A 72,089-nucleotide genomic window follows, 5' to 3' on the forward strand; every position below is an offset into this window, starting at 1 on the left:
AAATCGCAAAGTGATGTATTCAGTATCATACAATGTATAGATATGTAGTCTGGAAATCACAAAGTGATACATTCAGTATCATACAATGTATAGATATTAAACTGGAAATCGCAAAGTGATACATTCAGTATCATACAATGTATAGATATTAAACTGGAAATCGCAAAGTGATGCATTCAGTATCATACAATGTATAGATATTACACTGGAAATCACAAAGTGATACATTCAGTATCATACAATGTATATATATTAAACTGGAAATCGCAAAGTGATGCATTCAGTATCATACAATGTATAGATATTACACTGGAAATCACAAAGTGATACATTCAGTATCATACAATGTATAGATATTACACTGGAAATCACAAAGTGATGCATTCAGTATCATACAATGTGTAGATATTACACTGGAAATCACAAAGTGATACATTAAGTATCATACAATGTATAGATATTAAACTGGAAATCGCAAAGTGATGCATTCAGTATCATACAATGTATAGATATATAGTCTGGAAATCACAAAGTGATACATTCAGTATCATACAATGTATAGATATTACACTGGAAATCACAAAGTGATGCATTCAGTATCATACAATGTGTAGATATATAGTCTGGAAATCACAAAGTGGTGCATTCAGTATCATACAATGTATAGATATTACACTGGAAATCACAAAGTGATGCATTCAGTATCATACAATGTGTAGATATTACACTGGAAATCACAAAGTGATACATTCAGTATCATACAATGTATATATATTAAACTGGAAATCGCAAAGTGATGCATTCAGTATCATACAATGTATAGATATATAGTCTGGAAATCACAAAGTGATACATTCAGTATCATACAAAGTATAGATATTACACTGGAAATCACAAAGTGATGCATTCAGTATCATACAATGTGTAGATATATAGTCTGGAAATCACAAAGTGGTGCATTCAGTATCATACAATGTATAGATATTAAACTGGAAATCACAAAGTGATGCATTCAGTGTCATACAATGTATAAATATTACACTGGAAATCAAAAGTGGTGCATTCATTATCATACAATGTATAGATATATACACTGGAAATCGCAAAGTGGTGCATTCAGTGTCATACAATGTATAAATATTACTCTGGAAATCACAAAGTGATACATTCAGTATCATACAATGTATAGATATTACACTGGAAATCACAAAGTGGTGCATTCAGTATAATACAATGTATAAATATTACACTGGAAATCACAAAGTGGTGCATTCAGTGTCATACAATGTATAAATATTACACTGAAAATCACAAAGTGGTGCATTCAGTATCATATAATGTATAAATATTACACTGGAAATCACAAAGTGATACATTCAGTGTCATACAATGTATAAATATATGCACTGAAAATCACAAAGTGATACATTCAGTATCATATAATGTATAAATATTACACTGAAAATCACAAAGTGGTGCATTCAGTGTCATATAATGTATAAATATTACACTGGAAATCACAAAGTGGTGCATTCAGTATCATACAATGTATAAATATTACACTGGAAATCACAAAGTGGTGCATTCAGTATTATATAATGTATAAATATTACACTGGAAATCACAAAGTGATACATTCAGTGTCATACAATGTATAAATATTACACTGGAAATCACAAAGTGGTGCATTCAGTGTCATACAATGTATAAATATTACACTGGAAATCACAAAGTGATACATTCAGTGTCATACAATGTATAAATATATGCACTGAAAATCACAAAGTGGTGCATTCAGTGTCATACAATGTATAAATATATACACTGAAAATCACAAAGTGGTGCATTCAGTATAATATAATGTATGTAGTATATTCGGATGGTTTTTTACGACTTTTTTACATGTTTAAACGCAAGCGAAGCAAAGTTAAAATCGTCAGAAAAATAATTAAAGCAATCACTACGAAATCGTTACCATAGTGAATTAAGAAGCAGTAACTTGAGGAAAAGACACATTAACCCGTCAATAGACAGCGTTGTCAAGAAAATAACTGTCTCTCCTTCTACTACGATGCAACGGGTTAAACATTCAAGTTTTTGCAAATCATTTTAATGACATTTAATGATTGTTTAACCCAATTCCACGTTGACAAACAAATTAATGTGCTCTGAAATAGTAAACAATAACGCTTTGTTTTATCATTTAAATAATAGTATTCTATCAATTGCTTTTACAACTGTGCATGTATCTAGCGAAATCACTACCGTATACAAGTATGTGTGTTTATTTACAAATGCATGAAATATATATGAATTTTTCGTCTATGTGTGATGATAGCATATTTAGTGGGAGGAGGTTGAGGAGTGCAATTAACCTTACTAGGGGGTACTAGTCGGGATAACTAGCGTGCTGTTGGTAAGAGGAAGGATGGTCATTGTTGGCTGTCGAATCTGACACCTTCTGATGATTAATGAATGTTAGATATGCCCTAACACTAACTGTATACATGCCTATTGCCTTCTCAAACCTGTAGCGTGAATTCCACGCAAAGTTACCATACATTCAACTCAACTACGATCCTAACCAGAGGGAGAAGTTCTGGAGATTATTGAAATCATTGTTCCTGCAGGACTAGGGACGGTGTAATATTGTTTGGCAATTATAAACACAGCGGACACTTGTAATCTCGAGAAAGGTACGAAATGTATACCAAACACCGGGAATGTATGTTAGCCTACTGCAGCGGCACGTTTTAAAGGGGAGGGGGACCTGCACTAATGATTTATAGCAGAGCGTGCTGGGGGAGAGGCACACAATTACACACTTAATCGTCCAATCAGAACACAGTATGACTTTTGTACATATCATATGGGGGTTTGGCTTCAGGCAAAAATCGCATTTGTCTAATTTATTGTCGCTTTATCACTTCTGTAGAAACTAAGTAAAAAACTTATATATACGCCACTTCTGACGTTCATTAGCAACAAGTTAGCCAACTCATGGATATAAACGGCCCTCTCTCTGCCAGAGCTAATGCTTTCAGTATCACGTCTCTTATGTCGGGGCCGTTCGCCGACTCGTTTCTGGGGTCCCTAGGTGGAGCCTTTGGGTACCAACAAGTCCCTCCCCAGAGAAGCACAGATTGTCTCTTCGAGTGGGGACAAAATGGAGGATATGGAGTAGGAATAAAAGGAATGGAAGGTAATAGTTAATGATTATTTACGTGTGTATATTATGTATTATAATGTTCGAATTGATACCAAAGGTTTTTTTTTTTTGATAACTTGGCATTTTTAAAGGATAACACTATGTCTCTCTTTGGATTTTGTTAAAACGTTAAAACAAATATTACAAAATGACGAAGACAATATAGGTTGCATTCATTTGAAATTTAAACAAAAATGATCTATTAATTGTCTGACATTAAAACTAAGAGAGTTTTATTGCACTCAAAAACTCCAGTGGAAATATTCTAGCAGTTTCATCTTCATATGAACAGGAAAAAATAAGAAAAGTAGCAATATAAAGGAATTACTCTGTTGTAATATTGACGGGGACACTATACCATCAACAGTGATTTTACGCTTAATACAACATTTCAAAGTAATGCACTTTTTCGTTTCGATTTTTTTTCTGGCTGTCTAACTATAATAACCCTCTATTAAATAACAGTGGGTTTGCTTTGATAAGTAGAGTGTGAATTAAAACACGATTGAGACAATTTCATAAATAATTTGTTTGGAGACACGATAGTAATTTTAATGTAATTTATGATGTCTCTTTCATCCTAAATCATTAAGCATCTAACTATAGCCACGGACTCACAATTAATATTAAAGCAATGATTAAAAACAATATATAGTTTTTTTTTTTTTTTTTATCTTAGAATCAGAAAATCGACAGTGATATCTTATTATGTTAGCTATCAAACTATATTCAGAGGAAGATATTTCACCATTAAATCAGTGATAAAAAAATTGAAACGAAGTAAAATATTTAGTATTTATATTATGTTTTACAGCTATGTTATTGTAATCAACAATTTTAGCATTTCTTTACGAACGAGAAAAGAAAATATTTCTGGCAAAGTTGTTCTTTGGCGCTGCCATCCGTCACTGTTTTGGTACTTAATGTTGGTTTGATCTGTACTAACTGCTTTACAAGAAACCATGCAATGCTTTTTTAACGTTTGTAGCGGATAGTGCGTGAGGTCTCTCTTACAAATAGTTTGACCACCGTTAAAGCCACATGTCTCGAAACACACCTTTTTGATATATCTCTTTTATCATATAATGCTATTTGATGTTCTGAGTCGTTTTGTTTAATGTTTCGTAAAAAATCGAATATCTGTATGTTTTCATCTCGGCAAATAACGCTTTAGACATTTTCCTTCAATCAGATGTAAAAATACATATCCCAACAGTCGTTTGTTCTACCTATCGCATTCTCTCCTGGACAATCGAACTTATAGCTCACTAAAAAATTATTATTATTCGTTTATTATTACAATTAAATGTGTAGACTGGTCATTTTTTTTCTTATTAGTTAAATGTGTAGACTGGTTATATCTTCTCATTAGTTAAATGTGTAGACTGGTCATATCTTCTTATTAGTTAAATGTGTAGACTGGTTATATCTTCTTATTAGTTAAATGTGTAGACTGGTTATATCTTCTCATTAGTTAAATGCAATAAGTTACGATGGGGAGTTAGATAATTACCATATCGAAACACGCTGCTCAGATCGTTTATAGTTGAATATATACTTTTTAAGAGCAACTCCAAAACTTGGGATTATTTCATGTAATTTTAAGAAATTAATTTACCTTCGCCTGAATTTATTTTAGACATAAGGTAATATTTGACGTATATAATTTATTGTTTTATATTTCGTCGTTTCAGTTAATCTTTATTGTTCTATGTGTTACATTGATGAAGGTTTTATCTATAATTAGAATGATTAATCGCGTGAGATGATTTATGGCGATGAAGTTCATTAGCGTAGGTAATTACGGAAATAACCGAAACATCATAGAGAGCGAATTGTTATTAAAAAAATAATCCACTTATGATAGAGAGTATGTTAATCACCTTAGACAGGCCTGAGAATAGTTACGGGATTTAACATTATATTTTAAGACGGATAGAAATCTGCTGGATTTATAAAAGTAAGTTGATACTTAGTTATAAACGAAATATCGGAAAAGTAGAAAGATAGCTAATTATAAACAAGCGATTGTAGTATTCCTTGAGCATATCCTAAGTAGTTTTTAACAAATTTGGAAATTTGCGAAAGCAACCGAACAGCATTTTTTTTTAAATGTTAAAAAGCATAAAAGGAGAGTGAAATTGAATAGTGAAAACACTCTGGTATGGAATCTACCTTGTCAAAAGAATATAATGGAATGTTGATGATGGAAGCTGGCACACTTGGGCAGATACTTTGATAATCATTAGTAATTCAAGTCTCAGGGATAATTCGATGACAAGTGTTTTTGCACACCGATAACATCACCTCTGTAAACACTCTGTTATTTTCACTGTACGCGGTCAACCGTGCTCATCGTCACTAACATGCGCGTGATCCGTATCTCATGCACGTGTTAAAATATTTCACTCTTTAAGGTGTTAATGATATGCTATCCATCGGTCGCCCACTCACTACAAATGTAATGTAACACGCAGAGTTTGATCATTTCAATGTGTGTACTGTCAAACTGAACTCTGTTGAAACGCAACCCACCGCTGTTTATAAATATAACTTGTACTTTTGTTCTATCAATTCGTGTTTTTTTTTTACGCTGGATGCAAACCTTCCTGTTTTTTTCCCTACAAAAGCTTCCAGATTTATCTTATATTTTTACATGTTTGAACAAACAAGTGGCACATCTTTAATTTTTGTGGATTTTTCAGCTATGTATATTTTTACATGCAGTTTTCTAATATCAATTGAAATGTATCGTTGCTGTCGGCCAAAGATTGTATTGTTGTGTTTACCGTTTTGTATTGAGAACGATTAACACTAATGATTATGGTTTTGTATAAATCGAGTTATACAATTTCTTTTTTAATTCTAAAATGAAATGTTTAGAGGCAATATAATCTTTCAATATAAATAAACTAAACAAAGAGGCAGAAAGCAAACAAAACAATTTGTAACTTTCCTGCTAACGATATTTGCTCCGAAAAATCCATACAAATATAGGATGTATTTGTGATCAAAAACAGTGATGTTTAATACGGATTTAGTAACTACTGACTCAGACTTATTTCTTTCGATACTCATGTTAAGATGGTTTCTCTTTCAAATTTTACAGCCTGCATTTTAAATGCCGGAACAGGCAGACCCTACTATGACTCGTCTCGTATAGACACGTACCCGGAGAGTTCTGCCCGACCCCCCGGATCTACTGGGATCAATGATGGTGTTTGTGACAAAACAAGTCCTGGAATCACTTGCGATGAATCTAGGACATGTGTAAAAGACAACTGTGAAGGAGAAAATGCAGGAATGGACGATAAGTCAGATACACCCAAAAAACCTCTTCATTCAAAACTAATAAACGTTAGTGCTCATCTAGAAATGAAATCTCTTTGGGACGAGTTTGACGAACTTGGGACAGAAATGATTGTCACCAAAGCAGGCAGGTAAGATTATTTATTCATAAAATGATTTATTGTTTATTGTAGGTGTAGCGATTCAGTACATCCCTGTGGATATTATTCATTTCACTTTTACCAGAGTCATATCTTCATGAAATAATAATAATAAAAAAAGAAGTTTTGTATAATAAATCTATAAATCACTTCTTTAAAATCTGAGTGGTGTTCTAAAATTATTTTATTCATATACGTATGTTTTGAGATTAGAGTATGCATCTATCAATTCTGATATAATTTTAGAATTATTTTAATTGCTTATTAACAGTTTTTGTTGGTCACTTTATCCGTTCGTTATATTTTTATTATTTAATTGGCAGTAACAATTAAAGACAGATTTGCAGTGTTTGCATATTTTAAATGTTTCGTGAAGTTTGTAAATAAAACAGTTTTTGATCTTACTATATATGTATATTTTATTACATTGTCATGTGAAATAAGGCAGCCATTTAATTTTACAATTGTATGTAGCAAAATCAATACATTGCAAACACTTATTAACAAAGAGCTTCTGGAACATTTCATGGATATATGAAAAAAGTGAAAAACGACTTAAAAACAAAATACAGAAAAAGACCTTTCTCTGGTGTATATGTTATCAAACGCTAAAACGGATTGTTCAGTTATATTCAGACAGGGAAAATGTACTCTATCTGTGAGATAATTTTCTTAATTATGAAATCCACGTCTGTAATCAATGATATATACATAATGATATTTATTATTCAGACTTGGAATGATCCAGTTTGTAATGATTAGCCCTGACTGTTCCACAGTTATTAACATTCTCAGTGAACTCGCTATAATATTACACAATGCGCTCCCTTTCAGAGCTTGATAATGTTATCATTTTGAAATTAAACATACACACCATATAAACATAAAATATTTGAATATTATCGTAACTCCTTTATCACTCTCACGTATTGTTTTCGACTAGACAATGAAAACATGACCTTTTCTCGCCTTGGTATCACGTGACTGGTTTATTTACAATGTTACATTATTGATATTTGTAGTGGTTTTACATTAACAGTTGTAACATCACATCAACATATTGTATTTTAGTTATAAAATACCAAGAGTGGCCTTATTAATGATTTAGGGATGTTTTTCGTCATACCACTTTGTACAATGTCGAATTTCAAATATTATCTAATAACGTTGAGGATTTAGACATATATAAAAACGTCTTAAGTTTAAATATGTGCTGGTTTTATGTATAAATGTGGAATACATATCATTATGTTATATATTTTGACAAGATTCTTTATTTACTTTTCATAACAATCTGCGTCCTTAACTTAGTCCTTTCTCAAAACAACATAAAATATATTACAAAGACATATTTAGAGTTGAACGATGAAAAACATAAAGATACGGAGGCTGAAGAAATACGTTATTAAGGCCGTATTATATATATTATTTTATCAATAGAATTCAGATATAATCAATTAATCAATCAAGCAATCAATTAATTAATCAATCAACTCAAACATATAGAAAGAATACAAACATGGTGAAATAAAAAAAAATAATAAAATAAAAATAAAATATATTTCTGAAATAGTCCATCTATAAGGCAGCAACCTGTATAGGTAAATGATAAAATATTAATTAACCTTGAAAACCAAATAATGTAATTGAACACGACCGAAAACAAGTATCACCAAACCTTTATTACCTGAAAACAACAATCACCAAACCTTTATTACCTGAAAACAAGTATCACCAAACCTTTATTACCTGAAAACAAGTATCACCAAACCTTGATTACCTGAAAGCAAGTATCACCAAACCTTTATTACCTGAAAACAAGTATCACCAAACCTTGATTACCTGAAAACAAGTATCACCAAACCTTGATTACCTGAAAACAAGTATCACCAAACCTTTATTACCTGAAAACAAGTATCACCAAACCTTGATTACCTGAAAACAAGTATCACCAAACCTTGATTACCTGAAAACAAGTATCACCAAACCTTGATTACCTGAAAGCAAGTATCACCAAACCTTGATTACCTGAAAACAAGTATCACCAAACCTTGATTACCTGAAAACAAGTATCACCAAACCTTAATTACCTGAAAGCAAGTATCACCAAACCTTTATTACCTGAAAACAAGTATCACCAAACCTTTATTACCTGAAAACAAGTATCACCAAACCTTTATTACCTGAAAACAAGTATCACCAAACCTTTATTACCTGAAAACAAGTATCACCAAACCTTTATTACCTGAAAACAAGTATCACCAAACCTTTATTACCTGAAAACAAGTATCACCAAACCTTTATTACCTGAAAACAAGTATCACCAAACCTTTATTACCTGAAAGCAAGTATCACCAAACCTTTATTACCTGAAAACAACAATCACCAAACCTTTATTACCTGAAAACAACAATCACCAAACCTTTATTACCTGAAAACAAGTATCACCAAACCTTTATTACCTGAAAGCAAGTATCACCAAACCTTTATTACCTGAAAACAACAATCACCAAACCTTTATTACCTGAAAACAAGTATCACCAAACCTTTATTACCTGAAAGCAAGTATCACCAAACCTTTATTACCTGAAAACAAGTATCACCAAACCTTTATTACCTGAAAGCAAGTATCACCAAACCTTTATTACCTGAAAACAACAATCACCAAACCTTTATTACCTGAAAACAACAATCACCAAACCTTTATTACCTGAAAACAAGTATCACCAAACCTTGATTACCTGAAAACAAGTATCACCAAACCTTGATTACCTGAAAACAAGTATCACCAAACCTTGATTACCTGAAAACAAGTATCACCAAACCTTTATTACTCTTGAATGCTCTTCATTATTTCGTTGAATTATCCCCCACCCCACCACCTCCCCATGTACGTGATATTTATGACACCAGTGGGTATTCTATATAGTTCATCAGTCGACCGTCCTGACCGAAACTTGTTGGTTTACGTGTCATCTGATCATTATGGTCAATTAAAAGCCGACAAGCATGGACTGTGTGTTTGTTTTATCCCTGGTCTACTCGTTTACCGTTCATCCCCCGGAGATTTCCTTTTCAACTGAACTTATTGATAAACCTTGATCTAAAACCCAGATGGAAAATGAATTCTTCAGAGCCTACTTAGCCAGCTCTAACTCCGTGACATTTAAGATTTATGACTTGGACTGTAGATATGTCTATACCAGAGAGTTAAATTTAGGTATATCTTGTATTAAACCTAACTTAGGTAACATCATCGAGTGTGTAAACATTGTTATATTTCACAATCAGTGAATCTAAATCAAAACGCGCTTATTGATTTAAAACAATATGATTTTAAGTGTTCTTTTTAAAGGAAACGTATTATATATAAACGAACATCATACTTTTATGATTATCACATAATTCTGATTATAAAGGAAACACATTATATATAAAGGAACATGATAACGTTATGATTATCATATGATTCTGATTATAAAGGAAACATATTATATATAAAGGAACATGATAACTTTATGATTATCATATGATTCTGATTATAAAGGAAACATATTAGTACACAGTACTTAGAATATATCAAAATAGGAAGCAGACATTATGTTTATATTTTTCTACTATAAAAGAATTCTCTACCACATCATGTATATTGTTTGTTCATGTCAAACAATTTTCAATATTACGATGTCAATTAATTTTTATCATTACTATGTTAAGTTTTAGGATTTTCCAAATATGGAAATAAGCACTATTTTTATGAAATATGTATGTGTTTTACGGCTTATATTGAACTGATATTTGTGTCTGAAATGTAACGCCACTCATCAACATCTAACCATATTAAACCTGGTCAGGAAAGGGCAAGTGGTTTTCGGTGTCGTAGAAAAGACTTGGTCAGTGACTCCAACATTTACTTGAGCTAAAGCAGCCCCAATGATGAATATCCAGAAACTAATTTGTAAATTTGCTTTCTGACATTCTGGCAGTGTTCACTGCTTGTTGCCTCTTGTCTGTGATTAACAAACAACAAATTGCCTATTTATCTAATCGAAATTTAAGCTAAATGTTCGCTTCCTGCTGAGTGTAACTGGTTTACAACAATTTATCAATTTCTCGGCACCTGCATATAAACTATGGACATACATCACCATAAAATAACTAGGCATGGTTCTGTGACTACTCAGACAACACTGCTGGCGACTCCGCGCAATGTAAGTCTAACTAATTGACTCATTAATGGTCATTATACGGATGGGTGGATGACACTTAGACCTGACGAGGTCGATAAGACGGGCAGTGGAGGTGTCAAACCGTCCCCCACGTCATTTCACAATCCAATTTATACTACTATTGCAAGGTTTTTATAGTCATTTAACTTGTTATTTGTAACTAATTATAGATGCCATACTTGAATATACGAGTACGGAAAATAAAACTGGTGTCTTTTAGTCTACAAGAGAACATTCAGAGGTGAAAAGATCCTTCACACATCACGATTTTTGTATTATTATAAGCATAGTGTTTTGATAACAAGAAATGTGCTGTTAAAACCAAATAAACTCTTAAGAACTATTTGTAATAATTCAAACTCAGACTGTGGTCCTACTGCGCATGTTTATTTTGTGTCTAACATTTTTTGATAAAAAGTAATCAATTTCTAATGCAGTTAAAAAATCCAACTCAATGTTGAATTTAATTGAAATTTTGATTTTATATCAACTTCCAGTCGTTATGAACTAAGACTCTGTTATGTTAGATTGTCTATATAAAAAAAAACTTTTTGTAAAAGCTATTAGCATATTAATTCTATTTAAATCCCCGATATCAACGGATTGGTTTAAATAGTCCATTAAAACAGACAATGCTCGCATTGAAGTTTAATTCTAATTTTGAACTGAAGAAACCATCACATACATGTAATATCCCATTCATTGTAAAATAAAAACGTATCATATTGTACTGAACAAATGTTAGTCAAATTATAAACATTTGAATTAGTGGTATGATTCATGTAAAAATAGAAAAATGTAAACTTCTATTTGTTACCTGATATAGACAGAATAGTGCAGATCAAGACAAATAGGTAAAGACAAAACAAAAAATAATCACTAGTCCGGAAGGAATAAAACAATTTCCATCGTGGACGAGATAGATCGACAAGAGAGGAATGATACATTTTCTAGATAACTCAATTACATGTGTGATCCACATCCGTGATACATAACATATTCTAGCCTTACTTATCATAGACTCCCCGACATCTCTATCGTCACAACTAAGGGTGAGGAGTTCAGGAAGGCACAGACAGGGCGATACAATCATTCTATCTCACTCTAAATTGCCTAAGCTAATTTCATCTTCTATAATGATTCATTAAATATTGATGATAATCTGATGTTTTCTTTAATTTTCTATATCAATATTTAATATGCTATTCACTTGAATTGGATGAAGAATAATCATATATTTATTTACGGTTGAGCTGTATGTAAATCTATTGTCGTTTCTGATTATAAAAGTGTTGTCTGTAGCCTTAAGATTTTAAAATGTCGTAATTTGAATATAAAACATGAAATTTACCATTTGTTGTCAAATTTGTTGTCAATAATTAATTACTGGTATAGTACAATGTATTAATGTATTTATACATTATGTTCTCATCATATTTAACGTTTTATAAATATCATTTGAGTTGATGTCCCTTTTTTCATTTCATTTCACAAGTAAAAGTAAGATACGTCTACAGGTAAAGCCATTCACGCCCTCTCATTATATAACACATCCACACATTTCACAATGTAAATATGTATGATATTATATTGATCTAGGATTAGAATACACGTATATGATAATCATTACGGCTAAGATAAGTGTTATTGATATGAGGAGAGAATTGTTACAAGCATCAATTGGTTGTTTAGGTGACCACTGGTGTCAAAAGAAAGGTTATCTTATACGTGATCAAATGACCACAATGAAAGCAGTCCAGAATGTTTATAAATATATTAAAACTGGCAACTATTAATTTAAAAATTATAAATCACTTAATTAAACTTCTAATATCTACAATGTATCTCTGACCTGACTGTAGTATGATTTTATTTATGTTGATATGGCTTGTTAGATATGGAAAAGTTAAGTAGTAAGTGAAATGCCGTAAATCGGGTTACTTTCACAAGAATGCTTTTTCGCTGTACATAAACGTGATCACGAAAATATAATCAGTGAATAATGAGACACGTTTGAATAGATGTCCTTGTACATGAAGATCGCAAAATTTGTATTCGTTAAAATATAGAATCGATTGTTCGAACAGAAAACTACCAGCTGTATGGCTATATCATTAAGAGTGTTGTTTGACTGAAATACTAAGGACAACAAAGGGAAAAGTTGTTTTTAAATATGTCGGTAGAGGGACTGAAATCATCTGATATTTACAAAATTATTGAAGGAAAGGTTAATGCACAACCATATCTAGATTTTTTGGCAAATGGTATCGTATGATGCAGTTTAAATCATGGCTTGACGCTGCTGTACATGATCTTAAACTTATATCGAATTGTGTTTTCCTTTTTTGTGTCTCGTACAATTAAGGTCGAGATTGGGTATTGGATAGCTACACAAAACACTTTTGTTGTTGTGTAGTAATTTTTGTGATTTTGTGTTGTGTACTGTCATTCTCTTTTTTTGTTACAGACGGATGTTCCCGACGTTTCAGGTTCGAATGTATGGCCTTGACCCTATGGCAGAATACATGGTGATGATGGACTTTGTACCTTGTGATGACAAGCGGTATCGCTACTCCTTTCATAGCTCCAGTTGGGTGGTGGCAGGAAAGGCAGATCCACATATGCCAGGAAGGATACACGTCCACCCAGATTCCCCCGCTAAAGGAGCTCAATGGATGAAGCAAATTGTGTCGTTCGACAAACTAAAATTAACAAATAACCTTATGGATGACAATGGTCATGTGAGTTGAATTTTCCTTTATTCTAATTAAAATTAAAGAGAAGAAATAAACAAATACAAAGCATTTGTGTTTTCAAAAATTGATCTCTCGGTTTTTAGTCTGCTCAATGTTTCTTAAGAGATGAGCTAACGAACTGCTATCGGAGTCCAACATAGTAGTAGAAGATGCTATGGACACTGAAAAGACATCAAGGCATAAAAGTAGCGGATAAATAATACAAACAAACAAACAAAAAAAAAGGCTAGTGAAATTGAAACTACATTCACATTTCTACAACATCAAATAGAAGATAAAATCCCAATTAATGAAATAGCAACATCCATGATAAATGCATCGTTTAATATAAATCGTTCGGATTTAGTATATATAAAATGATGTATGGACAGAAACACTAATATATACAGTACATTATAATATTAAGAATTTTACGTTATGATATATAATATTTTATATATAGTATACGATATTTCTGTAATATTTGATGTATACAATAGTATATGATATTTCACACGTATTTCACGTTTACTTCTATCTTATATTTCATTAGTGCTATGACGTGTTAAATCTCATGTAATATGATATTTCTCGCATACTATGATATTTCACATATAGTATAATATATAACATTTCAAAGACTTGTAATAGGAAAATGAGAGACTGATTATATGCGAGATGTAGATAAAACACAAGATAACAAACGTGTACACAGAACTTTATGGTAAAATTAGTAATCTGATTCCAGCTAGAAATAAATTCTCTTCGTTGTATTGTACGATGCCTTGATGTAAAATAAATATTTTTCTTATTCTGTGTTTGTTTACACAATAATCATTAGTATAGTTGTAGGCACTATGTTAGGTCTGTGTTTTTGTTTTACATGTGTTTTTCACAATACAATAATGCTGGGAATGACATTCTGTCAACAACGTTATCATCATTTGACGTCAGTTTGACAGTTATGACGCTTACTTGTGATTACGACGCAGTAATGATGTCGTTATCTTTATGATAATTGACGCAACATAGCAATTCAGAATCATGACCAATGTTAGTTTGGAGATCCTACTGAACATCAAGCCATTCACACCTTGACTAATTTGTTACACTATTTTTACATGGAAACATTTGTCGGCATTCCTGGTTACAGATTAATTTACCATACATCAAGTTACGTTATAATTTAACTTTTTTGAATCAATATTTTCTGGCACTTTAGTAATTACTAATTAGTAACTGAATTAAATCACCATTATTTTCTGCCACTTTAGACATTCCTAATTAGTAATTTGAAATGACAAATGAAATGACGACTGAATTAAATCACCAATGTTTTGCGATCATAATATTTTTGCGTTAATCAACAGACCAGGCACATAACGAGATTTTTTTTTATTCCCTAATATTTACACCGAAAATTGTTCGCGTAATCTGTAGTAAATAACACGAAATATTCCACATAAAGGCTTCCATAGGTGAACACAGTCCCAGTTACTGTATATATACTGTTCAAATTAGAAAAAATAAAAGTGTTTGAATTGGATATGTAAGCTCAACTTGTAGTCGTTAACAGCTTCAGTGAATCCTTCCTAATCCGATGAGAATAAACGCCAAACTAATATTATAACAATATGTTTTTCTATTTAAAATCATGAAACCGTAATTCTATAACTTAAACTTTCCGCTAACAAATTTAGCTTTTTGATAAGAGTATTACAACATAAGGACCATGGTTGCATGATAAAACACAAACGGATGGTTAAGTTCTTGAAACTTACTCCTGTTGAAAAATTCATTGTTGTGCTGCATGGAGGTTTCAAATACAAATCAGTATCAAAATGAACAAGAACGGAATGTACGTACCATTCTCGACATGAAGATATTATCTAATAGTCCTCGGAATTTGCTGATGTTGCTCCGACTAAAATACTCAGGATTTGTCGAAACGCTATCAACCATGGATATCAAATGGACATGACGAGTGTGATATTGTCATCGGAAATCAAAGGCATAGCTCTTAACCGTAAGATTATCCCAACATGCTCGTAGTAGAGGTTGTCAGGGAAACCTCCCGCAGAGTCGTTAAAAGCTAACATGTCAAAACTTTAAAAAAAAATTTGTGTATTCTATTTTTTCACAAATTATCGCTATGAATAGCAAACCATTTTTTTGTAGAATATTCAAATAAAAAAAAATCAAATTATCATACTTTCAGATGTAAAGAACCTACATTTCTGAGGATATACCACTTAGAATAGTTTTTCCATCGTTTTAGATTGACACAGTTGTGGGCTCTGGAGAATTTCAACATCAATCTCCGAATTCAAGGCTCATTAATCAAAACATCCGTACGAATATATCACGTCATTATTTCCCAAGATTGCATGGCAATATAAGCCAGGGAGCGAGGTAGACAGATTGTTTATCTGACTGAAATTGAGGTCACTGTGCGAGGTCACTAGAATTAGATTTAATGGTGATAGACTATGCCTATTGGGTAACGATCCTACACCCCTGTGTTAACAATGATGCACTTCATTCTTTTTGTTAGGAAACTGTAACACAAAGTCTGGGGTCGTAGCGTTCATTGATTGGCATACAGAATATCACAAAGGCAGGAAGCGTTTTACATTAAATATATGTGCATCTAATCTCTGTATGAATGTATTAGAAAGTAAAATTAGATAGAGTCAAATAATGAATTAAATCACGTGATTTTCGGGGTTCTGAGTTACATGATTACAACAATAACAATCCGGATGTCTTTCTCCACACTGCTTCCCCGAATTTTTTTTTAAATTATCAGAATGTGTATTAATACGTGTTTTTAAGGTTGCGGTTTATTTATTGATGTCATACATTTGAAAATCTGGCGCCGAACTCTGATTCAACTACACCATACTAATGCCTTATTCTCTGGTCATAGATGATAGGTCCTAGGACTTGACAGTAATGCTAAGGGCCTAAACTTTGGGAGGCGACAGAGAACAATTAATGTTGATCGAAATATATATATATATATATAACAGATGGTTGCACTAGCCCCATAATTCAACAATTTTCGCATTTGCATATTTTGAGCTTGGTCGCAATTCGAATAAATTTAATTGTAACATGCAGGTTCTGAAGTTAGATTGCATTGTAAAGGTATTGACTAAAATGAAAAAAAAAATCCGGAATTTTAATTTTTTAGTAGTATCAAAAAGGATGTGGTGTTGCTGTATTTTACCGAGAAATTATGATCAATTAAGTACATTTTCTTTAATCTACTTACAAATGGAATTGATGGGAAGATTGCAATCTAATGTCACAACATATACAGACGCGAAAAATAAAGCATTGTGAATATAACATTACACTAAAGTATTTCATATATTATGAAGTATTGACCTTCTAAAGGCCAGTGCCCCTCATCAAACAGCAAACTTCATGATTTTCACTTTCACGGAACAAAACTTCAAATGTTCCCGACATTCGCGATATCAGTATTGGATCTTTAGAACTTTTCACTTTTCGTCTTATTGAAAGATAACACTTAGTGAAATATTTTATAGTCAATATTCCAACACAAGAAAACAGATAAGTTATCGTGTAATTCTAATACATCTAAAACTATGCTACATTGCTACCTGTTCCGACTTTCACATATCCTTATCCATGCATATTTTTCAGTGGATTTCTTTTCAATCTTTAATTTTTACCGTGATTTGATTTATTTTCAGTTTAACTATTCTATTGACATGTCTGCATTGTTTCTTGTTGTTTTTTGCAGATCATACTAAATTCTATGCACAAATATCAGCCACGCTTTCATGTCGTATATGTGAATCCTAAATCTGAAGATTGCTCAAACACAGAAAATTTCAAGACATATCTATTTCCAGAGACGAAGTTTATGGCAGTTACAGCCTACCAAAATCATAGGGTGAGTTACTCAATATAAATCTAATTTTCTGTAACTTTATACTTTATCAAGAATAAACACAATTAAAACAGTCGATATGATTTTTTACTATACAAGGACATGGTGAGTTAATTTTCAGGCTAAAATTGAATGAAAGGAATTTCATCGTATGCAGTACGGGTTTTAACCGAGCGAAAATGAATGGATTTTTTTTAATTGTTGATTTTGATAAAACTAATGTGTTTTTAAATGATGTTGACGTCTCGTGACACATGGCATTATTCTGGTCGTTATAAATATACATACTTAGAAAATGATTTATTTGTTTCAGATAACACAGCTCAAAATAGCCAGTAATCCGTTTGCCAAAGGTTTTCGAGATGTCGACCCCAACGAATGGTATGTCAGAAACAACCAACATGATCTTATAATTATATAATAAACCAAGTATTTTCACATCATATAGTTTTAATACAAACAACGCAGTGTGTACGGAGAATTAGGACAAGTCTGCGATGCTAGTCCGCTCATAGACTCTCTAGCTCTGTGTACGGGGAATAGGACAGGTTGCGATGTTACTCCACTCATAGACTCTCTAGCTCTGTGATTAGAAGAACTGTTTTGGTAATAACCTTGGTGTAGATAGCAGGAAGACAACACATCGTTAGCAAAATGAAGCCTTCACATATACATCAAATGGTCTAAGAAAAAACAAAAAATCACACATTTTTCAAATTTTGCCTTTTCTACCCGATCTGAAATATTAATAAGTGAAAGCTATCATTATGAATTTTATACAACTACTTCCCAGTAAATGTTATCTAACAGGGTTTACATTTGTTATATAACAACTGCAAACAATTCTGTTGAGTTCTAAGAGTCAAACAGGATAAAGTAGCATACAGAGTATTACCAAAACAGATACATTATACTGTATTCACCGAGAGCAGTTTAACATTGAACAAAATATTGATCCGAAAAAACAAACAAAATGACAATATATTCATAACATTCGACTATAATTACTTGGAACCGTAAGATAGGAATGGAAGTGTCAAAAATAACATTGTTTAAATAGTTTAAGCTATAACGACTGTGTTTAAAAAATTACTGTAGATCATGGGTTTACTGATATTGTAAGTGATAATATTGGTCAATTACTGTAGATCACGTATTAACTGATATTGTAAGTGTTAGATATTGTACACCATGAGTTTACCGATATTGTAAGTGTTAGATATTGTACACCATGGATTTACCGATATTGTAAGTGTTAGATATTGCACACCGTGGGTTTACCGATATTGTAAGTGTTAGATATTGTACACCGTGGGTTTACCGATATTGTAAGTGTTAGATATTGTACACCGTGGGTTTACCGATATTGTAAGTGTTAGATATTGTACACCATGGGTTTACCGATATTGTAAGTGTTAGATATTGTACACCATGGGTTTACCGATATTGTAAGTGTTAGATATTGTACACCGTGGGTTTACTGATATTGTAAGTGATAGATATTGTACACCGTGGGTTTACTGATATTGTAAGTGATAGATATTGTACACCATGGGTTTACTGATATTGTAAGTGTTAGATATTGTACACCATGGGTTTACTGATATTGTTAGTGTTAGATATTGTACACCATGGGTTTACTGATATTGTAAGTGTTAGATATTGTCACTATGGTATTACCGATATTGTAAGTGTTAAATATTGTACACCATGGGTTTACTGATATTGTAAGTGTTAGATATTGTACACCATGGGTTTACTGATATTGTAAGTGTTAGAGATTGTACACCGTGGGTTTACTGATATTGTAAGTGATAGATATTGTACACCATGGGTTTACTGATATTGTAAATGTTAGATATTGTACACCATGGGTTTACTGATATTGTAAGTGTTAGATATTGTACACCATGGGTTTACTGATATTGTAAGTGTTAGATAGTGTACACCATGGGTTTACTGATATTGTAAGTGTTAGATATTGTACACCATGGGTTTACTGATATTGTAAGTGTTAGATATTGTACATCAGGGTTTACAGATATTGTAAGTGTTAGATATTGTACACCATGGGTTTACTAATATTGTAAGTGTTAGATATTGACCAATTACTGTAGATACTTGTTGCCTCTCATTATTACAGTTGGCCAGCGTGTGAATTAATTAGTCTGATAAGACATTGGAAGATCTGGTTAAGGATGACTAATTGATAAGCTTTATAAGTGTGAACTGTTTGACTGTAATGTTTGGAAGAACAAGCTTTGTAGCTGTAGTGTCTGTAAGAGCAATATGAGTTGCTGTAGTGTCTGTAAAACATTCAGTGTGACTTTAATGTTTGCAAGAACAATCAGTGTGACCTAATGTTTGTAAGAACACTCCGTGTTGCTGTACTGTTTGTAAGAATAATCTGTGTAGCTGTAGTGTCTGTAAGAGCAATCTGTGTTGCTGTAGTGTCTGTAAATCATTCTGTGTGACTTTAATGCTTGTAAGAACAATTAGTGTGACTTAATGTTTGCAAGAACAATCAGTGTGACCTAATGCTTGTAAGAACAATCAGTGTAGCTGTAGTGTCTGTAAATCATTCTGTATGACTTTAATGCTTGTAAGAACAATTAGTGTGACCTAATGCTTGTAAGAACAATTAGTGTGACTTAATGTTTGTAAGAACAATTAGTGTGACCTAATGCTTGTAAGAACAATCAGTGTGACCTAATGTTTGTAAGAACAATCTGTGTAGCTGTAGTGTCTGTAAATCATTCTGTATGACTTTAATGCTTGTAAGAACAATTAGTGTGACTTGTAAGAACAATTAGTGTGACTTAATGTTTGTAAGAACAATCAGAGTGACTTAATGTTTGTAAGAACAATCAATGTGACTTAAGGTTTGTAAGAACAATCAGTGTGACCTAATGTTTGTAAGAACAATCTGTGTAGCTGTAGTGTCTGTAAATCATTCTGTATGACTTTAATGTTTGTAAGAACAATTAGTGTGACCTAATGCTTGTAAGAACAATTAGTGTGACTTAATGTTTGCAAGAACAATCAGTGTGACCTAATGTTTGTAAGAACACTCCGTGTTGCTGTAGTGTCTGTAAATCATTCTGTATGACTTTAATGCTTGTAAGAACAATTAGTGTGACCTAATGCTTGTAAGAACAATCAGAGTGACTTAATGTTTGTAAGAACAATTAGTGTGACCTAATGCTTGTAAGAACAATCAGTGTGACCTAATGTTTATAAGAACACTCCGTGTTGCTGTACTGTTTGTAAGAACAATCTGTGTTGCTGTAGTGTCTGTAAATCATTCTGTATGACTTTAATGCTTGTAAGAACAATTAGTGTGACCTAATGCTTGTAAGAACAATTAGTGTGACTTAATGTTTGTAAGAACAATTAGTGTGACCTAATGCTTGTAAGAACAATCAGTGTGACCTAATGTTTGTAAGAACAATCTGTGTAGCTGTAGTGTCTGTAAATCATTCTGTATGACTTTAATGCTTGTAAGAACAATTAGTGTGACTTAATGTTTGTAAGAACAATTAGTGTGACTTAATGTTTGTAAGAACAATCAGAGTGACTTAATGTTTGTAAGAACAATCAATGTGACTTAATGTTTGTAAGAACAATCAGTGTGACCTAATGTTTGTAAGAACAATCTGTGTAGCTGTAGTGTCTGTAAGAGCAATCTGTGTTGCTGTAGTGTCTGTAAATCATTCTGTGTGACTTTAATGTTTGTAAGAACAATTAGTGTGACTTAATGTTTGTAAGAACAATCAGAGTGACTTAATGTTTGTAAGAACAATCAATGTGACTTAATGTTTGTAAGAACAATCAATGTGACTTAATGCTTGTAAGAACAATTAGTGTGACTTAATGCTTGTAAGAACAATTAGTGTGACTTAATGTTTGTAAGAACAATTAGTGTGACTTAATGTTTGTAAGAACAATCAGAGTGACTTAATGTTTGTAAGAACAATCAATGTGACTTAATGTTTGTAAGAACAATTAGTGTGACTTAATGTTTGTAAGAACAATCTGTGTTGCTGTAGTGATTTTAAGAACAATGTAAGAACAATTTGTGTGGCTGTGAAGATGATGACACCTTATTTTTTTCTGACCAGTATGGTGGATGTGATCTCCCATCTCAACCCTTGCTCACGTCCCAGGAATCAACACCGTCCAAGTTCTTTGCATCTCTCAAACATCACTCGGAAAAGGGGATCGGATGACAAAGACAAATGTAAGTTCAATCTGCCTACGCTTATTTTTACTGGTCACATAAAGATGTTTTATGGAAAGAAGTAGGTGTAAAAACGAACACGTGTCTTACTGTTAATTCTTACAGAGGTAACGATACTGTGTCAGTGGGAGCCATTTGAATAGAAAATTCTGCTTTTTTTCAAAGGATGTTTTGGCATGTCAAGAAAACGCAAACATTGCTTTATTTTGTATATTGGTTATAGAACCATGGTAACAAATGATTGACTTGCTGCTCTGACAACTCTTGGTGGAACTATAAAAATATCGAGTCAGTTTGAATAAATCCATCAAACACATATGGCGAACATGTTCTGGTTCTTCGCTGACGTCACAAATTAACATCACATGGGTTTCTGGACGTTTGGCAGCGTAACAATTTACAGGTCACAAAGTAAAAAAATTGAATTTGATTTGTCTTACTAACACAAGTTACGTAATCAAAGAGACTAATATCACTGTTGTGATCTTAATTTTGTTAGTTTACACAATATTTTTTTAAAATATATTCAACCAAGTTTCATAGCCTGTTTGCACTTGAGAGCTTATATTGATGCCTTTCCAAATCACATTTAGATACACATCTGTGAACGTTAGAGAGTGATAAACCCTAGCAGTTAATTCCAAATGATATTTCACAACTCTAACAACAATACCTTGAATTTTGAAATTTATTTAAAGCTTAGTTATCGTTTATATTCATACCTTTTGTAAATGATTTCTTAAGGAACGATTTGATTTTCTTTCAAGGTTCTTCCGAATCGGATGATTCAACATGTATGTCTCCCACCGGGGTAGTGAATCACAGCTTGTCCACTACTCCCCTTAGGCTACCCCCTCGAGGATCTTACACAGACAGTTATAACTATGTTCCCTACTCTCACGAGACTTACATGATGACGTCCAAATCTCGTCCTTCGCCATATTCTCGAAGCATGGAATATCAAACGTTTCATCATGCAAGAATGAAGGAGATTTATCAAGGGACGACCTGTGGATACAACTTTTAAAATGTGTGTCTCATGTATTCTCATGTTGTGTTCTGAGATGTGTCCCCGTATGTGTTCAGATGTTGGTGTCCTTGGTCGATAAGCATTGTGTACTGAAATAAACACACAAGGCATTTTTTACTGGACTCTCATAATCCCAAAACACTCGATTTTTAAACGATCAATGTCTTCCGTGTTCCCTGACGATGTGGCGCCAAAAAATGTTCAGGTCCATTTAACTTCGAATTTTCTTTTATTCCTTTGAGTTGTTTTGACATAATTTTATGATCCATTCAAAACGTTGGGAACTCAAGTAGTCGGTATGTCGATGTCCATCTTCATTGTCGGTATGACAAGGAAAATATGCAAAGTAGACTAGGATTGGTATATTATGACTACAAAATAATAACGACTTTTTCAGTTTTAGTATCGAAATGGATAGGAGAACGACATGACAATACTGCCGGGGAGTACCTGTTTAAACTTCTATAAGAACGATTATACAATAGAGTATTTAATGATTAACAAAGAAATTATATTAAACGTACAAAGTAATCAAATGACAAATGCTGTAAAAAATATAACAGTAACATAAGTTACCCATTATCAAGACGAGCAAAGATATTGAAATAGCAAAACATTATTGAGACTAAAAAAATATCTACATTTCAAAAATTTTTTCAAGATTATTAGGTACTATTAAATTGTATAATGACTTAGATAAAATATTTAAGTTTGATTGAAACCACAATCTGTTAGCAAACTATGTTTTTGGTAAACGAACATCTATTCATATGCTTGATAAGTTTTCTTCTTTTTGTGTAATAACATAATAATTATTACACAAAAATGGCAGGCAAGGAAAACGGATTCTGTAAACACTGACAATCGAATGTCTTGTTGGATACTGGTGTCTCGATTTTTACACACTTATTGACATACACGTACACCCAGCAACACATGTTACTAAAACACGATTATCGGAAACACGTAACCATGTTGTGTTATGTGTTCTTAAACACGTGATCATGTATGTAATGTGTACCGGAAACACGTGATCATGTTGTGTCATGTGTTCCCAAACACGTGATCATGTATGTAATGTGTACCGGAAACACGTGATCATGTTGTGTCATGTGTTCCCAAACACGTGATCATGTATGTAATGTGTACCGGAAACACGTGATCATGTTGTGTCATGTGTTCCCAAACACGTGATCATGTATGTTATGTGTACCGGAAACACGTGATCATGTTGTGTCATGTGTTGTCAAACACGTGATAACGTATGTAATGTGTACCGGAAGCACATGCTCATGTTGTGTTATGTGTTCTCAAACACGTGATCATGTATGTAATGTGTACCGGAAACACGTGATCGTGTTGTGTTATGTGTTCTCAAACATATTATTATGTTGTGTTATGTGTTCTCAAACACCGATTGTTTTATTTATGATTCAATACACGTTTCCTTTCATATTATAAAACTCCATTGATGTATATTAAAATGATTTTTATTGAATAACACAGTTTTGTCTTTATTCTTTACGATGTGTGTGTGTGTGTGTGTGTGTGTGTGTGTGTGTGTGTGTGTGTGTGTGTTATTTACAGTGGAACAATTTTGGGATGAGAGTAAATTTCAATTTCAACAAATTTTATTGCTCAAAAAGCGGAAAGGGATAGGGCATCAGACATTGCCTATTTAAGTCTTCTCCCAGTAACTTCTGGATGGCAATACAAGCGAATTATTTAGCACACAAAGACAATAGATAACAGATAGGTATACACCAGTGTCTCCTCTTCCCCACTGAAGTACATACAATTACTTTGAGTAATATTTTTTTGTGTGAAGATAAAATAAAACACATTCATGACACCCGTAAATTAATACATTAATACTAAAATGGTCACGGGTAATATTTTGGTTTATTAACTGATTTTGAAGAATGAGAGTAAACATGAATATGTTGTGAATAGTTTTGAAGATGGATTTCCAGGAAAAAAGTATCCCATAATTCAAGGAATCGGTTAAAAACACTACTCATCCATTTTAATGTTATCTTGTGTACAGTTCAAAATGATTACGGACAATATATATTTATCAGGGGTTACAATATCTTTCATGTAAACAGGCAAACTCATATTTCCCTGTCAGTTTTACACCCAAGATGGTCGCATTGGTACGAAGATACGTTCCATGTCCTTTGATCGATTTCGTTACGATATCTCTTGGAACAGTGACATCCTTATTTATATCTTTAATGTTTCACGTTCTCGTAATAGTCAGGGGCATATGAGGGCAGTGTCGATATTGACATCAAGACAGCATGTTGACATTATACCACAGCTGTTATAGTCGATTCGCAAGTTTTGTATATAGATTTAAATAAAGTCCTTTTTTGTCTCGCTTTATTTCATAATGCGTAAATACCTTAAATTGGATTCAAGAAAAGACTAATAAAGATTGACAAGAAAACACTGACAGATATTGACAAGAAAACACTGATAAAGATTGACAAGAAAACACTGATAAAGATTGACAAGAAAACATTGATAAAGATTGACAAGAAAACATTGATACAGATTGACAAGAAAACATTGATAAATATTGACAAGAAAACACTGATAAAGATTGACAAGAAAACACCGATAGAGATTGACAAGAAAACACCGATAGAGATTGACAAGAAAACATTGATTAAGATTGACAAGAAAACACTGATACAAACTGACAAAAAACATTAATACAGATTGACAAGAAAACATTGATAAAGATTGAAAAGAAAACATTGATAAATATTGACAAGAAAACACTGATAAAGATTGACAAGAAAACACTGATAGAGATTGACAAGAAAACACTGATAAAGATTGACAAGAAAACACTGACAGAGATTGACAAGAAAACACTGAAAGAGATTTACAAGAAAACATTGATACAGATTGACAAGAAAACATTGATAAAGATTGACAAGAAAACATTGATACAGATTGACAAGAAAACACTGACAGATATTGGAAAGAAAACAATGATAAAGATTGAGAAGAAAACACTGACAGATATTGACAAGAAAACATTGATAAAGATTGACAAGAAAACATTGATACAGATTGACTAGAAAACACTGATAAAGATTGACAAGAAAACATTGATACAGATTGACAAGAAAACACCGATAGAGATTGACAAGAAAACACCGATAGAGATTGACAAGAAAACATTGATAAAGATTGACAAGAAAACACTGATAAAGATTGACAAGAAACCAATGACAGAGATTGTCAAGAAAATACTGACATAGATTGACAAGAAAACACTGATACAGATTGACAGAAAAAAACATTGATAAAGATTGACAAGAAAACATTGAAAGAGATTGACAAGGAAACATTAACAAAGATTGACAAGAAAACATTGAGAGCGATTGACAAGAAAACACTGATAAAGATTGACAAGAAAACACTAAAAAAGATTGACAAGAAAACACCGATAAAAATTGACAAGAAAACATTGATAAAGATTGACAAGAAAGCATTGATAAAGATTGACAAGAAAACATTGATAAAGATTGACAAGAAAACACCGATAAAGATTAACAAGAAAACATTGAAAGAGATTGACAAGGAAACACTAACAAAGATTGACAAGAAAACATTGAAAGAAATTTACAAGAAAACACTGATAATGATTGAGAAGAAAACACACAAAGATATTGACAAGAAAACATTGATAAAGATTGACAAGAAAACATTGAACGAGATTGACAAGAAAACATTGAACGAGATTGACAAGAAAACATTGATAAAGATTGACAGGAAAAGATTGATAAAGATTGACAAGAAAACATTGATAAAGATTGACAAGAAAACATTGATAAAGATTGACAAGAAAACATTGAAAAAGATTGACAAGAAAACACTGATAAAGATTGACAAGAAAACACTGATAAAGATTGACAAGAAAACAATGATAAAGATTGACAAGAAAACATTGATAAAGATTAACGAAATTACATAAAAACATTGGTGGATTCTAACACACTGCTAGTAAGGTAACCTAGTGACTGTCAAAGAACCAAACTGATGAATAATGTATCGTATACTGTCTCTAGATATATATTTTCAAGAAAAAAAATAAACAAACAAACAAAACAAAACAAAAAAACAACAAACCGTATCCACACATGTATATTAAGTCAATTACGGAACCTACCTACTAATCACTTTGAACAAGACGTCATTAATTGCCAGTCAAAATAAGAAACTTTAGAGAAAATAATCCATCATAGATGTAAATGGTATTTTTATTTGATTATAAGGAGTGTTTTAATTAATGATACCCCACCTCAAAAAAAAAAAAAGCAAAACAAAAAAATACAAAACCGGAATGTACTCTTCGCAGTTTACGTAGATTATGCTACGTTTTTGTGTTATTACTAAATCTCGAATTTGACTGAGGACACCAAAATTAGTCAAATGCCAAATTAAGAGATGTACTTAACCCGAAAGGAATAATTCCCGATAGTGGTTGATTTCAGCATCACGTGCGCTAATGTATTCTGACGTGTTACTATCTAAACAAGGAAAGTTATTTACTAATATTAACGCTAGAAAAGACAAAAACTAAAATATCAAAGGAAATTGAGAGCTTTGAAAAGAGAGCAATTATGTCAACTACAAATAGCAAGCGAATTAGTTGTGTCATATTCAAAGTTGACGGTCTGTTAGAAAAAAATGCGAATGTTAATGGCAGCTGTATCAAACGGACACGATTTTGTTTGAAATTAGGATGTTCAATTATAATATACCTTCAAGTAAGTGTTACAACGACCGTCATGTCAACAGAATCTTTATCTAAACTTAACTTTGATGGACTACGACAAAAATAAAAATACAAACAAAAGAAAAAAGGCTCACAATGAAAACAAGATCATGCGTTCCGGAAGGGTAAACTTCTTCTTCAACGATATCCACATTGAAAATATTTGTCAATCCAAGTACGTTATGCCAAGTTCCCAAATGAGAGCAAAATTGATGTGAGAGACACAGATAAACTAACAATCATCAAACACGTCCTACTTCTTATCTCAGGCTAGCATTTCTCATGTTGATCATTAGGGCGATCATAACACTTACTCAAAGTCTGTTATATGTTTATCGTTCATCCGTTAATATCTTAAATACGACGAAAATCGTAACATCTTAAACAATCCCTTAACTATCGAATCACCTATAACATGTTGATAGACGGTGGAAATCAGGGTGGTTACCATTAACAAAATAGAACATTCACAGGAGGGAAATCAATATTTTAATGCTTATTGAACGACAGATATACCTGTGGGTTTCATTGTAAGAAGAACGAGATAAGCGACTGATTTACACTGCAGAAGAACCATTTCTTGGTGTGTATATACGATGGCCATGGTCAACAAACTTATCATTTATCTAAAGCCTCTGAATTATCTATGATATGTTTTGATAAATTCACTCTCGTGCGAAACAAATATAAGCTATCCAAGAGAGGGCGCAGTTTGTTCCTATAGGTCGGCAAATTCCTGTAAAAGATTCCTGTGAATTGTAGAAATCTAATATCAACGCGGCAGGTCCGTATTCATTGATCAACATTTGGAAATGTGAATGATTGCATGCTTAGGTAATGGACTAGCTAATGTGTACGTAGGATTTTCTTCGTTATCAAATAAATGTAGTTCTTTTCTACAAGACAATGACACAGTGACCTGATGCCTACAAATAGTGAAGTGTCGTATTGATAACAGGATCAAAGAATACAAGCTTTCACATTAACCTTCTAATTCTTTTAAGATATTTTATAGATTTAATGCGTCCGTTATATATCTTGAATAAGTGCTATGAGGCTATGAGCTGAAGCGAGTAATCTGAGTTTAAATTCGTCCTCTTTGTATAGAGCAGGAAGTAGTTGTGCCTTGTTCGATAGAAATTAATGTTCATGTTTTAAAATTTGCTATTCTGCTCATTTATTTCCAAACAATGATAGAGTGATATATATAATTTGAACAGCAAATTATTATGATACATAAATACTTTCTTACTCTTACGTATTTGTTATTAATTTCAATTATTGAACATCTAGAGCCCGATAAACAGGGCGGATTATTTGAAATGTTCTTTAATAGTAGACATGCCTTGTAGAAAGTAGGCGGATTCAACATCCAAGAAAATTATATACATATGATTATTCCGTTCAGCTACAGAGATACCGTTTAACATCGATATTAGATATTGAAATATATATTTCTCCAGACATCATTGTTAGACCTACAGGAAAGGCCTTGTCTATGCTAGTACACTGTCGTATATCACTCAACAGAAATATCCTATAAATCATTGATAATGTTTTACGTTTCAAAGAATTAGTAATTTTGTGTATAGTTGATAAACATTTGCATATATTTGATTGCGTAAGATTTTTATTGTTTTTTTAACGTAATAAGTTATAAATCTTGTCTGTGAGTAATTTGTATTTACATTTAAAGGCGCCCATAACACACACTTTCTCCCGGTAGATAAGAAATTACACGAATGTGATTAACACACTAGGTTTACTATCAGCCGGAATCATAGAGCCGGGCACCGCTTTTTATTTACCAAACACAAATTACATCCGCTATCATTGACATAATCTTGGGTCACCTAGTATGGAATGGCTTTCGTACCACCATGGAAACGTGGAAAATGTAGCAGAGTTTTCCATTTTTTTCACTGCTGTATACATCGCCAATCTATTATGATAGAGTATTTATGTTGAAAAAATATTCCCTCGCTTCCAAAAACGGATGACAAATGTCTTTTTAGGGTGAAGGTCACTTATATGATGAATTGTGCATGGAACGAACTCAATTTCTCTTCGGCACCAACAGCTTTAATACCACACTTTTAAAATCGATCACGTGTCGCTGGCGAGTTTCCTATCAAATTGTATTACATTATGTATGATATAAACTTCGGACTACGTAGTTTGGTCAGAACATGGGAAATGCTTTGATCTTATTGCGTCGATTTCCCTTTTTACCGGATTTGATTTATCTGTGGATTAAGCTAAGCGTGCAAATGAAAGGTTGCGCGTGACATTTGTAGCTTTACTCGTAGTTTTTGGCAGAAGTTCTGATCATGATAGGGTCGTGCTGGTCGCTTCCTCTCGCAAATTAACACAATGTGTAAACACTAGACGTGAAACGTAAACAATCCGAACGCCATTGGCTGCTCGGATCAGCTCGAGAGGAGGTGAAGAATGTGGTATTACGACCCGATCTTCCCCAACAGATGCTCCGTGTCCAGACGAGATTGCTAGATAAGAAGTACCCTGTATGTTTTCCGGGATGTATCTATTTCAGTATTTTACACCTTCATCAAATTTTAAGACACATTTTGCCAAACACACACCACACCTGTTGGGGTGATTAGTTTTTTTGAGTTCAGGACGCTTATATATCTGTCGTTAGTCTAACGCTTTTGTTACACTTGATGAAACCACATCACATTATGTTTATTCTCGTTTTCTAAGGATACAGTTAAACTCTGATTAGAGACATTTCAATATAAACCCGAATACTGTACTTTTTGTAAGCCTGAAAAAACGGAATAAGGGGACACCATACCAGAAAGCCATCACCGGCAACACGTGCACTCAAAACTCGAACTCGATGACAAGTGCGTCGTTTAGACCTCATATATGTTATATATAAAGTGTTATTTTCGACAAAGATGTTTATACGTTTGTTTCTGTTTCATAGAGAAGTAAATCCGTCCGAAAGCACATAATTTACAACAGAATGAAACTGTTCACACGTGAATATGGTATCGTCACGACCAGAGATGTAAATGAAAGTACTGATAAATCTACAAAATATTAATTAAAACTGAAACTCCGGGAAACGAAGACAACACATACAGTAGAATATCCTAAAACTTTCACATCCTGATAAATCTACAAAATATTAATTAAAACTAAAACTCCGGGAAACGGAGACAACACATACAGTAGAATATCCTAAACCTTTCACATATACACCCTATATAAATATCTACATAGCATAGCTGTGTCATACGACCCATACAAATCCGAAAAATACAAGAATTAGACGTAATTATATGTCTGGTCTATTTCCAAAAATTCAAAGCTTCCCGATATTAATTTTAATTATCAGATCGCAAGCACGAACTTAGTGTGAAATCATTCTTAAACATCGATATATTGTTAAACTTGAAGTAATTCCTTAAAATTCACGTAAATTTAGCAAATCCCTATCCCCCCATACAATAACACTCGTCTTGAGTGAGGAGGTAAAATTATTATTTCGTGTTTTACTTAACCAGTGTCACATGGAACATGTCTCATGAGTGACACCATAAGAGGAAATCAAAGCACAGAAAGAACAAATAAACAGGAGAGAAACTATGGCGATCTTAAGGGTAGCAATAAGGGTAGCAGATCTATTTTTGTCTGTTCAATGTATACGTTGTTAGAAGACACAAAGGAACCCTCTATCCTAAAAGGAGAGCTCTTCTAGTGATTAAGTGTAACGAGGAAGATAACCCCGACATGTTAACAGATCCTTGATTCAAAGTAAAATCGAAAGAAACCTGGAAAAACTATGAACAAAAGATGTATTGGCATGGAGACACTGGAAAAACGTACACGGAGTAATTACTAAGGTGTTCTTGGACGATAAGCGTCTTTTCTTCATCGACGAGACCCGCCATGAAAACCTGGGTCAATCTGAAGAGTTCGCGTACTCTGCTTCATCGACGACACCCGCCATGAAAACCTTGGTCAATCTGAAGAGTTCGCGTACTCTGCTTCATCGACGACACCCGCCATGAAAACCTTGGTCAATCTAAAGAGTTCGCATCCTCTGCTTCATCGACGACACCCGCCATGTAAACCTTGGTCAATCTGAAGAGTTCGCGTCCTCTGCTTCATCGACGACACCCGCCGTGAAAACCTGGGTCAATCTGAAGAGTTCGCGTACTCTGCTTCATCGACGACACCCGCCATGTACATCTTGGTACGTCATTGTTAAGCAAGGTCACGTATGCATTTGAGAGCAAAATAAATAACGTGTTGATCGTATGTCGCACAAAGAAACAGGATAATTCTGCATGGAATCACCATGGTGACCATAGATATGTTCCCATTGTCCACATTCACAAGCATCACCCAAAACCCCGTGTTGTGCCTTTATCAGTCAGTTTAAGATATCTTGCAAGGAAATTGTCATATTGGGAACAAGCTCTGAATATTTAATCGATAGCGACTTGTAAACATAAATAATGTGAAACATTTTAAAAACAGACACATAAGTGAAAAAAGCACCTTTAACATTTTATAACACAATATGGAATTAGAATATTGTACAGTCATATAATGAATTCAACTGCATCATACGGTTGTTTTGTCCTTCTAGGAATCGTCAATGATGTTAAAGGTCTAATGTTAGTAACATATGAACCGAGGAGGCGACTGAGGGAAATGAATTCCGTGAACTACATATCGCTAATGATTTCAGACATAAAACGTGTACGTTAGTATATTCTGCAAATATCGTCAAAAACGACAAGCAAATGATTAAACCTTTCAATACGAAGCTATAAGTAGTCATACCAAACCGTTGTTTGTTTTTAACTCAATTAGTTGGATATAAAGTGTGCAACTCTAAATGACGATTTATGAAAATCAAACATGACCACGTGAACGTTTTATATAGATCGGGAGGGACATTCATTCCTTAAAAGATTAATCGTAATTTCGAAAGATCGTCAAGTACACCTGTAGCAATAAAAAATAAAATCAAAACACACATTAAATCGTTTTGTAATGATTGAATTCTATATGGATTTTTATCTTAGAGGATAAAGAACCCGTTAATTCCTTATGTTTTGTAACGAATGACGATATTGCCACATATTGATAAACTTGTTTGTGTAGCGTATTGATTAGCAGCATTATCTTACAGGTAATAGCTGTACCTCAACACATGATACAGATCGAATCAATTGGGGTGGTGGTAAGAGGGGGTGGGAGTGGCGGGGGGACTTACTCTCGAGTGAAATAAATAGCACATTTCACAACCGCTTATTGTGTAGCCTCTATTTAATACATACTTCATGTTATATCTATGTGATTTCTGTGTCATACGAGGAAAAACAATACGTTTATGATAATGGCGTGAAAATTAGGATTGCGTCGTTTTACTATATAAATTGTATGTCAATTCAATGTATGTAACGATTCTTGTGCTAGCAAAGCATAATAGCGGTAGGTACTTCGGATATTAATGGTAATTAGTTCTATCAGATATTAACAAGATGGTTCACATAGAGTATAATTAGTAACAAACATCTTAGAAAGATTTATCTAGATATACACCGCGCGTGATCAAATGAATTGTGGAAATGCCACATAATCAGATCAGACTCCATCGTGTACTCCAGTTGTGACTGAAAAATAACTGATACATTCACAAAATCATACCTGTATCAGTAACCCAGGGCTTAGAATTAAACAGATACGTGTTTTCTTTCTGTGCCATATGTTTTAAATAAATCGAAATAAGCAAGAAGTAAAACAAAACGAGGCACGCCGACGTCTTTAATTTGCAATACATTTACATTACTTTTATTGTAGAGTTAGTTTACAAGGAGCAAAAATCTTAGTTCTGTGTTTGGTAAATTAATTTGTCAAAATAGCTTCCATCTGAATCATTTTGGATGGCTATGTATGCCTGTGGTAGTCAGTTTCCTCTCGAGATATTGTCAATGTCTCGCTTCGTTCCGGAGTTGATATGTATCTGATTTAGTTAGCATTTACGAAAACCAGAGGATTGCGGCTGTCACAGAGTACGGCAAGCTTCACATTCTATTACAATTCTTTGTCAAATTGTGAAAGGTTTAATCTCTCCCCCGGAATGCATTTATCCCGTGCATCTCTCGTGATTGACACGTGCGAATGAAGATCATGCATCGCGTACCGTTCCACATAGCACGTACGTATCTACCCCGGGAATGGTCTCGTTTCATCTGCGAGATAACGCGAGAATTTGGACTGATAAGATGAGTATTCTCGACTGGACGCGATAGAGTTTAATCGTTTTTGAAATGGAGGTGAAAATTGTGTGAAGACGTGAACTTTCCTCAGTTGTCCGTGGGGACTTGCCCTGAAGGTCTGGGCTATTTATGTCTAGATAGCTGTAACACACAATCCCATATCAGACAGACCAATATGTCGTCTGATTTATACATGTATTATGTTAAAAACATGTAAATCCTGGGAAGACAATGATTCGTTTACGTCAAAGAATTTTAATGATTGAAATCAGGGCTCATATAGACCTTTCCTTAGTTAGTGAGTATTTCATCAGGAATCAAGGAACTTGAACAATTTGCGATATTGATTGCTCTCGTTCGTTTACATGTGTTTAAAACTAAACGTAAATTTTAATTGATCAATTCACATTAAAAACCTGTAATACAGTATAGGTATAAAGATTGATTAAAACTTAAATCATCATTCAATTAACTTACAGTTTAATACGTATTACCAAGTCCTACCGATACCGAGATTGGTTTGTATAACCATGGAAGCTATAAAACTGTATTTTCACATTAATTGATATAAAACATTCGTATCAATCAAGAATGTTGGAACCATCTCTTGAATACAACAATGCTTACATGTGGATACAGCTCTGCTCGGAAATCTTTACATAGACCATAATTCAAACAGACATGCACAGTTCTTCACTAAGTATATTAACAAATTCTAATAATAAAATTTACTTGATGTAGGTAAAATGTATGTATGTTTCTTTGATAGTAATTGTTTTCCAATGTATAGAAGTATTAGACGTAAATAAGTTGTGATAATTTGTGTCTCATTTCTAGTTCTATGGGCCCCAATACATCGGTCAAAAGTAAACAAAATCAATTTTTTTCAATGCACATATATACCTATAATTTTGTACAGTTCACAATTTGAAATTACTTTCCCTTTGTTTAGTAAATACATTAAATGTGTTTATAAAATATGTTCTGGGTGGTGCAAAGTTTTATGTAAAAATATGACATTAAAATGAATACAACAGTTATTAAAATGGAAACAGCATTTACTGATTTGAATATAACATTTACTGATATAAATACAACATTTACTGATATCAATACAACATTTACTGATATCAATACAACATTTACTGATATCAATATAACATTTACTGATATCAATATAACATTTACTGATATAAATACAACATGATATCAATATAACATTTACTGATATCAATACAACATTTACTGATATCAATATAACATTTATTGATATCAATATAACATTTACTGATATAAATACAACATTTACTGATATCAATATAACATTTACTGATATCAATACAACATTTACTGATATAAATACAACATTTACTGATATCAATATAACATTTACTGATATGAATACAACAGTTAACCATGAATTCCATTTGATAAGTTATCAAATGAGCATTTATTAAGATGCCTACTTCCTGTAGAGAAGTAATAATTCATCCTTAATACAAGACTTGACCAAGGATCATTGATGCAGCATGTCCTTGGTAATTAACAATCAGGAATTGTTACATAAAACCCAACTATTGTCATTATGTTGTCTTCGGTGAGATCACTAAAAGGATAAACGGATTTGACATTATGTCGTTTTGTTTTAATTACATGAATTTCCAAACCGATTGAAAATAGGGCATCGACAGCTTTTCGAAGCCCGTGACGTTGAATTTCTGTATTAATGACTACAGATTTATAAGGATTTGGTTTAAGGCGAGAGGATGCGAAGACATACAATGGTACAACCTGCTTTCGCGGTAAATGACCGGATGGTCGTCTGGTCACGTGACTTGTCAACCACAGTAATCGCGACACCTAGCGTTAATTTACCATTTAATCATCTTGAAGTGCCGCTGTTAACACAGCGCCGTCAACTTGATCGAAAATATATTGAATTGTAGAAAAATATATCGATTAAAACCTGTTTGTATTTTCAACGGGATTTGTTCTGATCTACATGAGAGCAGAGAATAAAACGGATTGTTTATAGATGAGATCAACCGTTTTGGAAATAAAGTATGATTGTTTTTGTGTTGTTAAATGTCAAGTTGCCAACACTTGGACAGCTTCTTTATCGCCATAACCAGCTCATTAAATCTAATACTCGGACATTAATCACCGTAGAACCTGCTATCATAACACACACTCTGACCCATGGAGGTAGATCTAAAGGGCGATAATTAATGTTAATTAGGAGAAACAGTAGCTTGTGTACAAACACATCGGTGTCTGGAAAGTGTCACATGGGGGAAGTAATCTGTGTGTAGCCTTTGTCTTTAGGAATAAGCTCATTAAACCACCCGCCTTCGTCGGTGTGTGGCACTGTCTCTCGAGGGACAATAATATGATTGTGGGAACCGCTCTCTGACCGACGTGAGTGAAAGCCTTGGAAGCTTTACGAACATGGAACGCGATGTTGTTACTTGAAAACTGTTTGCTTGTCATAAAATTGTTATTGATTTTCAGGCATGGAAATTCACACAAAATGTTTACCCTATGGCAAATAAAACAAAAGCGAAGGTTCAAAAGGAAAATTGTAAAATGGGTAATGTTGATTACTGGTTCGTTAAACTTCCTGCCTACATTTACACTATCTCTAGATATACTCATAAAAGTGATTTGTTTCATGTATCTTGTCCATCTTCGTAATCTATGTTATCACCATGACAACCAAAGATTGAACAGATATGGTATTGTGATCAACGGTAACATTGTAAAAGCTGTTGCTATAATAATGTAGTTATATTTTATTTAATTTACACAACTCTGTACCGTTGGCAGCAGTACAAGGTACAGCACTAGAAGTCTTCAAGTCACAATATTCATCCTAACCATTGTATACCTCGAACCCACTCCCTAGACATCCTTGTTTTTACACTATAATAACAATAATTACTATCACTGAATATTCATCACGTCTCTGCACAGTCACCATCAATTGAATCCTAGATTTTGATGCCATTTGTGTTAATCGAAGAAGAACAGTATGAATTTACACAACAGTTATAATTTACACAAAGTTATAATTTACACAAAGTTATAATTTACACAACAGTTATAATTTACACAACACTTATAATTTACACAAAGTTATAATTTACACAACAGTTATAATTTACACAAAGTTATAATTTACACAACAGTTATAATTTACACAACAGTTATAATTTACACAAAGTTATAATTTACACAAAGTTATAATTTACACAACAGTTATAATTTACACAAAGTTATAATTTACACAACAGTTATAATTTACACAACACTTATAATTTACACAAAGTTATAATTTACACACAACAGTTATAATTTACACAAAGTTATAATTTACACAACAGTTATAATTTACACAAAGTTATAATTTACAAAAAGTTATAATTTACACAAGATTTTGAATTTACATAACAGTTTGAAGTCAGATATACAATCAGATATACAAGTTTTTAGAGTGGATCTCGCTTAACTGTGTTTTAATCTGCGAACTAAAACACACAACACTCGGATGTGCCCGTGATGCCAACAAGGCGAGATTTTGGCGGAGTTTATTACCGAAAACACGGACATTGTGGAGACGACAAAAGGTATGGACGGGGCTTGTGGCCAAAGACATGAGTGAGTTTCTAAGGGACGGATGTAAAATAGTAATTTTTACAAGTCTTTTGAGACTGAAGTGTTTAAGTTTGTGACCAGTTTTTTAAAATTTCATATGATTATCAAATATAAGAAATTTCATATTTTTTTCACATAATTGAATTCGTTATGTAGGGATGAAATTGCAAAACGGTTGTTGCTATTTTAAATTCATCACATAAAATGTCATATGTTATATTGTAACATCACAATCGAAACCTGTCTAGCGCAGTCAATGAGAAAATCTCCAGGATATGATACCATATTGAGATGTGATAAAAATATATTCTGAGATTTGTATCGGTATCATCGCTACGGTATGGAAAGGATGGTTTAACATGTTACTGGTTTTACAAGTCTGATTCCAAGTCCGTCGTTTGTGATGTGTGGTTTTGCGTGTGCCCATATCCCGTGTATCGGCCCATGCTATTCCGAGTGCCTCGTTAGTGATGTTTGGTTTTACGTGTGTCCCTTTCCCGTGTCCCGTGTAAATATCTATGGCTTTTGGTCCCTAACACTCATCTACAGAAACCTTGCTGGGCAGGTGACACATCCACTTCCAAGGAATTCTTGTTTTATGAACTCTCCAAAAATATTGTGTTAATATTGTTTGTTTGTCATTATAATTCTAATTACAACTTCAAAAATTTGGACTGTCGCCGATGTGTTAAACCAATATTTTGATAAGCAACAAAGTTTTAAATGTTATTGACCACTTTCTATTTCAGGCATTTACAGGAAATACAGATACCCCTGTGACTTCACTTGTTGCATTCAATGTCACAATTCTCCATCTGCGTATCAATCCACAGACTTGGGTTAACCACATTTTCCTTATGTTTGGTGTCAGTGGATGACAGATTAGAAAACAGAAAGGTGATACTCTCGTTGCTTTATTCCGTTAGAGTTAGCTCTGTTCTGATGTCCCGAACACTAAACATGTCATTCATTTTATTTTTCTCTTAAATATATTGATAAGGACATTAATTAATGAAAAAATACAAACTATGCCTTTGTGCAGTAATCAGCTGAAATAATTTGTAGGTAGCGATAATAAATGACAACAGGTGTTACACAATAGTTTAATTTGAACGAAGTAATTGTGGTGTTCTCTACATAGCCTACTGATGCGTGTAGTTGTCCTGAAGCATATCAATTAAGTACTTGCGTAATAAAGCATTAAAGTTAATTGTAAGGTTGAGGAGGAAACAACAAAACTTGGATATGGTAGCATGGCTAGTAGAGCGCTTTCCTAGGATTAGACAGAAAACCCCCTATGTAACTGGGTTAGATTTTGAAACATTAAACTATAAACTATATCCCTAATAATGAAAGGATAACAACACCAAAAACGATATGCCACCCATTGCAAAACATCTTCATGTTCCTCTTGTCACCCGTCCTCAACGGGCTAGCCAGTCAGCATGCATCCCTGAAACCTACCGGCAAGGCAGATTGCAAAATGGCTCTATAACTCGAACAGCAAGTTTGTTTACTGAGAACAGATGTCATGGACGCGTATGATTACAAGGACGATAAAGAAGCTGCCATCCTGTACAACATCATAGAGATGAAGACGACCCAGGCAAATGCAGCAACTTCCTGCACAGCCATGTACACTCGACTGATGAAGGTTAACAAGGCATCCAAGATGGCGAGTCTGTAGAATACAGTTTGCGGTTACCTTGTACTAAGTCAGTACTTTGTACCTGGCTTATTTTTTTAGATTACTTCAAGAAAGGTCACGTTTTAATCTTAAGTAACACAAGTGATCAACAACCTCGATTAAAATATATATTTATTCGTTAATGAAATGCGATAGCAGTTCTAATACTGGTCTTAGATCCTGTCCCTGGACGTGTTTGTCTCTAAAAACCGATCACACATTTTCATTGGGGATCTAACAATTTCATTGTAGAAAACGCCTTCCGCTTCTACGTTTCCGGAGTCTACTGCCCTGGAATTACAGTGAGGGAGATACAGATGAGGTCAACAGTACTCTCTGAGAACCCAAACCCAGGTCAAGGTCACTGTGTCATGTTGACAGAAGCAGGACTGACAAGTGTGGACTGGTAGCAACAACTCTTCTCAATTTGTGAGAATCGACGTGTGTCACAAGGAAAATCGCGACCTTTTTTTCTGCATTTTCATGAAATGGAAGAAGGCATTTAATCATCAATACAATTTTTCTTTAAGTCGATGTATTTTAGCTGGCCTGACTAAAATGTGTTTTCTGCATTACAACAACGATGACTGATATGAAAGTTACGAACGTTTGATGTGAGAAATTTTTTGTGGTTTAAACTCAATATTCTAAAGAGACACGGAGTGTTCTGTACCTACATATATATACCAAATTTATGTTATGAATTGTACATCACAAGTCGGCAGTACAACTGGATCTCTGTTTAGTTCTCATCATATGGCGTTGAGTGCAATTTTCATTGAATTGTAAAACACTACAAAACAAAAATTAATATCTATAATACAGGTCTGTGTGTTTTATATACCATATGGAAGATACGGTGGACTTTATGAATCTATAATTAGCATTATGTGACATGGTTTTTTGTATCTTTATGTAACCGATGGTTTGCAAACAATCAAGACTTAAAAAAGATTCACAGAACTGAATAATGATATGTTCAAAAACAATATATTATTTTTATATGTATATATAGCAAGTCTTACGGCTGGCATGACGGCCTTTCAGCAGACGAGAAAAGAGCGAAAGGAGAAAGTGGGAGAAGGGGGATTGGATAGAGACAAGAGTTAGGGTCAACTGTTCCGGTGTGCATGTAACCTAACACTACGTGTTAAAAATCGCCTTTTTGGCTTAATATTGTTGTAATGAAGTCAAACCACTGGATACCAACTGCACCTAGTCCCACGAGAAGAATCGGGGGTTCGAACTGATGATGATTTGGTAAAGTAAGAAGTTAGAAATGGCCGGTCAGAAAGAATAGACCGGAAAGGGAGAAGACTCTTATTACCCGGTGATAAAGGAACAGAACCGACATAATGTTGCAAAGTACATGTACAGCTCTAGCAGCGAACATTTCGCTCGGCCTGGGGGCGTGACCGCTTTCAATGTATGTGTTAATGATTCACTGTGTCAGTATGTAGGATGGGACTTCAGACCTCCAACAGTCTCAGTATGAATCAGTTAATGACAGTAGTTATCCACCCGGATTCATTCTCCCTGAGTCGATGGTATCTTTTCATGTTTGATTCCATTTCTGCTCGACTGCTTTTCCGTCATGAAATATACTTCAGTTTTAGAAAATTTGACATTGATGTAAATTGTATCATAAGCCAATGCTTTCATAAGAAATCTGTCAGCTGTTCCGTGGATATCAATGTGGAACGGGATAAACATAATGTGTTCAAATGTATATTTCAAAACGTATTCGCTTTTACGCCATATTTACATTTGTAATTCATGAACTGGTCCTTGGCTTAATCATTGTGTTCAGTTCAAAGGAGGCCTTTCATTGACGCGTCTTCAAAACCAACAAATTATCGAACAATGTTTTCACAACCATACAACAAAACAAACAACATATATTTACATATTACATTTCCTTCTTTTCATATCGATTTTTGATAGAATTTTAAAAATGTAAATGCCTCAGTGATGGAAGAAGATGTTTATCAATGCCCGTTGAAATTCCTTTACATGTATATAGGTTGTTTTCCCCCGATGTTATCGTCGTAATACGTATTAGTGTTTACAGTGACACGCTCGTTATTAACGAGAGGTCTCAGTGTTTCGCTGCAGGTCCAGCAGAGCGCCAGGTCATTTTTCAAATCCTGGCAATTAGGAAGGACGTTTAATATGAAATATGCGAAAGATTTCACGCGTTGCGGATAACTACATCGCTATAATTACATTTATAGCACAAAGCCGTCTAATCGCTTGTTAACCTCCAAAGGCGAGCTATCAACACCGTCCATCACCGACGTCAGAGTGCTGAGGGCCGAGACACGGGAAAGGGCACACGTAAAAAACCACACATCACTAACGACGGACTCGGAATGGCATAGGCCGTGACACGGGAAAGGGCACACGTAAAAAACCACACATCACTAACGACGAGCTCGGAATGGCATAGGCCGTGACACGGGAAAGGGCACACGTGAAACCACACATCACTAACGACGAACTCGGAATGGCATAGGCCGTGACACGGGAAAGGGCACACGTAAAACCACACATCACTAACGACGGATTCGGAATGGCATAGGCCGTAACACGGGAAAGGGCACACGTAAAACCACACATCACTAACGACGAACTCGGAATGGCAAGTGCCGAAAAAAAGACATCAAAATTCTCGATTTTTATGAAATTTTCATGAAATGTTCTTGATATAAAGGGCCAAATAATTTATGAAGACATTTAGTGCTCTGAAACTTGAAATACATGTTTCAGTTCTTTGAAATATTGTCTTAACTAAAAACAATGTAAAAAATATGATAATTTTTCAATTTTGAAACTATATGATTTTTTTATTTTGCAATATTTTCATGCATATTTACAACCATGTTGTCAAACTGATCTTTGCCATTCAAATAGTATATCATTTGGTAATGTACGCTGTGGTATTTACACCTTTTTAGAGGAAAAAAATGTACCCTGTCATAATGCTATGCTAACGACACTAAATGGGTCGTAGCACAGGCCGTATGGATCTTTTGAATCTTTAATCTTGTTTCATGAATAGTCACTAAAGATGTTAAAAAAAAATACATCCACTTTCATTTAACTTTGTGGATGGGCAAACTTCCTTTGTTCCTGAAAGAGAATATTTGCGTGATAGCGAGGAACTGATGCTGCCATGTTGAAGTGCATCACCTAATTGGATACACTAGGGCTGGACAAGGGGATGTATCCAGCCTAATACATAAAGAATTTCTTTTACCAAAAGATAAACTACTCGCTAAATCCTCAAATGTCAATGAATTCACCTGATGAGTTACACGGTAGTACTTGTGTCAGAGTCTACCTAGACAGGTAGATACTGTTGGAAACATGATGAAATGTCATCTCAATGCTCAATGGATAAGTATGGTCTTAAAACGTCACAAACGGAATAGAATTCTGTCATTTATTTGTGTTTGTCTTGTATTATTTCCGACCTCCATACTGATATCGCCAGCGACATTGTATTGACTTAACTGTAAAACAATATTTTCACAGCTCTTATTTAGGCACAGTGCATGCTGACCTGTCGTTATTGCAATAAAGAACATCGCAACATAAGCAAATGCATATTAAATCAAAGTACTGAAAGTACTGAGAGTCTAAACGTATTGAAAAATGTTCACAAATAACCGCAAAGCTATATTACTTTCCCCATGCTCCTACACTTAGGAATGTAAAAATTACTAAAATAAGAGAACCAGAAGCTGTTTTCCTTGATTTTAAGCAATTTGATATATTCTTTAATTCTTATTTTAAATTTGACGACAATAATGTGAACAAATCAAAATAGGTAAAAAAAATAAAATAACAAAATAAACACAACCATATATTTATCGCCAACAAGCCAAATGATAAATAGCTCTATGATGAAGTTGACTAAATAAAACCTTTGAAATACCCAAGATGTTGCAAGTACTATCCTATCAATATGAGGATTTAGACAAATCGAAAGGACTTTATACCTACTTCTTTATTTTAAATGTATTGCAAAGTAATAGTCTTTACTTATTATAATCATATTTGTAGTTGAGGAAAGTAGATAAGGTGTACACAGCATTTCAGATAGAAAAAAGTGTAAGTAATTACATTACATGTATTTACATGCCTATCTTCCTTGAAGTATCATGGTTAGACTTTTCTTCCAGTAATTATATCATAAAGACAAAGTTCTATGAGATTAAACCAGACTTCCATATATACACAAAATTTACAATGTTTTCACTATAGCTACTACTATTTCTGATCTCCAATGCATTAGATAATGTCACCATGACACGCAAAATGAATAAATATGTTATGGAAATATTTCGTTCTAGTTAATTGATAATTATAAACATGAATATTTTGGTTTTTTATAAACGTGCTTTGATTGAAGGAATGTTTTCATTTCAATGAACTTTGGTACATATTAACAAACCTTGAGAAATCAGCACAATCAACCTTCTTCAAATAAAACTAAAAGACAAAAACTATAAGTTATAACAAAGTCAATATCATGATCAGTACAGTATTAGAAATAAATTATTCATAAATCATGATCACCTAATGTACCTTGCCTACGAAACGCAAACTTTTATCTTCAAAAACTTGAACAAGTGTCATGGAAGTGGGTGTGAAAAACCTGAAAAATTGTCCTATCGGCGGATGTGCGCGTGACGTCTAATGAGGTAAAGTGATTCTATATATTAAGACGATCTTGCCACAACGACAAGGATTAAAGCAATATTGATGTTCTGTTTGTAAGTTTTGTTTGTTTATAAGTGCTGTTAGTTGATAATTCAAACCAATCCCCCAGACTAGCTTCTTACCATGGCGCCAACTCGCACGTACAGTATTCTGTACGCTTACGTCATGTCGAGAAGGATTCATAAGCCCCGCCATACAGTAAATACACTGTAAATCAAGTCATGAAGATACAAGAAACCATTTTTTTGCTTACTTACGGTAAATATGGTTGTTTTCTAGGAATATTCACAGCAGGCGATAAGAATCACGTCAGCTCAATCTTCTTCAGCAGCAGAGGTCGTGGATGTCCGTGAGCAAATTCCGTAAAATACATTGTTCAAAATGTATCAATAGTTCAACCATACTGTGCTTCTTTTTTGAAATATATAGAAATCGTATTGTTATTTTAAAAAAATAAACTAATTGTGGATGCTTTTAAAATAGCGATTTGAAAGATCGCGGCATTATTTACGCAGAAAATTGCCACTAGAGGGCTCTAACTCTTTTCGATATTTCAGGCAATGAGAAGGCCAGGATCGGTAAATTTGGTCTGAAAGGCCGTCGCAATAGGCTATACGTACTTAGTATGTTCAGCCTAAAAATGTATAACTTTTTGTCTTAATTGTGCATGTAATAAAGCAGATGCTGTACAACAGTTTTACAAAAATTAAATTTGCTATTGCAAACATTTGAAAGCAACATTGAAGCCAATTTCCCATTTTGGGGCCCTGCCATGACTTGTCAAGTGATCAAAACAATCTCATTTAGGAAGGAAATGATTGCTCTCCCTCAGAGATATTTTGAACCTTATTTGGTTGAAATCCACACAGACGTTAATGATAATTTTTTTCAAGTTTGTAAAGCCGAGACAAGATATTAAACCAAAAATGAAGGGTTTTAGATTAGAAAGGTAGGGTTTCCAGCAATTTTGATTTCCCAAAGAGGAGGGCTTAAAGCTTTTTTTCAACCTTCGAAACCACTCACCGATAGATATCTTTGTGCAATCAATATTGTTTCCCTTAACTTAACATTTAATCCAAATTCATCGATGACGTAATTGTCTAATTAACTAATCCTGTGAGTACGTTACTAAACTATGAACGCGGATTATCACAAAAAAGATAAAAAAAATATTTTAACGACATAGGAAAGTTCGATGCATAAACTAAATACCAAAATACAGCCAATATCATTGATTTTTAAGCATTTTGGTGAAAAACCGGTCAATTTTTGTGAACAAGCAACATTTTTCCTGTCTTCCATGTTCAGTTCATTCAAAGTTCTTAATCATATAGACAGCTTTATCTCTTACCCTGCCCAAAGATCGAAACTTCATCATTTGTGTAATGTGTTGATATTTGGATTTTATGTGTATCACCCCAATGACTGAATGAACAAGAGAGGACATACATATATATGTAGGAGACCACTCTTTTACAATTCAAACATTCATGTACACACGTGCCTTTCCTAATATATAACAACCATTAGCACGCATACAAGCAATGCCAAAGAATGGCTATATCTGTCAATTATAATTAGGAAGTTAGACACAACATATTATTTGACCCATAGTTCCTATACAAATCTTCCAACAATACATTATATACCCAATTGTTCTTTTGACATTACTTTCTATGCATTCTACTTAGACGGAGACTTTCAGCACCTAATACAGTGTCGTTCTCACAATGGGAGGTGGGTTCAGGTTGTCAAGTTGTCTTTAGGAGAGACATTAAATCAAAGAAATCTGCTTGAAATTGAAGATTTCCGCAGTACAATGGTTTTCAAAGTAGATGAAAATAACCTTATTGATGATCAAGAGATTGATATAAGTGTTTATAGCTTGAAGAATTATCAGAAAAGATATCCACAACCTGAGGATTAAAACGTTGGTGTTGATGATAATCCGAAACATCCCGCTATTATCCATAGAGGATCTATTTTATGGCCAGTCTTCCCACGCAAAATGCACACTACGTATGAAGAGTTTCAATCAAAATTCGGCCATATTGCCCAACCCGCAAAATACCAACTCATCTTTCATCATAAGCTCTGGTGTCTTTGGTCCTCACGTATTTGTTCACGTCATCTCATATAGAGAGATCTTAACCCTAAAGTTGGAATCCGCACTGATGAAAGAGAAATGTTCACTTCCCAGCTACCTTTCAGATTCAGACATGTCAATTTCCAGCATATCGAAAACATGTCATTCCATAATAAAGCACCAGAAATAACCATTATCCCTTTGTTCCTTGGACGGGAACATCTTACATGAGAAAATATTCCAGTACAATACTGTACCAGCGAGCAACTGTCATAATATCTTTATTCCTTAGAGTTCGGGTCATATGCTCTACAGAATCTACAGTGGCAAGAAGAAACGTAACTGTTTGAAGATCCTGAGCATATATCTGCATGATGGTTACATTATGGACATAGTAGGACTTTTCTTCTGGAAGCGGTAATGATGCGAAGATTAGAAAAACCATCATGGATAGTCTTCCCTGCTGTAGAAAGACACCGTCATTGATGATCGAGGGTTTAGGGATGATCGCCAAATTTTTAATCACGTGGTTTGACAACAAATGTCTTATCTTTAACCAAGGCAGACTCAACATGACGACCTACAAGCTAACCTTGATAGATCGATTACTAAATCCTGATGGGTATTGGAGTCATATCACGGTTTTATTTGTTAGAACAACAACAGCCTGTCTCAATGTAATCCGAGGACCCATATATGTTAAAACACAAGAACGAAACGCAAAGAATAGGACAAATGCTGCTAAAATGAAAGCGCGCCGTACAGTTAACAACTTAGCCCAACGAGTGGATAATGAGTCATATCCTACCAGAAAGGTCAAGTCACTATTTTTCAAACTAAATGCTACTGCGGATGATTGTGACTTTCCAAAAGTTAGACATAGAACACCTTCGGACAATATCCAGTGGCACATACCAAATATCATTTGCAGCTGGCGACATAAGCGAGTAACTCAGCTGAACTATTAAAAGTTTATATGTAGGTTAATTAAACTATTCAAAATTGTGTTCAGTTTGACAAATGTCAGATTTTTAATCATGATTTATCTGCCAGAATGAGTCTAGCTTAATGTAGGTATTGACATCTATTGACCAGTGGCCAGTTATGTATTGACCAGTAGGAGAGGCATACTGTTGTTACTTAATCTACTACACATGGTCAATGCTATCAATTCATTCCCTGATTACATAAGTAATTACCTGAGCTCTCTCCAGGCTGTTCGCATGAAGGTCAGTGTATAGTAATCTTGTGGAAAAACAATCTAATCTACGACCATTCTCGTGTTGAAGTCTACGTCAATAACTCATGTATTACGAAAAAATACCAACATTGCAACATAATCATATTTCAAACTAAATTTCCATAAAACTAGGGCAAGATATAACCAAAAGAAAGATTTATGCAGAGAGTCCAGAAAAAAGTACAAGGATAATAAGACCAGGTGTTCAGGAAGAGTAAGCGACTGCTTCATCGGCAACATCCGCCATGTAAATCTTGGTCAATGCAAGTAAATAATGTCACGTTTGCAAATGCTAATAAGGTATACAACAACCGAATCAACGGGCAAACGAACGAGCATCAAATACGTCCAGTTTCACGTCGCACAAAAAAGTATTTTGACCCTTTGTGGTACGAGTTTGTCAGTTAATATCGAATCAACTGTGACAAGCAAATACTACAGGTTGGAGATGAAGACAAGTTGCTATCCAGAAATGGAAAACTCACAACAAGGAAATTGAAATCATCACGTTTTTCATACAACTTGATGGAAAGCTGTGAAATTAGTTTGGTTACAGGAAAAGATCGAATTAAGCAGCTGATGTACATCTACGTCTAAACTAAGTCAATATTTGTCAAACTAAATGTTACTGCGGATGACTTTCGAAAGTTAGACATAAAACGCCTTCGGACAATATCCTGTGGCAAATACCAAATATTATTTGCAGCTGGCTACATAAGTGAGCACCTCAGCGGTGTTGGTTACTACGAGATATGGATCTATAGGCACTCACGAGACTTCTAAACTTATACTTTTGATTATATAGTGATGATGGTGACTACAAGATCTGAATATATCAGCACTTACGAGACATTTAACAACGTCAGATCCACTCGAGGAATAAGAGCAGTTTAAAATACAAAGTTACGATCAAACGTGACAGCTCCGACGCAATTAATCCCATAAAGAATTGTTATTGCCAGTGTCGCACTGGACAGAAAACCATTGGGTATGTGCCCACGTAGCAAGTATCATGTACTGTCTAATATACTGCATGCATCTGGAAACCAGTATGCATTAGAATGAAGTATTATATATTTCTCTACCGACGGTCATCTTCAAGACATTAGGTATGGTCGACTTGGACAATTAGAACTACATTAATGAAAGCTGTAGACCAACAATGACATGGCTATTCAGATTATTGTACGAAGAAGCTTTAATAGTTTCCAGATTATGTAGTATAATATGTAAACCAATTCGAATTTATCTTTTAGTATTCTTGTAAGAATATCAATTAAGACAACATTTAATTTTTGTGGTTATCAGGTAACATGACGATCATTTTGAAAGTGGAAATTTCTCTTTAGTTGGTTATTAGTGTAGTGGACAGTCTCTTTGTAATAACCATTTGTAAACATTTTATTTCAGTTCACTTCAATCCAAAACAGATTTTCCCTTTGCTCGTTTTTCAATTACTTTGCGGAAAACTCCTTATTACTGTTCTTGACAATTCATTTTATACCGTTTAGAGATAATTTTATAGCACATAATTACGTTGTATTTTTGACATTCAGAACATTTCGCTTCATGTAAAAAGATAATATTCTTTCTTAAAATCCATCACATTTTTGTATCCTGTTCCCAATGTATTCAAAACTATGATTTCTTGCGTAATATCACACATGTTATGATCAGCATGTTCCTAAAAATTGAAAGAAATGATATGGTTGCATTTTGCCTCTAAACCATACATCTTATTTTTGTTTCATTTTTGGCATAAAAAGGGCTCTATATTTTTGCGTACGTACATGTTGGAACGTAAACGCCTTTTTGCAAATGTACGACTACAGAGACTACCAATAATACCAGCATGCTGTTGCATTTGTTTCTTAGGCAATTTTAAAACGCAACCTTTGTGCATTTTGAACGTTTTCTGTGCTTTACACATGTTTAAATACCTTAATGTTGCTAGTGTATTTGAAGGGTGTACGCACTGCACTTTAAACATCATGTAAGCGTATCCCTTTTAGTTATTACAAATTGTGTCTCATTTAAATTGTTGATACACTGGTCTCTGGTTTATCAATGTTTCACATAATGTTTTGGTTCATTTAGGAACGTCCTTTCAACAGTTTGGGTCATGTAAGGATGACCTCACGGTGTATACAAGATGTGTGCATGTGTTGATTATGTGTGTTTATGGGAAGCTGCGATCGATATGTTCCTGTAGGCCTTCTAGTAATAGCGCGTAATTGAAACCAATCTATGGTGCTATCGTACTGAAATATACTTCCGATGACCTCCAATAGGTCAGTCCTGACAGGCCACATTATATTTGCAATAAGCGCAGCAGTCGTTACTCTAACAAATTGTTGAACTTTTATAGGAAGTTACTGTTGTTTATATAGTCTGGAGTATATCTCTGCAAGTGGACAGAACCCAAACGGATGAACGCTTAACAACAAAGGACAAAATTGACACTTTGTCAAGGGAGACATTAGGAAGAGGAGAAGGGAAACTGTGAAGGGCAAAACTTACTTCTTATTAGTCTGACAGGTCTTTACGTAAGAAAACAATAATCACTTTCGAATGTTTTTTGTTAGTTCTGTTTAACACAAATGGACGTTTCCTCTCAGATGTCATGGATGCTAAACCCAGCAAACTCCTGTGCATGACAGATCGTTATTGAGATATACTAGTATATCAGCAATTAACGGAGGAATTTCATACATAATGCATGTATGAACATGAATACATGGCACGGTGCAAAACTATACGAAGGCAAATTTAAGTTGTTTTACATGTTCTACATATCAACATAACAAGTACACAGAACTGAAAATAAGAAATGTGTTTGTAAGGAGTAACTTTTATTTACAGAGAAAATATACAGCCGAATTATGACGTGTTCAGAAAACAAAAGAAAAATGAACACACATAATGACATAATCTAGCAGGGAATGATTCATGCCTTCTGCTGCTTTGAACAAAACAACAAAAAACAAGGGAAAAAAGCAAGAAAACCTATACATTTATTACGGTAAAAAGGGGGGAGGGGATTGGTAATTCAAACGCAATGTCAGTATGGTAAAATAATGAAAAAAAAAAAAAAAACATTTCCGGAATACTCCCGAAAAATATCAAACTAAACAACAACGGAACAACCACACATACGTCGTATTCAATATCGCAAAAAATAAATATGTTATGCTATATATATTGCGTCAGCTGCCAACATCTTAATGTAAATGTTGGAACTAGACCCCCAAGTCCATTGTGACACTTATTGTGCGAATAGTTAGCTGACATTGAATAGCGCGGAGGATCTGTTAATGTACTGTCACCTTCGTCCGAGGGTGCTAGTAAGGAACTCTTTATCAATCACCCCTTATCCTTTTTTTCTACTAAGCCCCATTTTATCCGTCTTAAGGGGAAGGGGAACACTTAACCTGAACCTAGCTCTTGAAACTTCTATGACCAAGAATGAATCAATCAGTTATTCAGAACCTGTATGCAAATACATATTCCTTCACTTAAATAATTCCATTTTACCTTATACAGGAGGATATCTGCACATGTTCAGACGAAGACACGATATCTATTTAAAAGAAATTTCGACGAAAATCATGGTACTTTGGTTCTTTATAAGTTGTATTATTGAAATTAAAATTTTAAAATGAAAAACAATTCTCCTTTTGGTAATTTTGTTTTCTTATTAGTCTCAAGACCCCTACCTAAGAAAATAGCGATTAAATTCTTTATGAACATTAGATTGCTTGATGCCTCGTTGAATCGTCAATTTGACGTGACGAGACTTAACATGATTGCTAAAACACTGATATCGATAATCTTTAGACGCCGAGCTCTATTTCGGACCAAAAAACATTCCGGAGCTGACAAATGAAGTTCATACTGATACTGGTACTACAACGGCCTTTCCTTCGGTTTTATCATGAGAAAGTAATCGTTTTTGTGCTTCCGAACAATGGAGAAACCTACAAGAGTATACATCTTACCTGTATTGCCCAGAGGCGAAGCGTTCTCTGTAATTTCCTTCAAAGAGGCTGCCTCAAAGGAGATCGGTTGTCTTCGACCTTATCCGTCAGTGTAGTAGCACTATAAAGACAATATCATTTCTACACAGTAACAAATCTAGACTTTTGAACTTAGAGAACAGGCAAAGTCCGTGTGGCCAAGCAAGTGACTCGGGAAACCTGGAAAGTGAATCCCAACCTCAATAGCCAATATGAAACGAGCAGACGGTGAACTAAATAAATGTTCGTTCAAACAAATCAGGCTCTCTCCAACTATCACAAAAGCTGCCAGAGTAAAGGTGGGGTTTCAAAATGGACTGAGAAGCAAATATGAAAGCTTGCATGTGCTCTTGTTTTTTTATTTCAGAATATTTTATTGTCTTGGTGGTATTGACAATAGGAATTGGGCAACAGGCAGAGCCTATGAAAGCCTTCTCCTTACAGTGCATAAACAAGTATACAGACACATCAATAAAAATTAAAGATAACAGATAATAATAATATTAGGAATAAGAATGTAGAAGATAGATTCAAATGGATGATTATATAACAGAAATGCAAAATAGGCATCACCATCATTTGTATTATTGAGTTCCAGAGCAGTAACATAAACTAAAAAGTACAATTATGTATCACAAGATATTACAAGACTAGGTCAAAATATGTCCATTTGTGGTGGGACAGGCTGCAGGTTCAAACAGTCCATTTGCACACAATCCTGAGCCGAGTCCCTAAAATGGACAGGCGGACCCACACTTGAGACATCAAATACAAATGAAAGATAGAAAAATAGAAGTATAGAATGGGATGTACATTTGCTAAAACAGGCGACCAGTGTCAGTTATGAATCTCTGAACTATATCAAGAATAAATTTATTCATGTTTGCATCAAGTATAGGAGAACCTTTAAGAAATGTATCAATTGTAGGAGGTATAGAATCACTAAGGTCAGAAAGGGAATTAAAGAGGAGTTGTCTCTGGTTAGTAAAGAAGGGACAGTGGAAAAAGAAGTGAGTACAATCTTCAACTGGGTGGCCACATTTACAGGCAGGGTTATCTTTAAGGTGGGAATTGAATAAATCAAAATTCAGATTACTTGCAGAGTTTCTTAGTTGACATAAAATTATGTTAGCTTTTCTTTGTCTTTTATATTTGAAAATATCATTACAGTGGAAAGGAGGAATGGTAGCTTGCTGTGATAAAAAAGTTTTTTTTTATCGCATAAATAGAAGTTAATTAGGGATACAGACAAGATGGGCCATTCCATTAATTCACGAGTTTTGGAAAGAAGCTAGTGCTATATTGACAAGTTCTTGTATGGGGCACATCAAACAATCTATTGTGTCGAAGTGGATAAGGAGCAGTATTATTGTTTATAAAAGGTTGGATAGAATCAAATACATGACGAGGGCATATTTTGATGTAAGTGTCTTCTTTTAGCTAAGGGTATTAATCCAGACTCATTATATAGAATTGCATGACTGGTGTCCCGTCTTAGGCCAGTAATAATGTGAATTGCCTCTAGTTGAATTGATTCTAAGATGTTGCATTCCCTTTCTGTGCAATTAGCCCAAACAATATCAGCATATTCTAAAATAGTACGAATAAATGTAATATATATTAATTCAAGTGACTTTCTGTCAATTTTATACTTTAACATTCTAAGTACATTTATTTGTTTATAAGCTTTCTCATAGATAGAGTTTATGTGGTTTGACCAATTAGCATGACTATTAAAAGTTAGACCAAGGTGCTTATGGAAGGTAACATTTTAATAACTGAATCATTGAAGTACAGATTTGGATGCAACATCTCAGAATCAAATCTCCTTGAAAAAAGTAGGGATTCTGTCTTGTCAGGATTAAAAATAATACCCCATCTATTGGCCCACCTAGAAATTTTTTGAAGATCATTATTGAGTATATTAGCCGCACCTTGCCTATCGTCCTCAATTAAGCCATATAAAGATGTGTCGTCAGCAAATAATTTCACATTAGATAGTAAATCATCACCAATATCATTAATATATAACAAAAACAGATAAGGACCAAGAACTGAACCCTGAGGGACCCCAGCCTGTAATGTTTTCCAGTTGGACTTGTATCCATCCAAGACCACTCTCTGTCTCCTGTCAGTTAAATAAGATGAAAACCACTTTAACATGTTATTACTAATGCCATACTTTTTCAATTTAAAAATTAACCGATCATGCCAAACTCTATCGAACGCTTTGCTTATGTCACAGAATATCATTCTTGCTTCTTTACCTTTATCCAAATGCTTAGTAATTTCATCATATATAATTAATAGTTGATTAACAGTGGAATCTTTAGGTAAGAACCCTGATTGATTTCTGGAGATAATGTTATGTCTTGAGAGATAATTATAAAAATATTTAAAGACAATTTTCTCAAGGATTTTACTGAAGATGGGAGCAACAGAAATTGGCCTGTAGTTGGATGGATCACTTTTTCCTCCTTTTCCTTTATATATAGGTGTTACATGAGCATTTTCCCAGGAGGTAGGAAGTACACCTGCAGAGATAGATTTATTAAATATTATTGAAAGAGGTTTAACAAGGGATTGAGAAACACCTTTTATGAATTTGGGAGGGATGGAATCAGGACCTGCAGGTTTGTTAGTATTTAGAAGCTTAAGTTGGTCGATAATGTCCTGTTCAGTTATATCAATAGAGGAGAAGTTACTGTTTGGTGGGGGAGGGTCAGGTGGTAAATCGTCAGCATTCTTGTCTATCACAGAAATAGATGTGAAGTAGTCATTGAAAGTCTCAGCTTTATCTAGAGGATGTATTTTCAGATCACCATTAATAATAAGGGGAGATTCAGTATCACTTTTATTATGTAGATTCATAACTGATTTAGCAATTCGCCACCATTTTCCAGGAGGAATAGTTTTATTTAGAAGATTGTAATTTAGATAGATATTTATCTTTAGCCTCTCGGATTAAAGTAATGACTTGGTTTCAAATAGATTTGAATTTATTCCATGAGGCTTGGGAGTGATTTTGTTTAGTTTTAGAATGCTGACGATTTCTCTGTCTTATTTTCAGTCTAATTTCATTAGTCATCCATATTTTGTCATTTGGTCTAATAGTAACAGTCTTGTTAGGTACAAATTGGTCAATAGCGGCTAAAATGTTGTTAGAAAGAACATAATTCATTTCATCAATATCACCTACTAATTGAGAATTCCAGTCAATAGAATTACGAAATTCATTAGCTCCTTCATAATTAGTATTTTGGAAATATAAAAGGGTTTTTTTTATATGCAAGTTTCTTAAAAGATTTGAAATTTAAAGTAGCAGTAATTGTCGAGTGGTCACTACAGGACGGAGGTAGTACAGAAGTACTGGAAACAAAGTTAACATTATTAGTAATAAGAATATCAAGTGAAGTTGTAGATTGAGGAGTAATCCTGGTAGGTTCAGTAACAGTATTTTGAAGTCCATATTTTAAAAAGAGTCTCTAAAAATGAAAGTTTGGACTAAGGTTTAGCATATCTTGATAAATATCACCCACCAGAATTACTTCTCTTTGTAAGTCAAGTACATCATTTAAATTATTTTCAAGCTTTTCCCAGTAATTAACAAGAGAATTTGGAGGTCTGTAGATACAACCAATTAAAATAGGCTTACTATGAGTGGATACCTCAACCCAGAGTAATTCTAATTCATCAGACTCAAGATCAGTTCTTCGCTTGATATTAAGATTATTCTTAGAATAGATTACAACACCACCACCATAGTTATTTCTATCTTTTCTGAAAAGATTAATCTTAATTTACAAGTGATACATCATTGTCAGGAACAGAGTTATTGAGATGAGTTTCACTAATGCATAAGATGTCATAGTCAGAAAATTCTGCATCAAGGAGACGAGTCTTGTTTTTTAAAGAACATACATTTATGTGACAGATAGAAATATTTTGGAAGATAGAGGTACTACAATTATCAGGGTTTGGGTGAATGTCACCACATAACATTAATAAGTTATATACATGTACCGACAATAAAAAAAGAACATTTAAAGAACAAAATGTCAGAGAATCATAAACGACACCGGGATGATTTACCAAGTCACTCGATGCTCCACTGGTACAGGAAGGCTCAATACATTTAGCCATTGTCAAAAATCATAAATGCGCTAGAATGGTGTGTGATCAGTGTAGAGCATCGAGTGACATGGATAAGCAGAATGTAAAGATGGTAATGCCGCAGTTGTAAATATCTATTAGGTGATGGACATGTATATCTGTTTATATTCTGAAAACATAGTAAAAACAAGAACAAATGGAAGAAAAACAACATAAGATGAAAAAAAAAATACCAAGATCAGTAGCATCACAGGTCCATGCGGGGGGAGAGCTAGTCATGGTATAATAAAACCATAACATCTAAATGAAGGAATATATTCTATCAAAACATCTAGATGACTGAGAATCTAACCGGAAGTCCTGCATGCTTACCATTAGATAGGCCACGAGAGATTCAAACGGTTTGGGAAGAAGGGATTGAATTCACTAGGAATATTGTCCATTGGTTCGAAAAACTACTATAAGGGCTACGAGTTTGGGACAAGACACGTGTTTTACATTAACTTGTGTCAAACTATTTACATCACTTAGTGGGATTTTAACAGTGAGGAACGAGAGATAACAACACAAGACAAGAAAAGTGAGGTACTGTATGTAGGGGAGCGAATTATTTCAGTGTTCTTAATAGACATACAGTTAGGTCTATGAAAAGGTGACGAATTAGATTAGCAGACTAGTACTCACTGTCGACTATTATGAATGGGGGTGGATGGGGGGGGGGGGGGGGTTCGGGGATTGGTACATGCTTCAGCTTACTAAACATAGCACTTGGGGAAGCGACTGTCAATATAAATCGCCGCAAACAGATCTAGAACAAAAACCGGATAGGCTGTAAGGAGATGTGAATGGTGGTAGACATTAAAAAGTACGCGTACGCATGTTACGCTGAAATTAATTAGCCTTATACAGCACCTACGTAGTGAATCAAACACTAGCACACAGATGACCGTGAATGTCGTATCATACAAAAAAAAATATATATATACACATATGCATTGTTGTTTTATAAACAAAGAGTTCATGTAAGAAATAAAGTAAATTGAAAATTCAATGTCATTGTTTTTTGTTATCAATGGTAATATGTCTGATATATAGTGTATAAAACCACTGGTACAAGTACACATAGACAATTTACATGTACAATGGAATTCCTGCATCAGTTAAAACACCAGAACAATTACACTATTATATTTGTGGATATATAAGATATAAAATTATATCTGATAATTTTGATATGATGAAAATATTCATGGTACTTATTATAGTATAGTATAAATGGTACTTAGTTGTGTTTTTTTTATAGATATACACACATGCACATACCCGCATATATATATGCCATATAATGTTGAGAGGCAGGCTGGGCGAAAATATTCAATAAGGCACAAAAATTGAATTATATGCTTATATATATTTGGGTGATTATTTTATCATAAATAATTAAAGGAAGAAGATATTGCATAAATTGTACATAACGTGACATATGTACATTGAACTGGAGATATATACATACATATTTATTAATCATAAAGGCGTATAAACTTATATATTAATTATATACAGTCCTTTATAGAGGTTCTGTTCACACAATACACAAATTGTTTAGTTGCAAAAATACTAAATAAATGCATTAACATAATTACATTAAGTTAGAGAGACACAATGAATGTACACGTAGAAAAGTTAGCTGCTGGATCTACGACCTGATGCCAGTGTTCTAGGTCCATCACGCTGTGGAGGGGGGTCAGGGTAGGAAGACAACTCGTCTAATGATGTCACCTGGTGTTTGTCACCGCTGGTGCTGCGGATGACAATCCTGCCATCCTGAGTCCAGGCTCCAGATATGAGACCACGTCTCTTGAGGAAACGGGCCTTAGTGAGCACGACAGACCTGGCTTTGGTTAAGGCTTCATTAATGAAAAGTTTGGATGCAGTGTGAGACTTCTCGGGTGTAGATGATGATGGGCCACTAGATTTGGGGAAGAGTGAAAATCGTGCGTCACACACACTTGTCCTGGTCCTGTACGACAGGAAACGCACTATAATGTCCCTCGGATAAGATTTATTGGCAGGACCTACACGGTGTGATCGACTTATGTCTGATTCAGTTATCATTATTCCGAGAGTGTCATTACAGGTATCTATGATGAGTTTGTCAGTATCCTCATGTTGGGACTCTGGGATACTCCTAAACTTAAGGCAGTTTCGGCGTGAGTACTGTTCCATATCATCTAATCGATGTTCTAGAGACTTAATTTGCTGGTGAAGGGCAGTAATACCAAGACTTGCAATGAGGGTATCTTTGAACAAAGAGTTCGACATCAATTGGGACACAACTTCCTGTACTATATTTGGGTCCCTTAGCTCACTGATAGCTTGGACTCCCTTTTTAACTTTATTCGAAAGTTCAACAGCTGACATTTTAATATCTGATCACTGCTCAATGCACTGAGATGTACACGTATATTATATATCTGTATAAATGTATATATCACAACGGCGAGAGAATAACGAACAGGTACATGTAGACAAAGGAAAATGGCCGGAGTTGTGGTCAGTGAATACAGTGGACAATATTCAAAAGTCAGATAGAGTCACATCAGCATACAATTATGGTTTAATATTCCGTCTTATGGATCACATGCTACTTATCTTGGTAAAAAATGACAGTTCACATCTTAGTTGACGGGAGATCCATGGTAATAGAGAAAATTTTGACCAACGGTCAGCGTACTTGTTTTGGTCACACCGTCAAACCGGAACAATACCAATGCAATGCTCTTGTTTGCCTCTGTAGTCGTACGTTTACAAATATTCATTTAGATCCAAACATACGCATGTGCTAAAAATGAAACGTAATCACGTATGGTTTAGGGGGAAATTGCTATAATGTCATCTCTTCACTTTTTAAAGAAAACTACAGATGGACATGCTGATTTTAATATGTTAAAAAGCATATTTGCAAAAAAGGGGTCACAGTTTTGAATACATTTGGAACAGTAGATAAAATGTGATGGCTTTGAGAAAGAATATCTTATGAGAATATCTTTCGGGAAAGTATGCAATAAAAATGTCTTCAAACGGTTTAAAATAAGTTGCCAAAAATGGAAATTATGAATTTTGAAATTAAAATTGATTAATAGAATTGCTAAGGTTAACTTTTTTGTAAGGAAAAAGGAACGAAGGGGAAAATCTGTTTTGGATTGAAGTATTGTAAAGTGAACTGACATAAATTGTTCACACTTGATTTAATTAGTAAAAGGGACTGTTACCCACACTAATAAACCTCTAAAGTGAAATTTCAACTTTCAAAAGGGCCGTAATGATCCATGATAACTATAAAAATTAAATGTTCTTACAACTGTTGAATCAGTATTCTAACAAGAATGCTAAGATAGATTTAAGTTGGTTTACACATTAAAACACTTAATCCAATAAGAATTCTTCGTCCTAGAATATGATTGGCCATGTCATGCCATGTACATCGTGCAGTTATGTAGTCCAAGTCGGCCATGCCTAATACCCAGAAAATGACGGTTGTTAGCGAAATCTATATTACTAAAGTTTGTCTTCAACCTATTGACTAAACAGTACAGAATACTGGCTACGTGGGCACATACCCTATGGCTTTCTGTCCAGTGCGACACTGGCAATAATAATCCTTTACGGGATTAATGGCGTCGGAGCTGTCATGCTTGATCGTAACTTTGTACTTTTCACTGCTCTTATTCCTCGAGTGGATCTGACATTGTTAAATGTCTCGTAAGTGCTGATATATCCACACCTTGCAATCACCATCAACTCTTTAGATAAGTACTATGATAAAGTAGAAGTCTACAGACTCATTGTTCACACGCTGAGCTAAGTTGTTGTGAACACTAAGGCGCACTTTCATTTTGGCCAGCACCGTATCCTTTGCTTCTCGTGATATGACTCCAATACCCATCTGGATTTAGTTATATATCTATCAAGGTTAGTGTTAACGTTGAGCCAGTCCAGCTGTTAGTTTAGGCAGCAAATTTGTTGTCAAACAACGTGATTCCAAATCTGGTAAAAGATCCTAGATTCTCGGTCAACAACGACGTTGTCACCTTTATCCAGCATGACAGAATATCCAGGATGGTATTTTTATTCTTCGCATCATTATCGCTTCCAGGTTAAGGTCCTACTGTGTCCAGAATGTAACCATCAAGCAGAGCTATGCTCATGAACTTCATACGGTTCCGCGTCTTCTGGCCACAGTTGGAGATTCTCTGGAGCTTGTGATCGAAACTCTTACGAATGAAGACGTATGTACCGTCAAGTATGACAGTCGCCTACTGGCCATGAAATACTTTTGAGTAGAGTTTCGCATACAGGATGGTCACGTCCAGGGAGCAAAGCAAAGCTATTTCTAATGTTTTGATGTGGAATGAAATGTTTTAGATGTACTGGAAATTGACATGTAAACATGAGTTGAACACTGTTCTCATGATATGTTCGTCTTCATTTTTACCCAGAACAATTTCAATACATTCGTGGTTTGGAATAAATACCAATACCAAAAGAGGATGGACAAGATGAAAGAAGTTTTGTCCAACCAGTCCAGTCTTTACAATCTGCATCATCTACAGAGGGGAAACGTAGAGTAAAAGAAGACTCTGCTTTGATAGCATATGTGCTTTATCCAAACGATCATTGATGATTTCATTTGATCGGGAAGGTACCTGAGAAGTAAACATTTCTCTTTCGTCAGTGCGGATTTCAACATTAGGGTTTGGATTTTCCTCCGTGAGATGATGTAAACAAATGCATTGTACGTGACGGCCATGGACACCATAGCGTCCGACGAAAGATGAGTTTGAGTTAGTGTCTTACGTCCATGGGCAATATGGTCGAGTTTTGATGTAAACTCTTCATACATAGTGTGCATTTTGCTTGGGAAGACTGGCCATAATATAAATCCTCTATGGATAATAGCGGAATGTTTCACCAAGTATCATCGTCAATACCAACGTTTTGGCTTTCAGGTTGTAGCTTTTCTTTCTGGTAATTCTTAAACCTTTTAGCACATATACCAACCTCTGGATCATCACTTATTGCCATCTGCTTTTAAAACATCAAACAACCAATTGTGCTGGAAAAGAATTAAATTTCTAGCATTTTTTAAAATTTAATGTCTCTCCTAAAGAGAAACTGACAACCCGCACCTACACATGTACCTCACAGTGTGAGAATGACATTGCATTAGTAGTTTAAAGGTCCATCTTAGTAGATAATTTTGAAAGTTATCTCAAAAGAACAATTCTTGATATTGGGTATACGGGGTATGTTATAAAGTATTGGATAATTTGTATAGTAAATATGGGTCATATAATAATTGTGTTTATCGTCCTTATAATAAAGCACAGATAAAGTCTTTCAATGCATTAGTTGTATGCATTCTAAAGGTTGTTATACATTAGGAAAGGCACTTGTGTACATGAATGTTTGAATTGTAAAAGAGTGGTCTCCTACATATATATGCATGTCCTCTCTTGTTCATTCAGTCATTGGGGTGATTCACATCAAATCTTAAAATCAACACATTGCACAAATGATGAAGCTTTGATCTTTGGGCAGGGTTAGGGTAAATAATAAAGTTATCTATACTAAACAAAAAAAGAAAGGTAACATTACTTCATTCTGTGATTAATTAATTTACCCCTTCATAAATCCTTACCAATCATGTACGAATAAAGGAATTGATCAATTCTGATAAAACTGCAGTCATGGTTCATTATAAAACTTTGCGTTCAGTTGATTTTATTCGACTGTAAAGGACGTTGGGGTCAATTTCAAAGGTAACACCATTAGTAACGGGTATGGCCACCGTTTGCGAAGTAAACAGCATTGCAGCGTTGTCGCATGGAACTCGTAAACCGGCTCATAATTCGAGGAGAGATGTTGTTCCATTCATTGATCAAAGCTTGGGCCAGCTCCTGCAAGTTTGACGGCTGATTTTGACGTTCTCTCACGCGTCGCCCAAGAACGTCCCAGACATGCTCAATCGGTGACAAATCAGGTGATTTAGATGGCCAATCTAACACCTGTACGTTATTCTGCTGCAAGAAAGTTCTGTTGACGCGACTGGTGTGCGCTGGTGCGTTATCCTGTTGAAAAATGGCGCCAACCCCATGGCGTCTTAAGAATGGCAGAACCACTGGTCTTAAAATTTCGTCCCGATATCGAATGCCGGTTAAATTGCCATTTAACACAACAAGCTTGGTACGAGTCCCCCCACAAATACCACCCCAAACCATTACACTTCCGCCGCCAAAGCGGTCCCGTTCTGCGACACCATTAGTAACGGGTATGGCCACCGTTTGCGAAGTAAACAGCATTGCAGCGTCGTCGCATTGAACTCGTAAACCGGCTCATAATTCGAGGAGAGATGTTGTTCCATTCAGTGATCAACCTACAAGTTTGACGGCTGATTTTGACGTTCTCTCACGCGTCGTCCAAGAACGTCCCAGACATGCTCAATCGGTGACAAATCAGGTGATTTAGTGGCTTTTTTTATTTCTTTTTTTTTTTTGTGATAATCAGCGTTCATAGTTTAGTAACGTAGTTACAGGATTAGTTAATTAGACAAGTGCGTCTTCCGTTAATTTGGATTAAATGTAAAGTTAAGGGAAACAACTTTGGTTGCACAAAGAAATCTATCGATGAGTGGTCTCGAAGGGTGAAAAAGCTTTAAGCCGACCTCTATGGGAAATTAGTATTGCTGGAAACTCCATCTTTCTAATCCAGAAGTAGGGATTACCTTCATTTCCTTTTTAAGCTAGATGGCACAAAACATTGTATCGGTGAGTGGTTGCATAGGATGACATAATCTTTAGGCCGACCTCTAATGGAAATTACATTGCTGGAAACCCAACCTTTTGATTATGTTCTGAACAATATCGAGAAGGCGTTCACGTATAGTACGTAATGTGATAAACATATATTGATCAGAATTTTTTAAAAATCAGAAAATTTTGAAGGCGACCTTTTCATATTACTTATATATTCTATAGATCAAACTTTCAAAACACCAGCTTAGGGCTAATAACGCCTCGAGTGTCTTTAAGAAAATACATGGACACGCCGCTAATGTACTAAACGTTATAGGAATACATTTCTTCCAAAATGGTGGTGAATCGTTCGTGCAAAAATATTCAACGTGGTCGGACGCGTTAACAAAATTGAATTTCAGCTCAAAATCGATATAAAGAAGTCAAAATATAAACAATAACCTATGTAGAATGAAACAAATCAAAATTACCTGTTCAAGAAGGAAATAGCGAAATATTACGACCAGCGCAATTCTCCGTGATTTTTATATTTTCATTAATCAATTTCGACAGACGCCTACAAGGTATCAGACCGATGCATTACGAAAAGGTTCTAGACGAAACAGTTGTACTTAATAATTTCTTAGTTATTTGATACGGCTATTTATAATCATTACATATTGAAAGGTGCCATTCATATGTGTGTCTTTTGTACATACTACGGATCAACTAGGTCGACACCGGAGATCACCATGGTCCATTGATCTACATGTATTTAATATGTGTATTCCACCACATGCTAAGTGTTACAAGATATAAAAATAAAGTGAACACATCTTTGCTGTTAAACATTATAAACATGACATAAAGCAGTCACTGATATATCTATCTATTAACGTACATCCGCTAACAAATACGACTGTTGCTTTTTTAATTTCCAGTGTTTTTTCTGATATCAGAAGTTCTCATCTCTACGTCCCACAAACAAAGGACATTACCAAACAATACACAATACGTTTCTAAGAAATTGAACAAAGAAAGTGAAAAAGAATGAATTTTAAAAAAAAATACTAAAGTTGTCAAAACACTTGTAATTAATCATACAAAAATTGTTTTCGAGATGTCGATAAATAATATGGCATTGTCCTTACAATTTTGTTACTGTATCTTTATAGTTGACACACAAACATATTATATTTGCTTATGACGCAAATCAAGAACGTGGAACTAGTCACATTTTTACAAAGATATTTCAAGTACGTATAAAACATAATGTTAAACATACATCGGTAGATCGAATTTACATCCATAAAAAGGAGAGGAAAATACGTTTTCCCTGCTTCAATCCCTTTTTCTTTACTTACAACGAATACTTGTTTTTGTGCCTTGTGACAACGTTTAAATCCATCATCATGCTAATTAGGGAAAAAGTGTGAATGTTTGACTGATGTTAATGCTAGAGGAGGAAGGAGCGGACATGTTTTGTTACTATAGAAAGTCTTAGTTAAATTGTAATTTAGAAACAAGGTTTCTCTGACCTGACTATGGCTTGATGTCTATAAGATGTGGTTTGTTTTGTAACTTAATCATTCACTTAACAGTTAAACCAATTGAAGTAAGTCACAAACATCTGACAACACATAACAAAACCACACGACAACCTCAACCGGCAAACACTCACAGGTCCTAAAATTGTCAAACAGTTCCGCAAACAGGTTTTCACGTAGTAACCGGATCGATTTCTGTGTTTGTTTTACGTATTAGTCTCTCATTTGCGCATGCTCAGTTGAAAAAATGATGTATTAGTAGACTGGTACGGTATTTAGTAAGGCCTCATTGGGTTCCGATATTGCGGAAACGTAATGTTTGGGTGGCGATAGTCACGTGGTGTGAACTCAAAATCCTACAGATGCCGCCATATTCATGACAGATGCTAATGTCTACTGTAGGTAAATGTTTAAGCAAATTTCAAAAAGTAATCAAAATAGCATCAGAAAAGCTCATTACAATCAATTGGTACTCTGAATGAAATATTTCTGTACACACACTTTTATATAAAACATCTATGTCATACTCATTTAGGAGAAATACATCGACAGCAATTTTCATATCATAATATTTCATCAAATCGGTAAATGTGTCGGGGAGCTAATATAACCTCTGTCAACTTCCATTTGTTTACAAATTTATAAAATTGCCCTATAAACTGAAACTTAATACACAAACATAACAATATTATAAAATTCTGTTACAGATAGATACTAAGATACACAAAATTACAATGTTATGAACAGAATACAGAATATGTTTTAGTTTCTCCCGTAAAAAAACCCATTATTATCTGATATATTTGACACGACCTGTATTTACCTTTGCAAATAAGTAATGGAAAATGAATGCTGTAAAATATGAGTCCTGTTTAAATAAGCGCCATTATTCTGGGACTACAAGATGTCTTTAACTCGAAGAACAACTCTGCCGACAAACCTGATTTGTTTTAAATCCCGAACATCCGGTCTTGTTCTCCATGTATATTTTCAGGAGTCTTCGTATTAACATTTCATTTGTTTAAATTTTCCCCTAGTTTTATAGAGTTTATAATTGTTCTGACTGGTATTTTCTTGATTTTTTTATAAAACATTTTTGTATAAATGAGCGATCATTTTAATTTAAATCACAACTACTATCTGTACTTGTAAATGGTCAACACTTCTTTTTTCTAAATATCGTTTTTTTTTTTTTTTAACTACATTTGTTATTTCACACTTTGCGAAAACTAAATGGAAGATCTGAACCTTCAAAACCTTAAGATATGCAATTGTAGACTGGATATGAAATGCTAATATTTCAGTTTTTTAGGCTGTTCCACAATGTATGACTAATTTTCATCACTTTTATGTTTAACGTCTGTCCTTTATTATTTTACGCTTAATTGATAAGAAGAAGTTAGAAAACTCAACATAATTTGCAGTAAGACAAAGGGGGCTAAAATAATCTGTTTGACGCGTTTGGTTTCAAAATAAATGTATGGATTATTTTTTTCTCTTAGGTAGTCTGGGATTTATTCTTAACATGATGATTAATGTTTGCTTATATCTGCACTTCAAGGTTTCCCATCCTAATTCCGTTGATGATATTTCATGTGATGCTTTTCTACATGAAATGATAATTGATCTTTTAAGCCAGTGTAAAATTGTCTCACACTACCTCTGAATAGGGTTTTTCTATCAATTATGTTTTCCAATAACCTTACAAAATTTATTCTGTTCAATGTTTATATATATTAGATATATGGGGATTCCATTTGACAGGTATGATGATCCGGGCTTGGAAGGATTGGATTTAATGTCCTCTTCCTCTGCCCAACATTTGATATATGTCAAGTCATCAGAGAGATTTTGTGCTAATTTCATAGGATCATTATCACATGAACCATACAGAGAAGTGTTGTCTTCAAATACTTTAATTTGATTGGAAACACATTAAACGCCATCATTTATATATATTTCAAAACAATAACAGACCAATAACCGTGTCAAAGGTTGGGGTATAATCTCTCTGTTGTATAACAAAAAAGTTTTGAAGTCATTTAAAAGGATTATATTTAACTTTATATGGTTCTAACTTGTACAGCAGTAGTGCTTACGTCACTACATATAAATCTTTCGTCTTTATTTCTTTATAAGACAAAAATGGTATGGTAAATAGACAGCAGTTGATCTTAAAATAAATATTAATCAATATGATAATTATATCATAAGATGTAGAACCAGAATGGTGTTTTGTGATGGTTTTATGTGTGATGAGGTAGTTGTATAGATATCTGATATTTTACTAAGATATGATGTATCTGAGTTTTAATTTTTCTTCAATGACGGAGACTATTATTTATTAATGTTTAACTAGTGATTCAGATCACTAGTATAGAGAAAAGCTAAAAGACACAGATGCGACTGACCATATTATCTCAACTTCATTGTGCTCAAGATCCTGTCGTTGTTTGGTGAAAATATTATTCTTGTAGTAGGTTAAAACGTCATCAGGAGCAAATCAGGTTGAGGTAAGAATTATACAGTTATACAGAGGACTCGAAGGTAGCGCAATATCATTACTTCTATTGAGAAAATAAGTTTTGTTTTTAATTTATGTGTATAGGCGAGAGGAAAACTATTAAAGACGGGACTCCATGGATCTCCACCCATAAGTAAAAAAATATTGGTCACGCGCACTTACTCAGGTGTGGTAGCGAGTAAGCAGAACCTATGCCCTTTTATTACTGTCGCTGATTCCGGACATGGAACTGTCTCTGACGAGATCCGGAATGATAGTAATAATCCATATGCAGGTAATGACTATCCACCGCCTCATGGGTATAGCTCGGCCAAGCCGGTTTTTATTAAAGAAACAGATATTTTTGGTACTCAAACCTATACAGGAAATAAACAGTGCCTAACAATTTGGAAGTGTATCAGAGTCTCGGAAGTGTCATATGCCCTGAACATTTGAGTGGTATACAGAGAACCGACAATGTTTGGCGTATTTACGTGGACAACATGTCCGATCGCGTTACATTGCTCGCGCGAGGCGTGTCAATTAGGGGAAGCATGTGTCCCTCCTTCCGGACAACCCTCATAGGCCCAGACACGACTCATTGATAACAACGAGAATACGCGTTTCGAACATACCTCTCTCCGTAGATGACCGTGTTATCAAACGCGCTATGGAAAACAAAGGATGTCATATCATTGATTTATACAGAGAAAAACTACGAGTTAATAATAAACTTGCAAACTGCGATACGGGAGATCGTATAGTATTTACGAGAAAACTGACCACGCATTTGCCACGATCTTTGAAGGTCGGATCTAGACACGTGTGGTACTTTGGACAACCAAACGAGAACATTAACAGGACAGAGACAAAACAATGTACAAAATATAAGCAAGACGGACATGAGAGGTCAGAATGTGTAAATGAATGGGTATGCAACATATGTAATGAAAGTGGACATAAGCAAAATGACTGCAAAAATCACAAAAAGGAAGCAGAGGGACAAACCCAAGAAGAAGAAGAGGAAGCTCATGACGGTGAAGTCACAACAGATTACTATGAGGAGAGAGAAATAGTAGAAAGGAATGAAAACAAAGCAAAACCGTGAGGAACTGATAAACACAGGGGAAAGGAAGAGCAGTTATGGAAGATCCAAAGAGGAATTAGAGAAGAACACGAATAAATCAAATGACAACACTCTGAGAAATTTTGGGTTCACGAGAGGAAGCTATGAAACACCAGTACAGCAGAGAGTTCGCAGCAAATCAAAACGGCGTTCTGCAACCTCTCCACAAGAACAAGGAGTGGAAAAAAAGGCAAAAAATAACAACACCTAATGATGAAAAACGACACTTAAAAATTAACCCATGTAAGAAAAATGGCTACTAATCATATGATATCTCTTAATACGCAAGGGCTACGAGATAAAAATAAAAGATGGAGGTTATATGAATGGATTAAAAATCAGAAGTCTATTATTGTGCTTCTGCAAGAGACACATTTTACGAAAGAATGAGTGAAACAATTTACAAAGAATGTCACGAGTTTGGTTACTTTTATAACAGTTATGGGAGTAGTAAAAGTCGAGGAGTATCTATAATTATTAAAAAGCCATAAACTCAAAAGGTGGTGCATTTTAAAGTATCTGAAGACGGGCGATCTATATTAATGAATTTTGAGGCAGAAAAACAATTATAACTATAGTAAATATATACGCACCAAGTGATGAAAAAAAATCGAAATATATATTTCAAGAAATTAATAGCAGAGATTAAGGATTTCAAAATGGGATTCCTAATAATTGGTGTTGACTTTAACGAAGTACAAAGTGAAGTAGATAGAAAGAGTACTTCAGAAAACACTAAAATAAGAAGTACATACGGGTTAAAGAACTTAAAGCAATCATACAAACTAGTAGATATATGGAGAATGAGAAATAGAATAAAAAATCAATATACATGGAGAAAGGGTAGAATATTAGCAAGTAGAATTGATTACTTTTTAATCGAAGACGATTTTACAAATGCAATAAGAAGTGTAGATATTAGGCCGGCACAAATTAAATGTAATGACCACCAAGCTATATCGATGAAAACATTATTAGAAACTAGTAATAGATCTGGGCCAGAAATTTGGAAATTAAATAACAGTATTTTGGAAGATAAAGACTATATCAAACACATGCAACAATGTATCGAACAAACATTGAAAGAGACTAAAGGACGTTTAAATAAAAGACAGACTTGGGACTATCATATGCAATCATAAAAAATGAAACAATAGAATTTTGTAGAAAAAAGTCTCAAGAAAGAAAGTCTACTATTAACAGATTAGAAAATAAACTGAGCTTTTTGAATGGCAAACGTAATATATCTTTGGAAGAAACATATGATATAGTTGTTTTTGAAACAGAGTTAGAACATTTATACGACCAGAAAGCGAAATGGGCACATATAAGGGCAAGAGAAAAGTGGTTAGAACAAGGTGAAAAAATACTAACAGTTTAGAAAAAAGTAGGCAATCAAGAAGTGTCATTAGAAGTATAAAAAACGAAACAGGCCAGGTAGTGTCTTAACCAAGTGATGTATTAAAATCCATACATGTTTTCTATGAAAAAAATTGTATCATTCTGCCAACCCAAATATAAATGACATTGATGAGTATATAAATAATACTGAAATAGAAGCTAAGCTAACAGAAATCGAGAGTAAAAAATGTGATGGGTATATTACTTGGAAGAAAGTACAAAAGCTGTTCATAAGATGAAATTAAACAAAAGCCCAGGAATGGACGGATTAATTGTAGAATTTTATCAGACGTTTTGGGATATGATTGGACATATAGTTACCGAATCTTTAAATGAAGCGTATGAACAGAAAGAATTGAGTGAACCACAAAGAGTAGGCTTAGTTTCATTAATTTATAAAAAAAAAATGATATACTGAATCTCGAAAATTGGAGACCGATAACCCTTTTAAATATTGATTATAAGATAGCAGCATATGTATTAGCGACTAGATTAAAAAAAGTTATTCCCAAAAATTATTCACACAGACCAAAACGGATATATAAAAAATAGATTTATCGGATATAATATTAGGCAAATACAAAACATAATTAATTATTCAGAAAAAAATAATTTAGATGCATCCAAAATTTTCATAGATTTCAAAAAAGCCTTTGACACAATTGAGTGGAATTTCATGTTTTCTTGTTTGACAAAATTTGGTTTTGGTAATTCTTTTAAGGACTGGGTTAAAACGTTTTATTCTAATATCAGGGGATGTGTAAAAAATAATAACTGGATAACTCCAGATTACGAAATAACAAGAGGAATTCGAGAGGGATGTCAACTCTCATGTCTACTTTTTGTAATATCTGTCGAGATAATGGCTTGTAGAATAAGAAATAATGAGAACATATCGGGATTTAACATATATAATAAGAAAATAAAGATCTCAGAGCTGGCAGATGACACGACACTGTTTTTGAAATATAGAGACATATTGACTGCTTTAAATATAATAGAAGAGTTTGGAAAATTATCTGGACTAAGTTTGAATAGAGGGAAAACAGAAGGTTTATGGTTAGGCTGTAATAAAAACAGGGGTAAGTTTTATGAAAATATCAAATGGACACGAAACGAAATTAAGTCATTGGGGGTGTATTTCGGTACAAATAAGAAAGTTTGCAATAACATGAACTGGGAAAGTAAAATGATAACAATTGACGCATTGATGAAAAACTGGAAAAGAAGAAAATTAACTTTAATAGGGAGAGTTCTGATAGTGCAATCCCTTCTCATACCAAACATTACGTATCACGCCAGTACACAAACTGTCTCGAGTAAACAGGTAAAAGAACTTGAACAAAAGATTCATGATTTCATATGGGAAAGAAAAATAGACAAAGTAAAACGAAGAACTATGATTGGAAATTATAATCAAGGGGGGCTAAAAGTAAGAGACATAGAATCTCATATAGACATATTAAGAATTAGCTGGGTCAAAAGATGAAATAATGGATTGGTGGCCAATTGGAAAATTATTCCAAACCTACAGTATGAAAAATATGGAAAGGACTTACTTATTTTCAAAATGAATATTGCACATTTAACAGATATAAAAAAAACGTGAACAGTGACCTGTTTGATTTTAAATATTATTATCCTCTTTATTTCCTCCAAGCTGAAGATTTTACAAACAGAATAATAGTCATTTACATATCAACGCATATACAATTGTTAACAATAACATTACTTGAGCATACTAGATATACATCAATTGAAAAACATAATTGGCAGTTATAATTAAGAAATATAGTTCATTAATAGTTTCACTATCCTTATGATGTACACAATTCTTGTATAGAAAAAAAATGATATGAATTACACATGCTCTCAGTTAGGCGATCATATGCTACTAGAGGTGATACATTTTAAAAATTTTCTCAGTAAATATCACTGATCGTAATCTAAAGACACACATATCATGCTCATTTAAATCACAAGTCATCTGTCCTCCTAGGAGGATATATAATAACTCTTGACTTGATAGGGAATATAGATAAACACTTAGTGAAATACCGTCATTGTTAATATTGGAAATAGAACACCATAATAGATCACGTACATCTTCTGTGTAAGTACATACTAACACAACATGAGTTAAAATATCATTATGTACAATACCACATTTATGACACAACTCTGGGTGGTCATTTATATAACTAGTTGCAATTATTTTCATGACATAATGTATTGAACTTCTATATTCAGGAAATTTCATTGCGGGCTTCCAAAATATGTGTGGCTCTAATTTACAATGAACATTTCTAAATATATAAAATTCACTATCACGTGACATACGTTCTCTCCACTCTTGCTCTTCTTTCAACCATACACTCGCTTTCACTAGTTTTTTCCATTGCCGCTTTGAAGGGAATACACTTCCTTGTATAAAAGTTTCTAATATACCATATAGGTTATACTTTTTCATAATTCTGATCATATCATCTACAATTCCTACATTATCTTTCGGCATTCTAAGAAGTGACGAGTAAAGTCGTCTTAAGAATATAGTAAACGTTAACGCAGTTTTATCTAGACAACACAATCTTCCAAAGAATAACAGTTTTTTAATATCAATATACCCTTCTATAGATGTCCAACCAATAAGAACACAACACATATCAGTACGTGTTCTGTTATTAAAACCCTGTATGGCTTTTACAATAAATCGTTGGACACGCTCTAATTTAAGTAATTCTGTTCTGGATAAAATCCACAGTTAACAACCATATATTGCAGACATATACACAGTTTGTTTAATAAGTTTACCAGCAGTTACTGGGTTTAACGCACTAGGATGTACACCACTCCTAATAATAGACATTGTACCACTTTTCAATTTATTGCAAGCTCGCATTATCCGTTCGTGGCTCTGTAACCTGCTGTTTAAAATTACTCCTACATGCACAATATTTTCAACTTCTGGTAGAATATTATTATACAGGTAAAAATCAATTGAAGGTTTAACTCTCTTGCCTTTGTTAAAACATATAATTTTACTTTTAACAGACGAGAACAAGAACCTCCATTTCTTGCTATAATCCTCGCAGATCTTAAGCATCCATTTCAAGTCATTACATTTGTTGCTTATCAAACATATATCGTCTGCTTGAGTAGGTATATTTACTCTGATACCTATAACCATTGACCCCTTACCACTCTGTTCTGTTATTTCTAATAATTGATTGATAAAAATTAAATACATTTTCGCTGATAAAGCGCTCCCTTGTAAAATTCCCCTTTCCATTTGTACAAACCTAGACCGCAATCCA

General features: G+C 34.0%; 1 protein-coding gene across 1 annotated transcript; it reads left to right on the forward strand.

The window, feature by feature from the left end:
• The first annotated feature begins 3,000 nt into the window (after window positions 1–3,000).
• On the forward strand, window positions 3,001–22,813 carry LOC132545104 (T-box transcription factor TBX10-like). Its single transcript, XM_060208771.1, has 7 exons — window positions 3,001–3,202; window positions 6,318–6,648; window positions 13,354–13,627; window positions 17,397–17,549; window positions 17,860–17,927; window positions 21,668–21,786; window positions 22,554–22,813. The coding sequence occupies exons 1-7, from the start codon at window positions 3,001–3,003 to the stop codon at window positions 22,811–22,813; spliced, it is 1,407 nt and encodes a 468-aa protein (XP_060064754.1).
• The last annotated feature ends 49,276 nt before the right edge of the window (window positions 22,814–72,089 follow it).

This window comes from Ylistrum balloti, unplaced genomic scaffold, assembly GCF_031769215.1.
Source record: "Ylistrum balloti isolate Yb309-2 unplaced genomic scaffold, AGI_CSIRO_Ybal_v1 Utg369826, whole genome shotgun sequence".
Classification (NCBI taxonomy): Eukaryota; Metazoa; Mollusca; class Bivalvia; order Pectinida; family Pectinidae; genus Ylistrum; species Ylistrum balloti.

Bases quoted from the DNA above. Each gene is read 5' to 3' on its own strand.
- LOC132545104 (XM_060208771.1), top strand. From the start codon at position 3,001: ATGGATATAAACGGCCCTCTCTCTGCCAGAGCTAATGCTTTCAGTATC. The intron at 3,203-6,317 runs GTAATAGTTAAT...CAAATTTTACAG, and splicing joins AGGAATAAAAGGAATGGAAG to CCTGCATTTTAAATGCCGGA. The intron at 17,928-21,667 runs GTATGTCAGAAA...TTTTCTGACCAG, and splicing joins GATGTCGACCCCAACGAATG to TATGGTGGATGTGATCTCCC.